The sequence below is a fragment of the Colias philodice genome, chromosome 25 (assembly GCF_061535455.1).
Source record: "Colias philodice isolate Cphi_HAF_F1 chromosome 25, ilColPhil1 Martin Lab GWU primary, whole genome shotgun sequence".
Taxonomy (NCBI): domain Eukaryota; kingdom Metazoa; phylum Arthropoda; class Insecta; order Lepidoptera; family Pieridae; genus Colias; species Colias philodice.
In genome coordinates this window covers 8,679,116-8,740,063 of record NC_143110.1, presented here as the reverse complement: position 1 = coordinate 8,740,063, position 60,948 = coordinate 8,679,116, and the positions used below count along the sequence as shown (strand labels likewise).

Genomic DNA, 60,948 nt, shown 5'->3' with positions numbered 1-60,948 from the left:
TTATTCACGACTACGTTTACACTAAAAGATCACTGCTCTACAATGAATGCTCTTGCCTTTTGCCTAGGTACCTATATGTTCGTTTGATACATCAAATGCAATATCAATATTTGATACAAAACACCCGACTGCATAATTTATGTAGGCTACGTCGCGTCACTACCATAATAATTCATATGATTGCAACGCCACTTCATAAATCAAAATCCGTCACCAGTTTGAGCTGTACGGCTTGCCAAATAAATATACATGAGTAATACATACACTCGAAAAACGTACATAATATGACTAGGTAAAAAATTGGAAATTTTTCAATATCTGACAACATAATACACACACAAATGCTATATCATAATCAGCATAATAGCTATAGGGAAGTGTCTCTCGAGCGTTCAGCTTAGTTCGGCACCGCTCCATCTGCTTTTTATTTTATTGTATTTTATCTGAAACCTTTAAGTAGGTGATAGACGTACGAACTTAATATACGCAGCTTGCAAAATCGCGAACACGGCTCGGTCGTTGGTGTCATACGTGAAGATTACTCACCCTGTATTGAAACAGACGTCGACAGAAGAAGCGTTTTTAGGAATTGCATCTTTTTTTCGATATTTAAACAAAGGACGTATTTAGGTCCGAATGAACCTTGCCCAACCTTGCTGAATGCCCAGGTCTTAAGAATTTTTTAACATGCTTGAAACTTTATTTTTTCGTCACTGTATCGATGCTTCTCATTTTCCAACCTAAACCTCAAGTCACAGTATTACAATAATATTTCCTAGGGGCTAAGGATATCGTAATACTGTGCTCAAGTACCTACTATAGAAGCGATATGCAACTACGTACTTGCTACTGGCCTGTACACAATTTTTTCTGTAGACTACAACGCGAATATATCGCAGTTATATTGTACGTTATATTTGTTATATGTCGAGAATTTACTTCTTCCAAATATCTCGAGTAAAGGAATGCATTATTAAAAATAGAGAAGATCAAATCAGAAGTCTGCTCCAGTCGTATAATGTGATGACAAAACGAGTGTAACATTTGTACTTTTTTAAGCTATTGCATAGCTTCTATCGCGGGCCTTGAGCGCGGGGACCGAATCCAGAAATTCCGTAACGAAAAAAAACCTCACGCTCCCCACTCCGACGGGCACGGAGGTGTGGCTTGAAGGCATGCTATGCAATAGCTTTACCGCGGCAGTCCCCGAGTGCCACACGTCATTTTTTTAGAAATAGGTTGTCATCAAAATCAAGGTGTAGGCTAGAAGATGTATTAGTATGAACTGATGGTTCTAATAGACGTAAAAAGCCCTTGGTGCTGTCTGACTAGTGAATTTTTTAAACTTGTAAAGTCATAACTAGGTACAAATTGTTCTCATGAAAAACGACATGAGCTGTTACTACCGGCAGGGGGTTTCACTCCGAAGTTTAGCTATGTTTCGCGCCGTTGCCGACTGAGTTGGAGTCGAGCGCGGGTGGCCTGCCTCTCGCCGCCCGCGCGCTCACTGCGTTGGTCGCGTGACGTGTTCGCGTGGTTTTCGTGCGTATCGTATAATAAATCGGCGGCGAGTACCAACCTCGATCTCACTTGCAAGCAAGTGCCGCTTTCAAGAGTAGGCAATTATTTATGCCTAAAGTTTACTTTTGTTAGGGAGTGAACCTTCTGTACGTAGTACTAATATATTCTGTGCAACCGGGTAGAATATTACTCAACTATGCCACGCTTGTCTTTTCTGTATTGTAGTTAACTAACTTCATATTTTCCCTAATTGTTATTGCCAAAGTAACATGGTGCAAGCCTTATAGTTTTAATTTTGTTTAGTTTAGCCTTATACGTTTCTGTCTGAATTAATTGAATATAACAAAGAGGTCACGGTAGTGCGTTGGTGTCAAGGTAACTTATGGGCAGATCTCAGAATCCACTGAACTTATTTTAAAAATTCTTACAACAAACGAGAGTAAAATTATTTGAGTTATATTTTAGCTATGTTTTCTATAGTGGATCAACTTGAATGCTGAAAAGCGGCTAGTAATAAATGAAACTGTAAAATCAAACGAACCTATAATTAGCTTATAACTTTGTTGTCGTTTTGGGGATATAGTTTAAAATTAAAACACAAAATTTATATTTTATAATCGATATATTATATCATTATTTAATATACATTACATTACATTTTAAACTTACAGTGCATTGCCTTATTCGAATTTATTTAGTATTTTTACATGACTGCCTAAAATGGCGTGTGATGTAATTTAGTGAGAATTTAATAGAAGTGTTTTTTTATTCTTTATCATTATTAAATAATAATCTATTTTCAACAACAAAGGACTCTATATGACCATGTACAATAAAGTCGAAAATCCACATATATATTAATTAATTTATTTATTTTACATTGAATTTAGTAGAAATCGTCTTCACAGGGCGCGGCTCGCGTGGTATTCTTAACTTGATCTTGTGAGAGATACATCTCTACGATTTGTTGCGCCGTTGTCGCCTGTTCGGGAGTCTTGTCTTCTCGGACACGGATGAATCTGGAATATTGGAAAATATTTTATTAATTTACGAAAAAAACATGTATTTTGTATTTTATGAGTGTTTCCGTATTTTATGAGGGTTTCTGAATTTTATGAGTGTTTCCGTATATTATGAGTGTTTTCGTATTTTATTAGTGTTTCTGTATTTTATGAGTGTTTCCGTATATTATAAGTGTTTCCGTACATTATGAGTGATTCTGTATTTTATGAGTGTTTCCGTATTTTATGAGTGTGTCTGTATTTTATGAGTGTTTCTGTATGTTATGAGTGTTAGTGCGCACCTGGGGAAGCGCAGCGACACCCCGCGGTCCCGCTCGAGGCGGCCGAGCGCGGCGCGGTGCGCGGGCGACAGCGACAGGTCCGCGCACCGCACCTCCCACACTACAGCCGGCTCCAGCCATACGTCCGGCTGTACACTGCTCGAATAGCTGCACACACACACATATCATCAATATTTTTTTTAATAGGTCCACCAAACTGGACATAGCACTACAAATATAGATATGGTTATTCTATGATACATCACAAGTAATTAGGTGCTAGACCTTCTAGAGGTGAACACAGCCTGCAATAATGTACGCGAATACATATTTACATTATTACAATATTAACATAATTCAGAAAAATAACATTATGGATCAATTTAAATACAATATTTATGCAATTTTGGAAACTAATTTTTTAAATGAATTTAGGGATGCGTTAAATATATCGACGTTATTACATACTATTTTGTTGTAAGCTGAACACATGCGGTGCAATGACGAGTGTTGAGCGTAGTTTGTACGACAAAAGGGAAGACTAAACGTTTTCATGTTAGTGGGACGGCTGAATGGCCTTGGTACATGTATGCTAATTTTTCCCAATAATTGAGAATTATCTATTTTACCATTTATAATTTTGTATAGAAACACGATATCAGAAAGGGTCCGTCTGCTTTCAAGCGATTTCATTTTAAAGTGCATAAGTCTAGAAGAATAAGACGTTAGGTTACGGCAAAGGTTGTGAGCGAAAGTTAGGTGGTACAGGAATTGTTTCTGTATCCGTTCCAACCGCTGTATGTGTACGGCATAAGTAGGATTCCACACAGGGCTACAGTATTCGAGGAGAGGTCGTACGTAGCAATTAAAAAGCAATACTGGTACTTCAGAGTCATTAAAGAATTTGGTCTGTCTAATGATGAATCCAGAAAGGCGTGCGGCCCTTGTTGCTACCGAGTCTATGTGCTCGCATATTAAACATAAAAAATAGCACAATACAAAAAAAGACAAAAAATGCGCGTACGGCACCTATAATAACTGGGCGGGGCGGATATCACGTGCGGCTTTAACGCTTCGGTGAAAGCAGTCAACTGCTCGTCACTAAACCCAGTGCCGATCTTGCACAATGTCTGGTAGCAGTCCGCGTTGGGTTCCCGCGCCGCTAACAAGAAGCCCCCGAAGCGTCCCGCACGCTTCCCTCGGCCCTCGTAAGCGCCGATCACTACCGCGTCGATACTGTCCCCGCAACCCTCGAGGTAGTCCTTTTTCAACTGAAAAAAATTTCATTTATTCACAGGTAGAACACAGCATTTTAGAGTTAAAACAAAGAAATAAAGTAGAAAATAATGACTATTTTATTATTGTAGAATGTAGACATTTATTTATTTATTTATTTGGTCAACCAACATTTGTTTACAATGATTCTTAAATATAAATATTATAAAACATATAGTTCTTGTGATAAAGTAACAAATAATTAGAGGTTAACACAACATGCGCCAATTATACAGAGCTATTTCATAACTGTTGAACTGAACAATATTTTCAGTTGCATGTGCGTGTCCAGAGAATTTGTCGAGAAATTCTGAGCAGTACCACCAAATAAAACGATTTCCAAAACGCATATGATTGATGATATGATGATATTTCCTTACCTTGAGCCAATTATGCGAGCGCCTTGCTATGTCATACCGGGCTTTATCCCCGGTGAGAGCTTTCACCATGAGCCCCTCGCACGAACCGCGCAGAGCTTCCGCTAACTCAAGCTCTACTTCCTCTGTGTTAGAGCAGTCTCTACCACGCGCTAGTTGCCAGGTGCCTAAATAGTATATTTGTATTAGGTTAACTTTGTTAAGTAATTTGATGTAAAGAAAATAAATAAATATTTGTAGATTATAATGTTTTTGTTTTATTTATCTATCGCAACCTTCTATAATATAAAAATGAATCGCTAAATGTGTTGGTATTCGTAAAACTCGAAAATAGCTGAACCAATTTTGTTAATTATATTTTCATAATATTCCTGATGGACGGTTCTTATGAAGAGAAAACGTAAACATGACCGCTAGTTATTATTAATAGATGAAAAGTTTATTCATATGAACGCACTAATCTCAGAAACTAGTGGACCGATTTCAAACATTATTTTACAGTTGGACGTGTCACAGACATGACATGACTTGTATTATACAGTGTGGAAATTATGAAAGGATACCCTATAGAAGTACTTAAAAAACTGGTCATAGAAAATCTTACTGATAGGAAATATTTGTTTGTTTATAAAAGAAAATAAAAAACCATTTGAATTTTTCCGAAAATTCACTTCCTACGTCCGCGAATCGGTTTTAATTTGTTATAATCGCCTCCACTTACAAAAACATAACTTTCATAAAAATGTAAAACGTTTATTAAAAATGTAAATTAAATTTATATTTATAAAATTGTAAATTAACAAAAAATCCCTGAAATATCTACCCTAAAAAAGACTCCACTACAATACAATGAAAACAAACTACCTACCCTCAACTTCATTAAAGTTATCCCTCAACAACTGCCTCCTCTCCTGTAGCGGCAGTTTGACGAGCGCCAGTCCGTTATAGTACAATAGATCGAACACGAATATACACACTTGTACCTTTATCTCTGACTCTTGCGCATCTTTGCGTTTGCGGGTCGATAGGATCTGAAATAACGGAGATTTAGCTTTAAAATCAATCGTATTACGAGACATTATTTATTTATATTTCGAGGAAAAAGGAGTAGCTAGGTTACCGACACTACATTCGATCCTCAAAAACGGCACTGTACTCGCACGTCAAAGTGAGATGGCATTATCAACTGTCATGAGCGAAAAAGAGACCACTGATGTAAATTCTGGCTAATTAGCCATATTTAGATGTGTCACTGTCGGAGCCCTAAATAACCTGTTTAGCTTTTTTTTTTATATAATCATTGTTTAAAAAAGTTAGGATTTGCATCGGATTTATTAAGATGGCTGTCCTAATCATGAGTAAGGTAGTACACACTTTACACACTTAAACTACTAAAGTCATAGTAATATAAATGAAATAATTATTTACCTGGAAGGGTAGAATTTGTTTTTTCTCAACATCGTAAGCCACCGCCTCGCAGTCCAACACGCAACTTTTTACTGTGTCTTTCAGTAGAGAGGGCAAACGACCAATTACATCCGGGTATTTACTGAAATACAAATTACCTATTATGTATAATTGTTAATGATACTCCGATATTATTTAATAGCTATATAGAAATAAAAATATAAAAATTACACATAATTTTAAACCAAATATAATTCCATCCAGCTCGAAGGAGCATTGTTTTGGTGTAATTGAACTGAACTTATTGGATTTAATACATAAACAAATTAATAACGTTTCGCCGCTTTATTTTTTTGCTATGGAATGAAATACTTACGTAGCTAATTCTCCTGACCCCGAACTATGGTGTCTTATGGGCCAATATGGGTTGGGCGAGTAGAGGCAATCACAATAGAGGGGCTAAATGGCTATGATTGGCAGATATACTGGATGTTTTTTTCATAATTTATATTATTATCGAGCGCGACAGAATGATATACTCACGTAGTGTTGTTCTCCTGGTTCCTACTAAAGATGGCCGCTTTATCAAGTTGCGGCGTCTCTTCGCCGGGCACGTGTATCTGTGCGCGCTCACCGTCGTACTTCCACTCGCATGTGAATAATTCGTTCTCGAACCTGCAATATTTTGTTACATTTGCGTGGGAAAAATAGAGATTTTTGAGAAAATTATTATATGTAAGATTTTAAATAGTTGTGCTGATAATGGTACGTAATGTTAGATATACAAAAGAGAGAAAATAAAAAATGCCTTCTTCTAAAAATAAACATGTTTTTCAATATTATTAGATTGAAACAAAATATGTAGCGTTAAATATCACTTTTATTTCCCGCAAGGGAACAAAGCTTTGCATTTAATAACCACCTAAAAGACACGGGTATCTATAACCCAGGCACACTCACCGAGTAAACAAATCGGCCACAGCTCGCGTGGGGTGCGCTAACATGGGCTTCAGCGGCACTCCGGGTGTGAGACGGCAATACTTCGGCAGTTCCTCCACACCGTACTGTAGTAGCGCTGCTACGAGCGTGTCGTAGTTCGGACACTCGCAGTACGTTGTTTTTATTGTTAGTGCGTACTCGTCTACGCGTGCCTGTGTGATAAGTAGACCTTGAATTTGATATTTTTTCTTTCATGGCATTCAAATGCTACAAAAACATAAATTTTTATAAAAAAAATTCGTCGTCGTGTTGTGTTTAAAGTGTCATGTTTGTAGTGTCTGTATGAAGTGTCGTGTTTATAGATAGTGTCGTATGCGAAGTGTCGTGTGCGAAGTGTCTGTTTGAAGTGTCGTGTTTAAAGTGTCTGTTTGTAGTGTCGTTTTTAGTGTCTATTTGAAGTGTCGTGTGTGAAGTGTCGGATGTTAAGCGCCGGGTTTGAAATATATTAATTGTTAACAGACAATTACAACACTTGTATAACTAATTACCTTAAACAGTTCCGCGCTCATTTTACTAGCCACGTCTATCTCTCCGGCCCGCGGTCCGGCGGGCGGAGTCGCGGCACAAGCCACTGCGAGCGCTTGTAGTACTGATTGTTCCGCCAGACCTATACGTAGCTTGCCTTCTAGTGATCTGGGGGAGAAGACTTGGTTTTTTAAACGAAATCATGTAGAAAATGTTTTAAGTATAATATTGATACTGTAGTATCGGAAAGTGTAATAAGCAAATCACCGTCATTATTTTTTTTTGTGTTTAATTTTTGTTAAGATATGACTGTGTAGAAAGATTAGAATGCTTTTATCAACTGGATTATATTATAATCGTTTTTTATACTAACCTAATTAGGTATCTGGCTTCAGAGTATCGACATGCGACATATAGGGATTGTATTTTGCCTATTTTCTTATTTACCGAAGCGTGACCTGTAAATAAATGCAAAATTATCGTGCAATTTAAAGGCTTATTAGACCACCCAATTTTTAGGGACCCTAACCCTAACTAAGAGTGGTGTAATAAGACTTAGGGAGTTAGTGTCCCGATTTAGGGCGATCTGCCCGATCTGCCTAACTCCCTAAGCGCCCTGCAGATTGGGTAATGTAATAACGTTTAGGGCGGTTAGGGAGCTCAGTTGCCGCGCGACTAGTGCGTGGAGTGGCTGCTTTTGTATGTAAGGTGTCACCAAACTTCCCTACTACAGGTTTATATAACTTAAAAGGGAAGTTCCAAATGTTTGTGACCACACCGCCATGTTAACAAATAAATAAATTGTTTATATAAATTGTTTAATTGTTTTAAAACTCAACAAGTGTTCAAATTGTTCTGCACCTACTCTAATTAATTCATTAAAACTCCCGGTTCAAGCACTCTTAGTATTTGCATATTTGAAAGCTTTTCACGTAACCGCAAATACTCTTTCACCCAGATCTTTATCTTCTTTCTTTTTTTAATATTTGTTATTGCGACAACGGTTGCCACTGCTACAGCAACTTTTTGAAGTTTCCATACTGACGACGGCATAATGTAAAATGCAACAATACGTTTATCTCTCTAGACATTCGCGTATAAACTGAGTTAGAGCCCAATTCGCAGAGAAGTGTAATAAGTGCCACACTAACTAGGGTACACGCCCACCCTGGATGCAGGGCCCTTCATATCGGGTAGTGTAATAAGCCTTTTACCATGTGTTAGTAAATATAAATTTATAAAGAATAGAAAAAAATAAATTTATATTTATAAATCATTTGAATGCCATTAAACCAAAAATATCAAATTCAACATGTGTTAGTAAGCTAATAAAGTATTTTCTTACATATACACGGTGTCCCACTGTTGGTATACTAAGCTCAAAGGAGGTTATAGTTTTGCATACGCTGAGTTCGTAAAAAATACTTATAAAATTCCAGACGTATTTTTTTTTCAAATAGATGAATTCTTAAAATTCTATGTGTACACTCATAACAAACAACTCGTCCAACTTTCCCACTAGCACGTGAGCTATCGTTTAAGATTATGTTTTCATAGACAAAATGCTCACATTAGCGAAGCGGTATATGCCGGCTGCACCAAGCTAGAGAAGAAAACATGGATTTTCAGGAAAAATTCAGCAAAAAATTTTTGACGTAATCTTGTTTTTAAGTATTTTTTACGTGATCAGTGTATGCAAAACTACAAGTTCCTTCGCGCTTAGTATACCAATACTGGGACACCCTGTATAAAATAAATATTCTCACATCACCACTGTTTTGCTGAAAAAAGACGGGTTGCACTCCAGGAGTGCCGGCAGAAGTGAAAACTTGATTATTAACGTTGAGCATGTTTGATATCCATCCGTCTTACGCTTTTTCGATCAGGTCACGTGTCCTGACGCGAGTTTAAGATTTTAAAGAAGTTTTCACTTCAATAAAGAATTGCGTTAACATATAGTTTATAACAAAAACAAGATTAGTTTTGACTATGACAGAATGATGATTATCAGTTCAATAAGACCTATTTTTTACCAATTTTTATTATATCAAGGGCATTTTATTTTAGGGATTTAATGTAGTTTGTGTAGCAATCTCAATGTGATATTTCTGAATTCTAACCCACACCACACCCCGGACACTCCATACAAAATTATCGTTTTGACAGTCACACTGTAGAGACTACAAATGTATGTGATAACGCTTTATGGTTGGCACATTTGTGACTAGCGTAAAGAAATTCTCGTTTTTCCGATGAAATACATCCGTAAACAGCACAATATCTAACCATTTTCTCGGAAAAAACGATAATCACAAATCCAAAAAATGTTGTCAATCTTCGTTGCGTATCGTCCTTCCAGAAAAATGAGAGCTATGTATAGCGTGATCGTGTGTGGTGAGGTAAGTGTTTAATTTTGGCGGGAAGGCGGGGAGGCGGAGAGTGTCCATTCTGTAGCATTTAGCTACTAGGTATTATGTATTCTGTGCCCACACCCACTCACCACTCTCAGCAGCGACCTCCTTGAGCGCCCCGAACACGCGGCGCAGGGTGAGCGGTGCGGGCGTGAACATAGTGCGCTGTGTGGCTCGAGCCTGCTCCGCTACCAAACCGAGGTCTCCGCTAGCTCGGGCTGCGGTGCGCATCTGAGCGAGGGTGCGTCCCGTACACTGGCCTACTGCCTTCATTATGTAGGTCTCTGCCATGCCTGGGAAGCAATGATGTTTTATTAATACTTAATAGTACTATAATAGTATATTTTTAGTTAATAGTACAATTGAGTACAGTTTTATGGAAATAAAATTAAATTAAAGCAATTAAGAATATGTAAGGTCATAGGTGTTCATAGTATATATAGTATATAATATAGTGGAATGATAATGTTATAAAACTTTGCTATTATATAAACATTGCTCCAAAATATAATTTGCATCCAATGAACAAGTTGTCCAAGAAAAAACGTAATAAAAATGAATAGGAATACTAACAAGACGTAGAAATAAAAGATGAAATTCTTACACTAATGAACAAAACAAAAATTGCAAAATTCCAAGATGCATAAAAATGAAACAATGACCACCAACAGGAATAAAGAACCAAACGCTATTTAAAAATTCTTACCTAGTTCAAGACTATGGTAAGCTGGTGCTAGCTGATTTAAACACAAGTATATACTCGGCAACAGGTCGTCTGGCATCAATACAATCACAGATCTGAAGTAGTTGCTCAAAATCTCAATCATTTTCAGCCTGGCCGATGTAGCTTCAATGGCTTCAAGTGTTTTGGCTAGTGCAAGATATGGGATTTCCTTTCCTTTCGACCAGCATGCATCATTTATTGGGTGGTATTTTGATTTCGCTGGATTGTAATCAACCTCTGCAAGATTAAAGAGATTGTTACGATAAATCTATTAAATCAATATTATTTTCTTAACACAGCTTTGCATATTTTTCAAAATATAAATAAAATAATGACCATCCTAGTTATATATAAATCTGTTGCTTAGTTTGAAAGATCTAATCAGACAGAGAGAAATTATGTTTTATACTATGCACATAGACACATTAGTAGCACAACATACCTGGAGTCAATGTAGTTTTAATATCAAGTTTCTCCTCTTTAATACCATTCTCTTTATTTTCTTCAGAAACTTCTTTCTTTTTACTGGATGGGCTCACATTATTTTTCTTTTTACTTGAAGGTGGAGATTTGACTTCCTTCTTTGCTTTTGGGCTTTCTTTCTCTGTTTTGACTTTAGGACTCTTAAGTGTTGAAAATATTGATTCTTTTTTAGGACTTACTTTTACTGGTGATTCGGCTTTTACAACTTTTGCCTTAGTTTTCTTGCTTTTTGGTGAATCATAAGTTTTAACGGGTTTTTCACTTTTTTCCAATTTTATTTCTTCCGTATCTGACTTTGACTCTGATTCACTTCCTGAACTTACAATGCGCCTGCGTTTTGACTTTTTCTATAAAATAACAAATATATACTTACTTACACATTTTTCATTTAATAATAAATTCTTCTACCAAAAAATGAATTATTGGCAAGAAAATAAAAACATGTTTTATTTTAATTACATTTAACATAGCATAAATACCTTTTCAGCACTATCTACTTTGTTAGATTTCACATCATCCACTGAATCACTGCCACTGCTCTCTGATCTAATTCTCTTTGCTTTCTACAAATACAAAACACATAAAGGATTTGTGATAAATATAAGTAGGTAAAACTATAATATATTGTCTTACCTTTTCAGTTCCATTTGTCACTGGAGATTCATTCTCATCTGTTATTGAATTGTCCTGTAAGAAATTTAATCATTGTGTAAGGTCATGATATTTATACAAAAACATATTATTTTCAAATACCTGTATACAGTACAGTACAAGAGCGTAATTATTTTATTAATTCTATCCATTTATATTTTGTTACATGTATCGTGTCGAGAAATAGAAAATCTGCTTGGTACTCACCTTGGAGTCCTCCTTTTTGATTTCAATACTTTTTTTGGGTGTTGCTGTAAAGAACGATCTAATACTTGTCTGCGACATGTTTTGAGTCCCAGAATTTACTAATTTATTAGGAACATTAACGAAACGAGAGATGTTTACGTTTCCTGCACAAACAGGCACAGAACGGAGTCCAAATACTAATCTACTGACTGTAAGAAACTTTAAGGAGTTCATAAATCAATTGAATCATAGCATTAGTAGATTATACTTACAAGAAATTCTATAAAACACTTGAAATATAAAGCATAATTTATATAAAAGTAACATAAATATTATAGTCCGATTGACATGCTACTTTGACAATATGTTTTTTAGATTCGGCGCCAAAAAATGACAGTCGACTTACAGATTCATAATGTATACAGACTTGAACCTAAAATTAAGTTCGTGTAAAATATTTATAGATTTTATGTATCTTAATGAAATATTAATTAAACATTTAGAGCAATATGGAGTGAAATAAATAATGTTAAATTCAATATAAATTTTTATAAGATTCCAAACAATCAGAATCACGACCACAAAAAGTAACTGTCAATAAAAAAAGGTAATTACAGTTAAGTATTTTTTATTAGCAATCATCTAAATTTGTTCTAAGATTTATTATAATCCAATTTGTATTTAATACCATTATTTTAAGTTTCCAATCCATTTATAAAGTATTACCATTGCTTATGAAACTTTATATTTCTTATTAAAAGTTTTTATATTGACCTCGTCTAGAACTTATTTTGCAACAATGGCGCCCTCTAGTTTATGAACTGTCAACTATCCGCGTGTCGTCCATGTTCCGAATGTGGTGTGACTTATTTTTGTTTTGTATTAATTTTTCGAATTACAATTACAAATGTGAAATGATACAACATGTGTTATCCCATATAGTGGAATCTTGCTCCGGCTGAATGGATCCCTACGTCGGGTGGTATCAGCCCGAGCAGGAAGGACCCGCGAAGCGATTGTGGCTTCGTATATGGGAAACTCAAAGTGAAACAGACAAAATGAACCTCAAAAACTTAGAGAACGCTAATCCTAATGTGAATAAAGCACAAGACTTTATACCAATAAATGATGTGAACGGTGAAAATAGGAATAATAATTATTTCAATCCCACACGGAGGAAAGCAAACGATAACCGCGCATCTACGTTTAACCTGAATCAGAACCACGATGCTCTCATAGGGGAATACGGGGGCTGCCCTTGGCGGATACCCAACTACCATTACAAGCCTGGGATACTCGGGTGAGTAGTATTTAGCGGTCGCAAATGAGGTGTCAGCGATTGACGCTCGAGGTGAGGGCTTTTGCCCCGACAGCGCGGTCTCGTGGTGTTGACAGCGCGGGCCGGTTGTCAGCCGCCCCGCGCCCGTGTGCTGTCTTTGCCACAAGCTGAACATATTTTATACCTATAGGAATCATTCAAGTTAAAAAATTTTCGATCTCAGATAAAAATTGATAAATGCTTATAAGTGACCCCATTATCTAGTTTTATATTTACACCTATTTATGCAAAAGTGCAGATTTAATTATTGTATTGGTAATAAGTCTGTCAAGTAAATTATTGTTGTTTTTTTATTTTCTTTAAATTGTTTGTATTATTGTCTATAAAACAACTTCAAATAACTTTGATAGGAACTAATCAGTCATTTAAACAACATATTAGTCCAATTGGAATTCTAAAATAAATAGACATGAATAATAATAATCAGGGAATTTTTTGTGTATTGTTTATATAAATGTGCATTTGAAGAAGTGTCAAACTGTAATAAAAACTTTTAATTGAAGTTGTATTGGAGGACTGCAGGTCATATTATCTTTTTAATCATCAGGTCCTATTATGATATCCTTGTATTTTTATGTTTAATTAATTAAGATAATTATTTCTATGTATTTAATTTTGTATTTATGGTGAATAAATGATTATGATTATGATTATGATTATGACTACATCTATTCAATTAAAAAGTTAATAGTATTTTTTATGGATGGGTCTTGATTAAAATACCTGCTTTTAATTGAAATAAATTTGAATAGGTACTTACCTGTATTTTGCAGGCTCAAAACTTAAATGTATTTTTTTTTAAACTCGAGCAATTAATTTAGGTGTCTCATTTATTTTAATTATTGATGTTCGTATAATAATTAATATTACAAAATTTTAATTCATTGAAAAAATACTATAGTAGTCAGTGTGTGGGTATGATTTTTCAAGTAAACTTAGATATTTTTACGTAGCAACTATAATTTAATTTATTCAATTCGTTTTTGATCTATAGCATATAAGGTTTTTCGATTAATTTGCATATTATGGGGTTCAAAATCATTTAGCTAAATCTACCTACATTTTATATTTGGCACCTAAGATGTGCACATTTTATTGTCTGAATAGAGGGTGATATTTACAACAAGTAGCAATGAACCTGTACTGATTTTTAAAAGATTTTATTTTTATTCATAGATTATAGTAAGAATTATTTGTATGCAAAAATTTCACTACAATATTAAAACCATATAAAAAAAAACAATTTATTTATTTATTTTATTTAATTATTTATTGCAGACACAAAAGAAATAGAGACAAATAAGGTACAGCTAATAGGAAATAATGTGTACAAACGGTTCAACAATTCTTATAAACTGTCCATAGTGAGGAATAAATTGTACAATTTCTTATATATAATGCTTATTTCTTAAATTTAGCGCAAATTAATACCATGCGCTAATGAATAAACATGTATAGAACAATGTGGTTTAAGACCTCCAATTTTAATTAAACAGAGCTGTAGGTATAAAAATAGAGACGAGTGCACAAATTAATCTAAATAATCAATTTAACTCCACATTGTAAACATCACAACTATTTTATTTGAAGAAAAGCACCAAAATAAAACAAAGTTAACTTGTGGCATAACTATCTGCACTAGATAGCAGCCTAAAAACTTCATATGTCACCAAAATGTGCCAATGACCTATTATATTTAACATATTATTCAAAAAATTCAAAAAAAAATAATTCAAAATTATAATAAAATTCGCACACCATGTGCAGTTCGATCCAACTTGAGAGATAGGATAGTTTAAACATTTAGGTACCACGGGCGAAGCCGGGGCGGACCGCTAGTAAATCTATAAAGATGTCATGATGTGACTACTTGTCCGTCTCTTGTGACGAAAAGGCCATAAATCCATCTCTTTTTGTTACATGTTTTATAGTGAAAATAGAATACACTGTATGGACATATTGCATGTTCACGTAAGTGTGATCACAAAGTCACGCCGAAGTAATAACTAGGTCATATAAATATAGTGCAATAATGTTACTGGATGATTCCATACATTTAGCTAATGTTAGCATTTGGAATGTGTTCAGTTATGTTTTTGCTGCCTATGTACATAGGGATTCAAAATATGTTATGCAATGGTACAATCTACTAGAATATAAAATTTTGGATAACTTTTTCAAAAATTATTGGTATAAAAATTCTCAAATTTATTAGAACATATTTTTATATTGTGATGTGAATATGGAGCAAACGATTCGAAATGTTGTAGTACCTATCAAAAATTATTTAAAAAAATATTTTGTAAACGTAAATTAAAACAAAAAATACTATATCAATTTTGACACAAAATTTTTCGTGTTACCGCATCCTATTTCACTATGTCTGTAGTTTTATATATTTTGTGGAAAAAAACGAAAAACGCAGCATACAATACACACAAAGATAAATAATATTTTAAATTCCAACATTTTCTATGACATTATTTTTCCAAGAACTACTTTTAAATAAATAAACCCATAATATTGGTACATCCAGTACTATAAGCAGTTGTCAGACAGCGGCCTTGTGAGTCAGTGCCCCTTGCCGTGCGATCGGCCGCTCGAAACGAAATGTTCTCAACCGTCTTGTCACTGATAGATTTCCGACTGGCAAGTGAAAGTGAGAAAATTTGGATTACTGAAGAAATATAAGCGTTTTTTGTGTTGCATGAAAACAGAAAATCGATACACTTTAATTAATACCGATGTTTGAATCGTCATCATACCCTTCTTAAAACTTCACTTACCTTTTATATTTTCATAAATATTTTGATTTTATGCAAGATAACATTTTCAACATGATACATTGATATTTGATACCATGTAAAAAATGATATCATACTGTCGATACAATTAAGGCATTAGAATCGAGCGTGGTATGCATAACGAGGTCAGAATCTAGACGTCTAGGCGGTTCAGTCGACCCTAATGTGCCGAATTGTCACATCCGGGTGTCGGTTTTACAAATTAAATTATACAATTATTACCGGTTCATTTACATCGCTGATCAGCTGTTTTAGAATATATTTGCATTGCCGGTAAGATGCGCAACAAGGAAAGGAAAAAATATATGTAATTTTATTCAATTATGAGAGACACGATGGTTGCACTGTCACTGATCATAGGTATCTTATGCCAGAGAAATTTTGTTTAATAGGAAACTTCATGATAAACAGGAATAACTTCATAACAAAATAAAAATACAGGCGTCATACTTGCTCCGGGAAACTATACATATATAGGCATATGTATATTGTATACTATAATACTAGTTACCTTTTCACACATGATTCCAATATCTGATGTTTAAGAAATTTTTCTCTTAGAAATGTAAACCAACTTAATTTTACTAGTAGAACAGCGTTAATCTAATTGCATACCTAACTATCAGAGAGATCCACTTCAGAACTGTAATAAAATATTAATTTCAATTAGCAGATGTAAATAGTCCTCAATTTGTTTATAAGCCCTAAGACTAATAAACGAACCATAACAGTAATAAAAGGTGTGTGAAAATAATTATTATGACCATATTCTGTTATAAGTTATAAGTTATAACACACAATTATCGTTTTCATTAACAGACTAGGTACCTGTTTATTGGTTATACATATCTATTATATTTTTGTTTAATGTATTTTTAAAATAACATTTCGAAACCATTATAGGTAAACCTACCCTCTGCTAAAGTAAAAGATGCAAGTTTCGATACCGATCATAATTTTTTTCGCCAAAAAGCCATTTAAAAAGTTACCAAAACGCGTAATCTCACGTGTTATATAATTAAAGCTGGCCAGACGTAATTAGGTGAAAGGAGCTGCAAAGGTCGTTCACTCGCGAACCTTCGCATACCGTAAACAGATCGGTTACCAAGGCTGTGGCCGCTACGAACAACGAAACTGATCGATTTTAATTAAGATATCGGTGACGCCAGCGATAAGGTCTCCTTTCATTTTGTGGTTGGAGGATAGAGTTACGAGATCTATCTTTAGTTCTGGATCAGGATGTTGACGTAGACGGTAGAACTTAGTCTAAAAGTTCAGGTGGAGTGTAGTAAGGTGCTGCCTTCTGCTTCTAGAAACCCTAGTTATTATAATTTTTTTTATCCATTGTGCACTGATTTATCTTGTAATTATGCTCTTCCCTTTCAAATTTTTGTGACGTATTACGAAGAAAGCGATGGAGAAAACAAATATAATTAGTTTATAATATGTAAATTATTTATTCTTAATGGAAGTATATGTACATATTTTTAATTTTATAAATAATCTCGGGTATATATCTGTTACAGTGCATTTACATCAAACGAACATAGATTTCGAGCTAGAGCAAGAGCATGAGCATTCTTTCTTGATCCTTTAGTGTAAACGAAAACTCGTATTAGTATTCAGTGTTGTTCAGTATTAGAACATTGCATTTAATTTCGAACGCACTAAGAACAACAAACGAATGCCCTACGCCTAAAAGAATTTGACAGCGGGGCTGGAATGAGAATTCGCTCGTTTGATATAAATACCTAAGTAAGTCGAAAGTTGTATCGTTGTCGACACAGTGAATAGCCGAAATTTTATTCTGTGTAGGATTAATAAACAATATTTTTTACCCAAATTTATTATGTACATAACACAATGTATTCTTAGTTATTAGTTATTACGCAACGAAGATATGCGCACGCGTCACGCATAATACACAAAAGTAATTTGTTTGATCAGTGGTTATCTGTTTCTGAAGGAGTGACCTTTGTTCTATTACGGCTGCTTATGTTAGATACTAATTAATTAATGTGGGTATTTCCTAGATTGATAGGAAAACTATTCGAAGTAATGGAAACCCGTTTCCAATATTATACTCGTATCTTACTTGGCATTAATATTATAAACATGAAATTAGGAAGAATGCGTGTATGTATCATGTGAGTGACGCAGCGGGTTATTAAACTTAATCCATACTAATATTATAAATGCGAAAGTAACTCTGTCTGTCTGTCTGTTACTCAATCACGCCTAAAGTACTGAACCAATTTGCATGAAATTTGGTATGGAGATATGATGATACCCGAGAAAGGACATAGGCTACTTTTTACCCCGGGACATAGGATAGCTTTTATCCCGGAAATCTCACGGGAACTATGCGGGTTTTTCTTTGACTGCGCGGGCGAAGCCGGGGGCGGAAAGCTAGTAACACAATAAGTTTATCATGTTATAATAAAAAATGCCTTAACTTTAAGTGCACTGATTTTATCTAGATTAGATTAGATAGGAAATGGCTATCGACTTAAACCTAACTAAATAGTCGAAATGCTTCGCAAGTTTGTTCCCGGTTTATTTAGATTTTTATGAGCATAATAAAATTTTAACATCCACTTTTATGAATTTACAAGCTTCTGCAACAAAGAGCAGATGGTCCCAATGTAACTGGAAGGTGTTTTAAATTACTATTTTGTAAAGATGATATTAGAATATTTTTATTCTTCGGAATAAATCAGTTAAATGGCCCTAAACTCTAGCTATATTCCTAAATCCTAAGATTCCGCATAAAAAAAAATATTAGCCTTAAATAAACACGATTAATCATTAACATCAAAATTCGTGTTGTTATTTATATAGCTGTATGACTACACTATTTTGTTTGGCGTAAATATTACTGTGATTCACTCAATTTACGCGTATCAAAATAATTTAAGGAACAACCTACGTTTTCTTGTATCGAGGCGGGAGGTATTCATTCACCCATAGTATATTTTTGTTTTTAATGTGTCTTAGAACTGAGCCAAGTTCTCCAATACTGTTACAGCTAGTTAAACATAATAGATCATCAATCAGTCGCTACAGGAACGGAAATATCATCAATGTAAGGGTCAGGCTCAGAAATAACAATTATTGTTTGTGGATTTGTTGGCAACTCTGGTATAAATAGTTCTTTGTTTATCGGACATAACTATTAATTTATTATGAAATTAAAGGGTCAATTTGTTGCTTTAATGAAACAGAAGTTAACATCAACAATAATAGTTTGAGGAAATAAAGCTAAGTTTCATAGAAAATTTATGAATTTGCTACCTTGGAACAGGAATTATTTTTGTTTTACCTACTCTTATTTAAATTATATTATTCGTATATTAATAGCATGGGGAATCAATTTAATCCGTCAGTCCTCGGATCACAGACACAATAGAAAATCTATTGTGTCTCGGCCCGATCGGGCCGCTCGGTGGTCAATGGGTTAAAGCTGCCAGTGGCTCAATTCTAGGCTCTCTATTCAATACTCGAAGGACCAAAATCAAAGACATTATCCTTTATACTGCTAAGCAGTGAATGCTACAACTAAGCAGTGAAACATGCTCTAGTATTCTTCCACTTGAAGGCCACAAGGCGAAGTTTCGCCCATACGTCTCATCTCCTATTTACAGGTGCATCAATACCCTTCATATGAACGGGGAAATATGATAGTAGCCCTTTGTAAACGCCACTAAGTGAAAATATAACTGTGTGTTTGTTCCACAGGCTGCACGAAGAGATCGAACACTTCTACATGTACATGTCGCCGACGGAGACGGAGCACCTGGTCCGCTCGACGGTGGTGACGCGCATACGCAGCGCGATCCTCTCGCTGTGGCCGCAGGCGCGCGTCGAGGTGTTCGGCTCTTTCCGCACCGGCCTCTATCTGCCCACTAGTGACATCGACCTCGTTGTTATTGGTGAGTAGCATGTAACAACATATTTAGCAGTAGCATGTAACATTTTTTTAAAGTGGGAGTCGAGCAAGCTTCTGCATAAATTGGGCCACGCTCGCACCGGGGAAGTTACCACACCCTCACAGAATATCGGCGTTATAGTGACAGTTTACTGTCGCGTTTCGTACGGTGAGTGAGGGGTCCGGAGGCCCATTTCCCTTCCTATTCCCTTCCCATCCTCTCCTTTCATTTTCCTTAATCCCTTCCCATACCCGTCCTTTCACCCAATCCTTTCCTAATCCTTTTTCCCTCAAATTATCCGAACTTAATATTATAATAAAAATGCAAGCGGCTTTATTAGGTTGTTTACCCCAGGAGGGTACCGGCACAAACTGTGCAGGAGAATCCCTCCCACAGCGTCTGCGCTGTGGCAGCCCGTCGTACTCTGGGGCGGGCATAAATCCGCACTCTCTTACATCAAGGGGTAAGAACATTAGACGCAAAACATCATTATACACGCTGTCCGTGGATTTTTGCAATATCCGAGGTCTTCACAGCAACTTAAATGTTGTTCATCACCACCTTGAAACAGCTAAGCCGGCATTATTCTTTCTAACAGAAACTCAGATTTCCTCTCCTCCAGACACGGCTTATCTTACATATCCAAGCTACAAACTCGAACATGCTTTCGTTCCACGCGCTGGTGTCTGTGTGTATGTTAGGAACGACATTTGCTGCCGACGTGTCTGTACACACGAAGCTAAGGGTCTGTCCATTATCTGGCTGCATACTGAATTTAGGGATCATCCCCGTATATATGCTTGCCTTTACAGATCCCACAGCGGAAATATCGCCACTGAACAACTCTTTGAACATGTCCAGAGGATGTCCGATAGGCTATTGCAGCAATTTCCATCTTGTGAACTAATTGTGCTGGGTGATTTTAATGCTCACCACTCAGACTGGCTTGGATCTCGGGTAACCGATCACGCAGGTAGGACAGCATATAACTTCGCATTGTCATATGGTCTCACACAACTGGTCTCCGCACCCACACGTATACCTGACATTGACGAACACAGCCCCTCTTTACTGGACTTGCTGCTGACCACTCACCCTGGAAACTATCAGGTATCCGTTGGTGCACCATTCGGATCGTCCGACCATTGCTTGATCCGCAGTGAAGTTCCCGTCAGCCTCGTCCATCGGCAAGAACAGGCAGCCTGCCGCCGAGTTTGGCATTTTAAATCAGCCGACTGGGATGGGATGCGTGCATTCTTCGCGTCTTACCCATGGGGCCGAGTTTGTTTTTCGACGGATGATCCGAACGTCTGCGCCAATTCTGTTGCCGATGTGGTTCTGCAGGGTATGGAACTCTTCATTCCATCCTCTGTAGTTCCCGTTGGTGGCAAAACTAAGCCCTGGTTTAACCGCTCCTGCATGAAAGCATCCCATCGCAAACAGGAACAATTCCAAGCTTGGGCTCAGGCGCAGTCGGTATCTGATCCTAGCACTGCAACTTTAAAAAAACAGTACAACTCCGCTTCCCGGGCTTACAAAAAGGAGATAGCCATGGCGAAGGCTGGTTATATTAATAGGCTTGGGCAGAAACTTGCTAAACTTCCATCAGGAACCCGGGCTTTTTGGTCGCTGGCTAAGGCTATCCAAAATAACTTTAGTCGGTCTTCTTATCCACCCATGCGCAGAAAAGATGACACTCTGGCTCACTCTGCAAAAGACAAGGCTGACCTCTTGGGCTCGATTTTCGCAGCGAACTCTAATCTGGATGACAAAGGCTTCTCACCCCCCTCCATCCCAAGGTGTAACTCTTCGATGTCGGAAATCCGATTTACGCAAAAAGCTGTACGAAAAGCACTCCTCTCCTTGGACACCTCTAAATCGAGTGGGCTTGATGGCATTTCCCCTTCTGTGCTGAAAACTTGCGCACCGGAACTTACACCGATTCTGACACGCCTGTTTCGGCTCTCGTATTCAAAGCGTATCTTTCCGAACTCTTGGAAGATTGCCTTGGTGCACCCGATCCCAAAAAAAGGCGATCGCACAGATCCGGGAAACTATAGACCTATCGCCATAACCTCTATACTCTCCAAAATAATGGAAGGAATTATAAACTGCCAGCTCCTGGGTTATTTAGAGGAAAAACAGTTATTAAACGGTCGCCAATATGGCTTTCGACACGGTCGTTCTGCTGGAGACCTCCTCATCTACTTAACCCACAAATGGGCGGAAGCAGTCGAGAGCAAGGGGGAGGCGTTAGCTATAAGTTTGGACATTGCCAAGGCCTTCGATCGGGTCTGGCACAAGGCACTTATCTCAAAACTTCCATCCTACGGACTACCTGGGGGACTGTGCGAATGGGTCGCTAGCTTTCTCGCTGGCAGGAGCATCCAGGTCGTTGTAGACGGTTCATGCTCCTCAATTCTGCCGATAAATGCTGGTGTACCCCAAGGCTGCGTGCTATCACCTACGCTGTTCCTCCTGCACATCAATGATATGTTGCATACCAGCAACATACATTGCTATGCGGATGACAGCACGGTAGATGCGAGTTACTCCGGCCTTGCAAAATCCCTCAAGGAAACTATAGATGAGAGTCGAATGAGCCTTGTGTCTTCTATTGAGACTTCCCTGGAACAGGTCTCGGAATGGGGTAGACTTAACCTCGTGAAGTTCAACCCCAAGAAAACACAAGTCTGCGCGTTTTCGGCAAAAAAGTCTCCCTTTAGCACTGCACCTCGCTTTCAGGGCACTACCCTCAGTATTTCGCCCTACATCGGTATCCTTGGCGTTGATATTTCGAGTGACGTCCAATTTCGTGGTCATTTGGAAGAAAAAGCAAAACTGGCCTCTAAAAAGTTGGGTGTGCTCAATAGATCGAGGGAGTACTTCGAGCCAAATCACCTGCTGTTGCTATATAAAGCGCAGGTGCGACCCCACTTGGAGTACTGCTCTCATCTATGGGCTGGCGCCCCAAACTGCCATCTTCTTCCACTTGACCGCATTCAACGTCGAGCAACTCGAATTATCAACGACCACAGGCTAACCGAAAGGCTCGACCCTCTCTCCTTAAGAAGGGACTTAGGGAGTCTTGCCATATTTTACCGAATGTACCACGGGGAGTGCGCCGAGGAACTTTTTGACCTTATTCCGGCAGCTCAATTCCACCATCGCACATCCCGCCACAAAAACCTATTCCATCCTCACCACCTCGATGGTTGGCGCAGCACAACAGTTCGTTTCAACCGTAGCTTTCTTCCACGGACATGTAAGCTTTGGAACAATCTACCATCAGCTGTGTTCCCGAGGAACTATGACTTGGGGACTTTTAAGAAAAGAACATATCAGTTTCTCAAAGGCCGAAAGCAAGCCGCCTCTTAAATCACGGACAGCTCCTCCCATCTCTTTGTTCCGTTTTTATCCCATCCCATTCCCCTCTTTGGTAGGCAACACTCACAACCCACGTTGTGGACGTCTATGGGCGACGCACTTCGCTATTAACATCAGGCATTGCGTCTGCTCGTTTGCCCTCCAATAATATAAAAAAAAAAAAAAAAAAAAAAACAAGATTGTGTTAAGAGTTATTTATTGTTCCTAAGTTGGTAAGGCTGATTGATAAGGATGGTACACAAAGAGAAAATATGTACAGCTGATCGTATCTGAATGAAATACGATTTGATTCGAATTACCGCGTAGGTAAGCTACTTTTGGTCCGTAGACCATGCAAGTGAAGCCGCTGGATCACCTAGTGTCTATTGTAGCAGCGAATCCTGGTATTATTTTAATCAGAGATGTAATCAGCCTGTGGATTGTACGTTGATGATGTTACCTTTTATTTTAAATATTATCAAAATTTTCATTGTTCGTCGTCGTGGATACTCGTGTATTGAAATTATAACTAAATACTTATTTAAATGACTAGCTACAATAGATTGACAAAACTGATACGATACTGATAGCAGTATTAGAGGTTCCTGTTAATATACCTATGAGTAATAAAAATAACCTTAAAGCCAAACTTGTCTAATCTATTGAATAAACATAATGATTTCCGGTTCCACACTTTAAAGTATTATGTATTAAAAAGTGGTGATGACGTCAATATATTCCGCCGCCGTACGTATGGAATAGTGAAGTAGTGATTATGTCTAGGCGCGGATTCGTAGAGCTACGGGAGCGCTAGACGGGGTCAACGACCTCTCGATAAAGCTCGATGCTTCATGCTGTTCCGGGAATGTAGAATGTAGTATTGAATAGTGAAGATATTTAGTATCAATAGCTTGTAATAGTGATTATAAGTTATAAATTGAATAAAAAATTGGTAAAGCGAAACAATTTTTTGTTTCAGTAATAACTTATGCACTTCATGATTTATGTCAGTGAAAGAAACTTAAAAATCGGACCCATATTTCGGAAATTTACAACTTCAGATTATAATCTGTACGATATTACTGTTACTATTTTGCTATCATACAACAGGGTTACTTATCTTAATCTCGAATTTTAATATTCCGAATATCATAATCCAGAAAACGTTTGGACATTTTTTCATAACCCCGAATTTTAAAATTTCGAAGTTTTGTTTGCCATATAATCGCAACTCCGAATTTCATTTGCCCATTTCTTTATTTGTACGACGTTTTACAATCCAGACGAATGAGTTCCAGACATACGAAATCTAAATGCACAAAATCCAGATGTCCGTAATCCATATGCACGAAAGCCAGATTTTTAAAACACAAATTTTTGAAATACAGTTAATTGATATACAGGCAAACAATGTCCAGATTTTTGAAATTCAAATAAACGATATCCAGCAAAACGTAATCCTTCCAGGGTGACGCAGCACGAACCTAACCTAACCTTCTAAATAGATTTTAACACTTTAACCTTTCTGTAATGGGCAAGTAAAACAATAGCGAGTCGGTTCTGGCACTCGCCGGCCGCTGCCGCGGCACGCTCGCTTCGCTCGCTCGGCTCGTGCATGGGGGGTCACAGTTCAAACCTAACCTAACCTACTGAGTCGAATTTGACACTTAAACCTTTCTGTAATGGGCAAGTAAAACAATAGCGAGTCGGTTCTGGCACTCGCCGGCCGCTGCCGCGGCACGCTCGCTTCGCTCGCTCGGCTCGTGCATGGGGGGTCACAGTTCAAACCTAACCTAACCTACTGAGTCGACTTTGACACTAAAACCGGTCTGTAATGGACAAGTAAAACAATAAATTTACTTACTGACAATGTTTATTTTCAGTCGATAGTAAAGGTATATTCACGATTGTATGGAAATCAAATAAAAAGATTATGAAAATCTGGCAATAGTTTATCTGTTATACGATTATATGGGAACCAAATAAAAAGATTATGAAAATTTGGCAATAGTTTATTTGGAAAATGGTACGATGGGAAACAAAAAAAAGTATTTTGAGAATCTGGTATAATGAGATCTGTATTATGAGAATACGGGAAACAAAAAAATACTTTTTAAAAATCTGGTTTTGGTGCATCTGAAAATTGATTCATCTGGGAAATTAAAAAAGGAATTTTAAAAATTTGTCATTCATTACATCTGTCTTTTAAAAGTTCTAACAACCGTTTTCGGGGTTTTAAGATTCGGGTAATAGAAATTCGAGTTTTTAATAGGTTACCATACAACAGTTATTACAAGAATAAACTCGTAATTAATGTAGCGACACGTGCACCGACATGGACAGCTCAATTAAACGCGCTATTTAGATACTAAAAGAAAGTCTAAATAGGTCTAGTACAAAATGTAGGGCAAGGTTACGTTAGTAAGAATACATAAGGTTGTAACCAGGGAGATTATTTGGCTCCGGGAACGAAATATATTCATTTGGACGAAGCTTCTGCTAATAAGCCGTAATAAAATATGGTAAAGAAGGAAACTTGTTATAGACTTTTGTTGTAGTTAAATGAATATATCAAACTCCAAACATTTATTTATTCAACAACGCAACTTCGTTTTTAGTCCGAGATTCCTTTTAAACTAAAATATCTTTTAAGTTTTAACTTTTTTTATAACTATTCTTGTGGAAGCTTCGAATACATTGTATTCAACATGTTTACAAATTGGGTTAATGTATAAATGTCTTGGCAATTAACATTCTTAAAACATTGGTCGTTATCTCCATTTTATTTGATATCAGTGACGCTATAAATAAAATTGCGTAATTCAAACAATTGAACGACAAACTTTTTGTAATTTACGAGTATATTAATTTATTAAACGATTTTTCATGCGAGTATACTCGTACCGTGTGTGTCTAATATAATGTAGCTAAGTACGGTATAGTATTACACCTATGCATATGGTATATAAGCATACGCCAGTCTTATTTCTGAGAAGTTATCTTTTAAGCATCGCTCTTCTTTATAACCAGGATTTTCTTTTGTTATATCCATATATCCTCCTACATCCCATCCAACATGTACTGCCATCTTTGCAGAACAATTTCCATCAAGTTGACATAAACCACCCATGTACGTTTGCACAGCTGATAAGCGATGTCTTGTCACTGAGCGTTTATCGTGTTATCATCGCAACCGTACCAGTGGGTCGCTCGGTCATACAGTATGTTGTTAATTGTTATCTATTGAGGTAGATAGCGCTGATTGTTGTTGGTAAGGACCGAGATATAATGGTGTGGAGGTATCTGGTTATGTGGGTTCGTATAGAATTGGCGGTTCAGGTAGACAGATGAACAAACAGATACTTAATATTGTATTTGTGAAATGAATATGGATTGAGAAAGATGTATAATATTTACTATAGTTCGATATTGGAAATGTGTGTGAAATGTGAATTATTTGAATCATTTATTTATTTGTATGGCTTTCGTTTAGAAGCGCTTTTGAACTGTCAAAATATAGAAATACCACTGATTCGGAAAGCAATTTCTACAGAGAAGAACCGCCAAGACACGACATAGTTGCTCTTATAAAATAATAACAAAATAAATTAAAATAATAATATTTTTTGCTGAATAATTTTTCCAAGTATTCTTTAGTCGATATTGAATATAACTGAACCTTAAGAAAATATAAATTTCGAGAGGAAATTCTAAAGATGTATTCAAGAATAAAAATAAATATTGTGTTGTTTGTCCAGCGGTGTGTGGATGGCCCCACAGGGCCCAAGTTGACATTGTTATTGTAAGCCGACAGATTACCAATTACCGCTGTCTGGCTTCCTTCATTGGAATTATGAGTGAGCACTTAGAACATATTCATGTTTATTCTACAATCATAATTTATTTTCAAGGTTTAATGGTAATATAAATTATTGGGAATCTGGGAAAATATATGGTGTGAAAATGTTTGACAAAATAAATGAAGTACGGTTAAAGAATCATAAAATAATACGTTTGATTTGTTACACGTGAATACGTAATCTTCTATATTGTATGCTTTTAATTAACCTCATTTCCGAACCGATTAATCATTAAAGGTATCTAAAATAAATAAATTACGAATTCACTAATAACAATATAATGCAGGAAAATATACAAAACAAACAAGGACACATTTTTTATCTATCTACAGATGATGGTGAGGTATCTGATAACAGATTATACATAGATTTGTTATCTGGTAATTGAAGTGGCGCTAAATCAGGAAGACAATATTATTTTCTGCCATTATTTTAAAAATTTCAGCTAAGAAGCAAGTTTAGCTCTAACCTGCTGGTTTGTTTGTTAATTTCGTGTTGTCTCTAGAGAACTTTCCCGAGGGAAATTCACCCATTACCTTACATAGTATTTGTCAATTTTGAATTAAGTCTTCAGTCTTCATTCACTTTCATTTTATTGGATAGTAGTCGTGGTAATTTAAAACTGATCGGAGTTCACAGATGAAGGTCAAGAACGACTTGTACGAAATATGCAAAAAATTCAGGTTTAAAGTTGCAGTTGTTATATGCGTTGCATATAAATATAATGAAATCAATTTATATTCATATCTAATATTGTTATAACTGTGTGCTGTGTTTCGCGGTTGTACCCCCGTGAGAGCATATATTTCTAAAAATGTTATTCTGCTACATATAAGCTACAAAAATCAAGTATGTATCATCAAAATCCGTTCAGTGGTATTCGCGCGAAAGACAAACAGACACATCAATCTATCACAGATTTTTGCATTAATAATATTATAGCTCCGGGAGCGGCACGTCGAAATGTAGACCTTTTTAACCGACTTCAAAAAAAAGGAGGAGGTTTTAAATTCGGCTGGTTTAATTTTTTCTCTCAAAATATCATTGCATTAGTAGGACAGAATTCCAATTCATTGCCGCAAGTAAGTTATGTAACTGCAGATATAGAAGAACATAAAACACATAAATTTGCAGCAGACCCGCCGCGGCCGGCGTCGCTTGCGTCTTGCGACTGCATACTGATGCTTCGCGATTTGTTTAAGGTGATGAATTAATTTTTCTAACATTTACGGCCCTTTTCAAACCTTCCTAATTTTTATATTATTAAAGTTGTCGTGATGAAAATTCTTGACAAGAAAGTTCAATAGTAACACAATACGTCTACCGTTTTAGAAACATGATTCCATGATATTTTCTCGATAGAAAAAAAATACAAAGTTATCATTGTTATTTTTTTTTAATCTCTGGCATCTTCAAAATAACAAACGTAAAGTTACGACTTTTTGGATATTAACTATAAAATATACAACCTATACGTCTACCGTGTTAGAATTTTGAAATATGCGATGGTTTTGAAATAAACAAGAAATACTTGAAATTAGCGCGCGACCAGCCAATATAGCGAGAGCCGCCCTGCACCTTCCTACCCCGATCGCTGCACGAGTCATTCCCGCTACGGCTGTCACACGGGGAACTTGTGTCGCTCGCGCAATCGTAAAAAAGGGTGACAACACGATAAGACAAAATGAGACAAATGGGGACAATAAAGAAAATAAGAAGAAGAAACATAAAGGTTGGAGGAAAAAGAATGCTTACAATTGGAACAAATTAATGAAGTAAGTTGGTTTTATTTTAAATATGATGATAATTGTATTATAGGCGATGTTTGATATGTACCCCTGTTTTAAGTACATAACGAATGTGTAAGATTTTTTCATTTATAGCATAAATAATCTTTTCAGAAATCCGGAATCCAGAAGGAAAATAAACCCACTGATTGTTCACAATGTGAATCCACTCCTTCGTAAGTACCTTTATTCAGTCAAAAATGTATGTTATCAAAGCTCTACTGGTTTTATCGCATGATTCCATTTTTAGCAAAAAGCAACAAAGTGCAAAGAAATAAAAAATCATGGTGAACTTAGTGGAAGTATGGCGGACATAATATGGAACAGGAGCTCATTGGAGTAGTATTATATTTAAAAAAAATACGAAATAATTTCAAGAATTACATTTCTTAGAAGGTGGTAGATAAGTATGTTGTATAAAGAATTTGATGTTGATATTTATTTCATTTATACTTACTACACCTGTGCGGGAAATTGCTTAGTAATAAAACAGGTTTATATTCATATTTACATAGTAATGTGAGTTTTCATTTCGAAAAATTTTGTGTAAGTATATTAAATTGAGTTCCTGGGTGATCTGGAAACACAATTGGGCCCGGAAGATGGCGCTGCAGTCACTCCTCCTAATGACATGAACCGATTTGGATGAATATTTGTGTGCACATTTCATTTTTGTGTGATGATTGGTTGATTCGCTTTCACATTAGCTAATTTTGTTGTTAGAAAGTAAACTTAATTTAATGTTTATAATACATTATTATTGGTATAAATAAGCCAGTGTTCGTCTCACATTGCTGTACCTGCCTACCTACCCTACCAGGGCCTAACTTTGTTCTGGCTATTTTATTTTGATTATTTGTAATGAATAATTACAATTATAATAGAGTGCAAAAAATAAATACATGCGTCAATATATTTTGTGTTTTTTTTAAACAATTTTTTTATTTAAAAAAATATCATTCCGACCGCGGCTTTGCCCGCGTGGAATTAGATTATATCGTGAATCCTGTCTTATCCCACAGAAGTGTTCAGTTCGGATAAAAAGTATCCTTTGTGTAAATCCAGGCAATTAGCTATATTTTATCAAAATTGGTAATGTAGTCTTGACGTGATTAAGTAACAACTAACAAAAAAATATACAAATTAACATCCAAAGTTTCGCATCAGTTTTACTGTATTAGTGATATCTTCCACTCTTGACTTTGACTGAGAAGAATTAGGGTTTATAACTTCTTTCAGAAATATTACCTTTCATTTCTGGGCATGACGTAATATCTACGTCAGCATCAAATTCTATCTAAATCCATTCAGTAGTCCGCGTTATTGAGTACCATTTCATTTTTTCAGAGTAACAATATTTTTTGTTATTTTAAAGATTATTTATAACCTGTATTATTTTGTAATAAAGTAAACATTACGAAATAATAATAATTATTAATAATGTCTAAGTAGTTGTTAAAAAGAAGATTATTTGTTTATAAGCAAGAAAATAAAACCAATAAATCAACAATTAAATATGCACCTATAAGAATATTATAACTGTATGACGACTCCATACATGTTTGTCCCGAGTCGGCCAGCGGCAGCGCGGCGAGTTTGCAAGAATGACTTCGCGCACACCCGCGTTCGCGATAGCGAGCTATTAGACTCCGCCCGCCAAGCAGTAGATTTTTTTTTGTGTATCGTCTTAACATACCACTCTTGGATTGTATTGTTGATAAAGGTGGTGAATTGAATCGAATGTGTGTCTTGTAGACTAATGCAAGAATTTTTGGTGTTTGTAAAGGTTTAGTGAAAACATGATACTTAAATACTTACTTTGAAAATTCCAGTTCATGTTCTTTATTTTTTTTTTGTTTTTAATCATTTAAACATTTATACATGGACTTATTCTGAAAAAGTAATATAGTAATAGATCTAATAAAGCTTTTTTTAATTTTATGACAATTTTGAATTAATTGCTATTGACCTATTTGTGTATCGTTATTATCAGACATCAGCTACTTATATTTAAATTTATTTATTTTAATATATCTTCCATATCAATTTAATACTAAAATAATATTCATTTTTCGTTTACTTCTAAATAATTTCCTTAGAAACAATAATATAATATTTCAATAATATCCATATCTAATTGGCGATTGGAATCGATTAGACGCGTGCGTAATTGTTTCATATTTTGTTTCAATTGTTGCATACTTTCAAGAATACATTTGAGACTTGAGAAGCATAAAGAAACGTTACTAATTCACGAAAAATAAAAGTAAAACTCGATGCGACAAAAATTAAGAAGAATCGAGAAAAAGGATGTTTAACTTTTTCACACGCAGTTTATTCACACATAAACATACACTCACATCGTCGTATTACAACATCACACGCATAAATACTATTAAAATGTCAAATAAGAGATGAATAAAGATTCGTATGTTGTAATGAATTTTTAACGTTACGTTGCTGAACGTTTATCATTTTATCAAAGGTGCTTCCTGTGATCATCATGTCAGTTTAGTCGTCATTGAAAAACATTCAGTTTATACTTTTTATATTATTTCAAACGGATATTTGCTCGTAGAACAACTATTCTACATCTACCCTACAGTTATCAATTAATATTTTTGTGTCATTGTCTACATTCATAAATCACTACAGGTATATTAAGAAGAGCTGGAACGTCAACACATTTACACATTGCACATGTTAGGCCGGGAGATACTGACACAAAATTTCGGGTCATTTGTAACAGGATGGCAGTCTAGAGGGGTCTTAGTACGCAATGACAAAAAGAAAAATGATGGTCAGAACGCTGGTACCGGCGGCTCGTGGGCGTTAGTCGAACTCGTCGGATAAATAGCGAAAGTCCAACGATTTGTAACACAAAAATTTTAGAATTTACCGATAGCCCTTAAAAAAGATGTAGTTAGGCGGTAGTGTCATGCCATACAGTTACGATGTGACTTACAGTCCGCCATACCGACGTGAATGCGTTGATTTAAAAAAAAACAATTCAACCATTTGTACCGGGCTCACTTTTGCACAGGTAACCATCGTCGTGCAGCCATTTACTAAAATCGCCATGCCATACTTTTCAGACGATTCCAAATGGTCGCCATACCGCGGAAAATCTGCAAATTTTTGAATTTTTTTTTCTCGCCAAACGATTTGTACCACCCTACATTTTTTTTTTCAACAACTCCTGAATGATTATAAATAGAAGTGTGATAATGCCATACCTGTGGGAGGTGGCGAATGTGTACAAGATTTTTTTCTTATTGTAAGATTTTATTCGTAGTTTGAACGATTTGTAGCAGTATGGCACTAATTTTTCCCTCTATTAAAAGTATGGCAAATATAATAATGGTCACGTTGCATCATATACTTTCCAAAAATGCCGTACTGGTACAAATCGCCAATTCTTTTCATTTTTTTTTTACGTCTTGGCTTAAGTCTTACAATCATCCGCCCCATGTTTGCAATCTGCGATATTTTTTTCTAGGTAGAATTGTATACAAACAAACAGAATATAATGATCCCATACTGTAAAAAATTATTTTACGTATTGTACAGTCGTATTTTTGAAACGTGACGAATAAATTAATTTTCAAGTATGGCAGCACATTTTCCCCCTACTAGAAGTATGGCAAATATAATAATGGTCACATTTTATCAAATACTCTCCAGAAATGCAAATGCAATACTGGTACAAATTGTTTGGCGAAAAAAAATTTTTTTTTGCAGATTTTCGGCGGTATGGTGGCCATTTGGAATCGTCCGAAAAGTATGGCATGGCGATTTTCGTAAATGTCTGCACGATGATGATTGATGATTACCTGTGCAAAAGTTAGCCTGGTACAAATGTTTGAATTGTTTTTTTTTTAATCAACGCATCGCGTCGGTATGGGGGGCTGTAGGTTACACCGGAAAAGTATGGCATGACACTACCGCCTACATCTTTTTTATGGGCTATCGGTGAATTCTAAAATTTTTGTGTTACAAATCGTTTGACTTTCGCTATTTATCCGACGAGTTCGACTAACGCCCACGCGACTAGTCCGCCGGTACCAGCGTTCTGAGTTCTGACCATCATTTTTCTTTTAGTCATTGCGTAATAAGACCTCTGTAGAACCGCCATTCTGTTACAAATGACCCGAAATTTTGTGTCAGTATCTCCCGGCCTATGTATGTGTCATATTTTGCAATTGTTTATAAATACAGGTTGATGTAATTGGTGTAGTACGAATATCTAAAAATCTATGAAGAATTTTGTGATACAGTAAATGGAAGAATTATAGACTATTTTACAGTATTTAATAAAATCATTTAATTTTTTGTTCATTTTCATTAGAAATGTCAATTTTTCTCACCAAGGTGGAAATTTGGATGATAAGGATCTTGTTAGAAAAATATAAATTTTGACTAAAATCAGCATTTTTTTTTTTCAAAAATCAAATTACTAATTATTATAATCAGAGTTATCACATTATTAAAAAAAATAAGCCAAACTATACACAATTTTTACCTACTTGATGCAATCCTCAAAGATCATGGACATAGTGTATTGCGCCTTCCACCATACCAACCAGAACTCAACCCAATAGAGTTACTATGGGGCATAATTAAAGGGAAAGTAGCATCACAAAATGTGAACTTTAACTTGAAAACTGTGGAAGAATTATTTAGAAAGGAAGCAAATGCTATTAGTCTGGATATGTTTAGTGACGTTTGGAGAAAGACGCGAGAACATGAGGAAAAATATATTCAATTAGAACCAAAAGTAGATAATTACACTGACTCATTTATAATAACATTAAGAGATTCCGACAACGAAACATCGAGTTCTTCGAGCGATGAAAGTTACAGTGAAGTAGAAGATTACGATTATGATTAAATAGATTCTTCTTCTTCTCTATAGATACTGCTTTCTGAATTGGTGGTAAATGTTAAAACTGTTAAACTGTTATGACGATTCAAAAGTGCTTCTAGAAGAAGTCTAATTGTATAAATTTTTGAGTTTGAGTTTAAAACCAATAGTGTGAAAATTATACAATAAACATGTAACACATATTTGTTAGCGCGTATTGGTAGGTATTACGTACTTACTACAAATATAATATTTCTTAGATATCTTTACTCGACCAAAGTCAGGAATTTAATTATTATTTGATAATTGAATGATTATTAATACTTTTATCCAATTGATTATTATTAGAATAAATAATTAACTTCATCAATTGATTTACTTTTAAATTATAATTTTACAGGTAAATTATGAGAGCTTTCATTAGTAATTATATTTGCATATATATATATATATATATCTACAACGCACCATTTTACAATTCAAGTCTAAAATGAAACTAGAGTCGCATTTATTTTTGAACATACTGTAAGTGAAATTGCATAAGTGTGAGTACTGTGAACATGCCAGCTTTCCCTAATTGACCGATAGCCGATTCCGAAAATTCTTTCACCTGCAATATTAACTAAAAATTTTCATGTTTTTTTATAGGAGTTTTTAGTTTAGTCCTAGTTCTAGCCATGCGAAGCCGGGGTGAGCGGCTACTTTACAATACAAAGTGCGTTCTGAAGATTTACGCCTAGTGTTAGCGCCTACCCGCTTGTCTCGGCGCTCCGTGACGTCACACGCATTTACAAGAGCATATCAACATAGCGGCGGCATTAGTTCCCAGCTATTTATATCCGTGCGATGTCTTATACCTCGGTTATATTAGAGACACCTCATTGATTGATCATATGATGATCTACTAATTAGGGATTCATTGAGGGCAAATATTATATCGGTGACTTGTATGATTGATGTTGATTACCATAGCTGACATGAAGTATAGTTGCATTGAGAATTAGTTCAAATAAGTGGATGTTTGTGTGGGATGGGTTTTGATAAAATGTGGCATTTAGATAGATAGCGTTTTTGATACAATTGATATAGTGGAATGATATTGATTATTGATAGGTCAGCATATAAATATAAAGAGAACATGATGACGATGAAGACGAAAAGTAATCCTTTGCATATAATAATAATTTAGTTATCTTAATCTTATCCATAACCGAATTAGTCCTATAATTTAGATAAATTTTTATTTATTGTATACAGCACGTGTATTTTTTTATTATATTTTCTACTGAAGTACACAATATACATTGATAAAAGCAAATTCATATAATTATAATGTTGTAATTATTATTGGTATTGTTGCGCTATCCGTCATTCAATTTTGAGATAAACTATGTGAAAGCTTTCAAATGAATACAATAGAACAGTTTGAACCTCTCGAAGGACCAACTGTATCCATAATATAAAAAACGCCCTTTTCGCAATAAGGAAAATATCTCCTCCGTTCCATGAATGGCAGATAATCTCCATACAAGCGTATTCAATTACATCACAGTATCAATCGATCGTACAACCATTCATGACAACATGAATGGAGGTGATGCGAATGAGGAAGTATGATCTGAGTCACGATTGTGCGTCCTTTTGTGGCAGGCCTCTTGTGTCAAGTGATTCGGCCTATTGATCTTCGTGTTGGGCTGGTTGGACTGTAGCCGTATAAGGAACTTTGTTTATTGCATTGCAAAGAATTGTTTGTTTTATAGTTGCTAGATTGTTTTAATGTTCAATAATAGCATTTATTAAGCTCTCTTCTGTAAACGTTTTAGCTCCAAATGTACAACAGTCGACTGTCGCATTGATTGAGGTGTACAGGGTGTCCCAAAAAGTAGTGATATACTGAAGCTGGGAGGTAGAGGACCTAGAGGGCTATCCGAATCACCCCCATGTATGTTATGCGATTTTTCGTATTTTCGGAGTTATGACGTTTTTTTCAATTTTTTACCTATCGCCGAGTACGATGAGATTTTCACTCATGGTGACGTCAATTATTGCGGAAGATGCTTGATTTTTTTTTGTGTGCTAAGCTGAAAGATAGGCCAATTCAGTATGGTAACATTTACTATCGTTAGATCTTTGAATGGAATAAAAAAAAGAATTAAATGCCAAGAAAGATAAAATTACCCAGTATGTTCACCACTTCAAGGGCCCGTAAAAAAATAAAATCACATAAAAAAAGTTTTCCGTTTGGCTTTTAAAAACTTGCTCTATCTATCAGGTAGCTACCCTGAAAATTTCATTTTATTATTCAGAAGGCTTCAATCGAAAAATTGAAATCTAAATTTGGTAAGTGCAAAAATTGAATTAACATGATGATTAATAAAAACAAATTAAAACCAATAACAAGGTGTTTAATTACCAGAAATTTTTAAAATGACCCCGCTGTTGCTCAGTGCAAGTGCGACATCACCGTAAAAAGTTGTCTTTTAAATGTCTGAATGCCCTTTTATCATTTTTAATAGTTTCTTCTGCTACTATGAATTTCCGGGTTATTTCGTCCAAATTGTGGCAGTCTCTCGTCTTTGTAGTATCCCCACGGAAAAAAATCAATAGGGTTTATGTCCGGGGACCGTGGAGGCCAGGCTAAAGGGCAAAGATACCCTGAAAGATGGATTGGTCGTTGCAGCCTGCGCATGCGCCGGTGACGCCTGCCTTAAAGCCTGGCCTCCACAGTCCCTCGACCTAAACCCCATTGATTTGTTTCAATGGGGATACTAAAAAGACCTCGGCTACTTGAGAGAATGCCACAATTTGGACGAAATAACCCGGAAATTCATAGTAGCAGAAGAAACCATTAAAAATGATAAATGGGCATTCAGACATTTAAAAGACAACTTTTTACGGTGATGTCGCACTTGCATTGAGCAACAGCGGGGTTATTTTAAAAAATTTCTCGTCATTAAACACCTATTTATTGGTTTTAATGATCATCATGTTAATAAAATTTTTGCACTTACCACATTTAGATTTCAATTTTTCGATTGAAGCCTTCTGAATAATAAAATGAAATTTTCAGGGTAGCTACCTGATAGATAGAGCAAGTTTTTAAAAGCCAAATGGAAATTTTTTTTTATGTGACTTTATTTTTTTATGGGCCCTTGAAGTTGTGAACATACTGGGTAATTTTATCTTTCTTGGCATTTAATTCTTTTTTTTATTCCATTCGAAGATCTAACGATAGTAAATGTTACCATACTGAATTGGCCTATCTTTCAGCTTTGCACACAAAAAAAATCAAGCATCTAGCGCAATAATTCACGTCACCATAAATAAAAATCTCATCGTACTCGGCGATAGATGAAAAATTGAAAAAAATGTCATAACTCCGAAAATACGAAAAATCGCATAACATACATGGGGGTGATTCGGATAGCCCTCTAGGTCTTCTACCTCCCAGCTTCCGTTCATCACTACTTTTTGGGACACCCTGTATACTGTGAGCGACATTGGTGAATTATGGGTCCCGATGGATTGCAAACAATTTTGGAGCTTAGTTTAAAAGAATTAATTGCCTAAAACAATGAATGAGTTGTTACAACGAGAAAGACCGCTTTTGACGTATTAGTAGTTGTAGTAGTTTTACTGAAATAGGCAGAATTAGGTACTATTTGAGTAAAATTTAATTTTATCAGGTCCAAGGTAAATTTCATAATAGGCATAATGTATATGAGTTACTCATACATAATACGTTTTGTACTTCGTATGCAGTTGTTTAGCTTCTCTTGAGACCTAAACAGCTAAGGTCAGCTGACCGTGGCCAACACACACACAGGAACTCGTTTCTAGACTATATTGTTCTATGTTAATGAAATTTTGGTCAATTACGCTCTGTTGTCATATTATTTGAAAGTTATGAATATTACGTAAAGACGTCCATTTTAATTAAGTATTTTAAGTTGAATGTGTATTCAAATTAAATTCTTTCAGCAAATTCAATCTCTTTTTTCCTTATTCAATTCTTAAAGCAAAAGAGTGGTTTAATTAGTGAATTTATGGATGCATTATTGATTTTTAATTACGAAACATCTGATCAGGTCAGAATTTTATACACGAATTTTTTTTTACCAATATGTCCCATAACTTGAAATTGAAAGATTGTTTGTTTTTCTATCTTTTACGGCGCAACAGAGCGAGTTTATGGTATGGTTCTTATGTCCAAAGATAATTAATTAGAAGGCTAGACACATAGGCTATTTTTCCTCCGGAGAAAGATTTCACTTTCATAGAAATTTAAATACATACGATAATTTATCCCGATTCCGTATACAGGTCAATGGGAAAAGCTGCCGCTGTGGACGCTGGAGCGCGAGCTGGTGAACCAGGACATCGCGGAGAAGGAGAGCATCAAAGTGCTGGAGAAGGCCACCGTGCCCATCGTCAAGATGACCGACAAGTACTCTGATGTTAAGGTATGTTTCCTGCATATGAGGGTATATAATAATTATTTCTAAAGCAATTTTAAAAGATCATCTATGTCAATAAATATTTTTATTTTATATTGCCATAGCGTGCGCAAGAGAAGATTAGTTTTTTCAAAAATACAACAAAAGACGAATAGAACAAAAACGACATTTAAAACAGTCAAGAAAACAAAATATTCATCATACAATATGCGGTTTTTCAGTATTCTAATATATATGTATATGAAAATTTGTTTCATTTTTCATGCAAAAAATAATACATTTTCTACTTGTACTTTCTTCAATATTTGAAGATCATAGTATTCATGATTTTGTAAATATTTTCAGGTCGACATCTCTTTCAATATGAGCAGCGGAGTCAAAAGCGCCGAGCTCATAAAACAATATAAGGTAGGTTGTTATCTATATCTGAATATCAGTGGCGGTACGTTCATACAAGCCGAAAAGCCCGGCTTGCCTTAGAAATTCGCTACGAGATAGGAAAATAACCAAATTCACGTTTGAATATTCGCGCGCAATGAGCAATTCATAATTTGCTCCGAAATTCAATGAAAACTCACCTACAATATAATATATAATACGCCTAGCATAAAACAATGACGAATTCGAGTAAACTTTTAATTTCATCCTTCTTCCTATCAGAATAAGGTCGTACCTTTTATTTTGACGTTACAATCTAAATTGGATGGATTATAACATGTAGTTGTCTCGCTTGCACGCGTGGGCTTTTACCGGGCTTTGCGCTCATCTCTTCTAACGTATGAAATTTCGTCTAAGTAGCTACATACCTAGCTATAGAATTCTATAGCAATCTGTATGGAGAATAATGCCACGATAAAGCCCGGCTTTAACAGTGTGAAGATAGTTACGATTGCACGAACGAACGTCGTGAATATTATTGTTATTAGGTATAGTTTGTTTGAGCGGGTGATTATATCGGTGTAATTTAGGTTATGTTTTTCGAATTTTGTGATAAAATGAGTGTCGCGACAGCAGATTGTGTTGTAAATTGTGATGGTTTGCTTTGTGCTCAGCGGGGGAAAGGTAAAATCATTAAACTTTACTGAAAAACATCAATTAATTTCTTCATAAAAACCAACTCCCGATTTGTGCATTACCCAAACAGCTAGTAAGTCACATAAACGAATCATAACTATCCATGGGTTACATACAATATTAAGCAGTTAATGAAACGAAGAGATGAAGCTCATTACAAGTATAAAGTTTCGAAAATTAGCTCCCACCAGGGGTATTATAAAGATTTGAAAAGGGTTGTAATTGATGCTATGGAGCGCGAAAAAACTTGTTATTTTAATACTTTTGTTAACACTAATATGAGTAATCCTAAGATCCTTTGGAAAACTATAAAAAATAATGTTAATGTTAATAATGGGAATGATGCTGCGTTACCTGATCATCTTAGAAAACCTGACGAAATTAATAGACATTTTCTCGATGTACCTGGTGACATCACCGCACCCGATTCCGCGGTGGATTTCTTTATGCAGAACAAGAAGGGAGACTTGCAATTTTCTCTGAGAACTGTCTCACAAAAAGAGGTTTTAGAACATTTCAGAAGTTTGAAATCCAACGCGGTTGGCTGTGATGGCATGTCGCTAGAGATGCTGAAATTATTGTTGCCATACATCATTGATATAATCAAAAAAAATCAAAGTCATTAGACTTTGATTTTCAACGCTTCCATCACATCGAATACCTTTCCTTATCTTTGGCGTAAGGCACTAGTAACACCGCTGCCAAAAAACAATAACCCAGTACATTTCAAGGATTTACGACCGGTTAGTATTTTGCCGTGCCTGTCCAAGGTCTTAGAGAAAATAGTCTGTGACCAGCTTAGAAAGTACTTAGAGTCCAACGATATTTTACCTAACCTTCAATCTGGGTTTAGGAAGTATAGAAGTACCACTAGTGCTTTGATCGATGTCGTCGATAACGTACTGGAGGCACAAGATAAAGGAGAAGGTACCATACTAGTCTTATTAGATTACTCACGTGCCTTTGATTCTATTAATATAAAGTTGCTACTCTCAAAACTTATATATTATGGGTTTGATGCGAACACGGTTATGTGGTTTGAAAGTTACCTTACAAATCGCTCACAGGTCGTTAAAATAGGTGGAGATGATGCATGTACTTCTCAGTGTGTCCGGGTTACTAGAGGCGTTCCGCAAGGCTCCATACTCGGTCCACTGCTATTCATTTTGTACACAGCGGATGTCACAAATGTCATAAAACATTGTAAATATCATATATATGCTGATGACATACAATTATACATTTCTTTTAAAGTGAGTGAGAGGGACGTTGCCTTGACAAAGTTTCAAGAAGATCTAAATAATATTGTTTCATGGTCAAAAACTAACTGCCTCGTTTTAAACCCAAGTAAAAGTAAATACATGATTTTAGGAACCAGGTGCCAAGTTAATGCCATCGCAAGCCAAAAACCATGTTTGTCAATAAGCGGAGAACAAATAGAAAGGGTTATGGAAGCACGCAATTTAGGTGTAGTCTTTGACGAATCCTTACGTTTTCATAATCACATAATTAATATTTCAAAAAATTGTTTCTATCGTCTTAAATTATTGTACAGAATAAGAAATTATCTTAATGTAAACGTTCGAAAACTATTATGTGAATCGCTGATCCTCTCAAAATTTAATTATGCTAGCACTGTCATAGGTCCCCGGTTATTAGCATCAACTAAAAAAATAATACAGAGGGTACAAAATGCTTGCACTCGCTTTTGTCACAATATTCCACCACGAGCCCATGTCACCCCGTATTTGAACAGCAGTAACACTTTAAAGATGGAGTATCGACGGCAAATACATCTAGCTACACTTTTATTTAACGTAGTTAAGTACAAAGTACCAGCCTATTTGTACAAAAAGCTAAAGTGGTTGTCGGAGTCAAACACGAGTCACTCAACACGGTACAGGAATGTACTGATGGAAGTGCCCCTCCACAGAACTGCAGCATTTAGGGGTAGCTTTAAATTTAGTGTCTCTAAGTGCTGGAATGACTTGCCACCACCGATCCGCAATAGCAACAATGTATTGGGCTTCAAAAACAAACTGAAGTCCCATTTGCTCTGCTTACAAAAAGGTTCTGAGGTCGGGGCTCCAAACACGTGACTCGGTACGGCTCTGGTGATAATTCTATTTGTAGTTGTTTTTTGTTAATTATAATTATGATGTATCGCGTATTAGTATTGTATCTTCTTGTAGAATGTATTATTGTCTGTTATGTAAGTAATAATTCTTTATAATATATATATGTTTCCTATCTACTATATTATATTCTTATATATTATATACATAATTACTTTTATTTTTATTTTTCATAATATGTACACTGCCACTGTCAGGTTGTCAATGTGGTGTCCACTGAAAATCAGTGGAGAATCTAAGTGTCTTATATGTCCTTAGATTCTCAAACCACTGAGTGGATATTATCCATTTTGTGCCGTTGTAACTAGTTATAAGTTAATTTTATTTATTTTTTTATGTAAATTAATGTGCATCGGTACAAATAAATGTATTTTCTTTCTTTCTTTCTTTCTTCTTAAATTTTAATTAAAATACATATGTTTACGAATTAATCGATTTCATGAATAAGAATTGCTTAGAAGCCCCAGCTGTTGAAACTTGCACATTTGGTACTTGGTAGTTATGATTTCTGCTAGTAGGTATAAGGTAGTTTTTCCACGGAGCGTGCTTTCTCATCGTTAAATCGAATTCATAGGTACGTATTTAAGAAATACACAAGGCCAAGAACGCCTTATTGAATTATCAATAATTGAAAGTTGTTAGGTAATTGAATTCTAAAACAATCACCTACTTTCTTCCGATTCCGATGTTATAAAATCTTTCCTTCAGAAGATCGCCATTTTGAATTATTAGAATATAAATGATCTGTTCAATTTTATTAATAATACTAGCTTTCCGCCCGCGGCTTCGCCCGCGTTTTCAGAGAAAACCCCGCAGTACCCTTTCCCGTGGGATTTCCGGGATAAAACCTATCCTATCTCTCAAGTTGGATCTAACTACACATGGTGTGCGAATTTTATTATAATCGGTTAAGTGGTTTAGGAGTCCATTGAGGACAAACATTGTGACACGAGATTTATATACATATATTAAGATTATGTCTTACAGTTTAATATAATTTATCGATTTTAATAATAAACTTTTGACTCAACTGTTAGCGGGCGCGCGTGAAAATTTAGAAGATTTGATTCGGCAATTACACAGTATAGGTACCTTAGGTTTCTAATTCAAGAAAAGGGTACCCAGCAAAAACTTTGAAAACTTTGGGCTTGCCCAGTCCTTACACCCTAGGCACGCCACTGATGAATATATCTATAATATCTATTATAATATCTTAGTGATAAAAATTAACAAGCGTGCCTTCTTTAGTAACATTCAATTTTGGAGCCGAAGTCGGGTCGAGTACGATATCTTGCTAATTTCACGTTATAAACAAAATTAGTCAATATTCTTCATTGTAAATGTTCATCCTAATCCTTTCCTCTTACTGTGTAAAAAGATAAGAAGTTTATCAGTCTTAAGACCAACAAAAGAACTTTTCGTATAGAAAATGTATTTCGAAAAATGTAAAAGAGAAAGTACTATGGAATTTCTCTCTTTCTTCAATGACGTTATAGTATCATAAATAATTATGAGAGACAGTAGTCGAAATCCTCGACCGCTCGACCTTGGCATAGCAGGCGCTTTATCAAGATTGTGTAAGCGAGTAAATACAATCGGAACATTACATCACTCTAATAACCGTCTGAGGACGTGAATCACGCTCCAGACGTACGGACAGACAAACATAAAACATGTGCTTCCGTCTCTGATGTTAGATGTATTTAAATATAAAGGAAATACGACGAGGAATGTTGATTGCTTGATATTTTTAGCAGTTTTGAAGTTTAAATACCAACAATGATAACATTTAAAATTTACATTATCTTCATCTGGAATTTGTTACTAAAAGTAACTGTATTTCTTACTTCACTTACTCTATCATACAACTACATAGCTTAATTTATTAGTAACTAGCGGTCCGCCCCGGCTTCGCCCGTGGTACATATTTACGTTTTCTCTACATAAGAACCATCCTCGTACTTCAAGGAATATAATAAAAAAAGAATTATCGAAATCGGTTCAGCCGTTCTCGAGTTATGCGCTTACCAACACATTTTGCGATTCATTTTTATATATAAGATAGGCATTTTCCATTTATAGTCAATACATTATAATGGAGAAATCCTGTAATACAAGCCCATAATACAATAAAATTATAGCTGTGATAATAAGGTAGTAGCCCTACAAAAAATACCGCAATCAATGACACAAACAAATCAAACTACAGGAAAAATACCCCGTGCTCTCGCGGCTAGTCATGGTGCTGAAGCAGTTCCTACTCCAGCGGGATCTGAACGAAGTGTTCACGGGAGGCATCTCCTCCTACTCCCTCATCCTCATGTGCATCAGCTTCCTGCAGCTGCACCCTCGACCAGAGAGGCTTAGACAGCCACATAACCTGGGGGTGCTGCTCATTGAGTTCTTCGAGCTGTATGGAAGGAAGTTTAACTACGTGAAGACTGCGATACGGGTCAAGAATGGCGGCTCGTATGTTTCGAAGGATGAGATACAGAAGGTAATGTTGTTTACGTGAAATGATATATTTTATTAACATTGAAAATCAATTTAAATTACACACACGACACATATTAGTGCTTAAACTTTTTCCTTTTCATTTACATGTTTTTCTTTTCATATGTACATAAAATAGTTAAGTTCATTAAAACACACAACTATTTTTCTTATACGGAACTATATCTAGTTAGTCTGTGTATTTAACTTAATCTATTCCTTTTTCAAATGGTCCTTCGAGCCGGATGTTATGTTTGTAGCTTTTAAGAATTTAATAATGGATATATAAATATTTTGTCACGTTTGCAGGAGATGAACGACGGTCACCGGCCATCGTTGCTATGTATCGAGGACCCGCTGACGCCGGGCAACGACATCGGTCGGTCTAGCTATGGCGCGATACAGGTTAAACAGGTGAGAATTACGTTATATGTATTTATTGTAAAACTGAGTTTGCTATTAAAATCTTTTTTTTTATGATGAAATTTAAAATACATTTTCTTAGCGTTTTTATTTGATTTTTTTGAAAATCAGTGATACAGTGAAAATATTGATTATTATCCCACTTTTGATTCTTTGAAATGTTGACTGTATTTTTTTTTCTGCATTTTTTTAAGCTATTGCATAGCTTCTATCGCGGGCCTTGAGCGCGGGGACTGAATCCAGAAATTTAGTAACGAAAAACCTCACGCTTCCCACTCCGACGGGCACGGAGGTGTGGCTTGAAGGCATAGCATGCAATAGCTTTACCACGGCAGTCCCCGAGTGCCACACACACGTCTTTTTATTATTTCGAATGAATTAATTAAAGTTATTTTTTTTGTGCTGTTTGACACTTTATATTTTTTCTATATTAAACTTCACATGGGAGCAGATTTAGTGAACAAAATTGATGGGTATCTCGTTGGTTTGCAGGCGTTCGACTACGGCTACATAATCCTGCAGCAGGCGGTGGCGGGCGGCAGCGCGCTGCTGCTGCGGCACAGCGTGCTGGGGCGCGTGGTGCGCGTGACGGACCACGTGCTGCAGTACCGCCGCTGGGTGCGCGACACGTTCGAGCCGTACTTCTTCCCGCACCGGCCCGCGCCGCCCGCGCCGCCCGCCGCGCCGCCCGCGCCGCGCGAGCCCAGCGACAGCGAGCCGGTGAGTGCACGGCGTTATACCCACCGCGTGCACGCGTACTGAGCGGCCGCTACGGCCTCATCACTGACATTCGTAAACTGCGTGTGCAACTGCTCTGTCACGGAGGAGTCGAGCCGCGCCGTCGAACTTGTTGATTCACGATGTGCTGAATTTGGTGTGAATCTAAGGCCGTCGGATTGCGTGTATGAAAGATACGTGTGTTGTAAATTGAATAATCTGTTTACACCATAGAAATCTAAATAACAAGACACTAGAAGTCGTAAGCGCGCGTGACCTTGTCGCCACTCAGGTGACTTTCACAACACCAGCGTGTTCGTCACTGTTCAGTTGCTCTGGAGACGTATGTGTATAAACATGGTGTGTTTCAGCATATCCCATTGCGGAAATTCTTCCACAAGTTGTAATTATACTAATAAAGGAATAATATTTCATCGGTAAATATTTCTTTTTTAGAAATAATGCCGTTTTTCCTTAAAATTATAGAATATTTACAAGTATTACGAGTGTCACCATAGTAATCGAAATAACAATGAATGACACAGTCTACCATTCTTATTATCACGTTTAACACAAATTTCAACCTTATTTCTATGAGTTTATGTTCAAAGTTATTATATCTATTGAAAATTGACAACTTCTGTTGTAGAAAAGCCGAATTTTTTCGTATTGGAACAAAAAGAAACAAAACGTCTCATATACTTAGGGATGTTATTCTAAAATAAACCGTAAATTCGTAAGTTAGGATACATATTAAAAAGCTTAATTTAATATTTAAGTTAGTTTTCACTAAAATCAAGCTGTCCAATAAAAGACATAGTTTACTTGTGTGTACTGTTTAGCTGTCGGTTTAAATGTGTTGATTTTGGCGACAGCGGTTTTCATATGAATTATGACATTATAGCACTTCTATGTGTCTTGTTATTTAGATTTCTATGGTTTACACGTATCCACAACATGCTACCCACTCTTAATTACCGCCCACAAGGTATTAAGTTGTCTATTTGTGTAGTAACATAAAGGTAAAGATTAAGTTGACTGTTATTAAATGCAATTATTATTTGCAATCACTTTTAAAAAACACAAAGTATTTTAACGATGAAACAACACTATTGTTTGATAATTGATATATTTCAACTTGATTAACTTATGCACATATTTATGTCTGTTACAGGACTGGTCGGACGGGTCAGCGGGCGCGGACGTGGAGGGCGAGAGCACGGACGTGGGGGGTGTTGGAGGTGTTGGGGGTGTGGGGGGTGTTGGGGGTGCGGGGGGTGTTGGGGGTGATGCGCGACGCACGTCCCCGCCGCCGCTGTCCGCGCTGCAGTGCTCGTCGCCCACGCCGCGCCGCGTGTCCGCGCACCAGAGCCTCATCATACATCATATTACTAGCAACTCCGACTTCAATAACATACCCTCGGGTGAGATTTTATGCTATATGTTAAAAAAAAACTGTTGCAAAAATAATTTGCGAACAAATTCATATTAGTACAAATTGAAATAAATTTGTAAATTTAATGAAGTGTTTTATACAACTTCCTATTTATCTAATGGATGTCTATGAAACGTATGATCGAGTTGAATAATTCAGACTTGAATCATAACATTTTGATATACAGTATCAAATTCTTGCAGTTGTTGTTAATATTATGTACACAGTGAGACGTCGAAGGTGCAATTTATATTTAAAAACCATTTGGTTTTTAAATGTAAATTGCACCTTGCACACATTTGTGTCATGATAATGTAATATTATTATGTTTGTAATTGTACCTGTGTGTTCTCCATATGAATAAATAAATGTTTTTTCACACAACACATTAGATCTAATTTTGTTACTCTAGAACATTCAGAGCATGTACTACATTATCCGTTAAACCGGCAGGTGTGATGCAAGCGCGGTACAACAACAACAACAACAACAGCTCTAGCGGTGGCGGCACGAACAGCTCGAGCGGGGCGGGTACCGCGGGCGAGCACAAGCGGTGCGGGCGCGCGTTCAGCTCGAAGCAGCGCCGCCACTCGCCGCCGCGCTACCGCGCCGACCGCGGCCACAAGAAGCGGCGCCAGCTCGCGCAGCCGCGATGAGGGCGCCGCGCGCGCGCGCCCCGCCGCCGCAAGTGACACGTAGGTACGGGGCGCGCGCGTGACACGGAACGCGGCGCCATGAGTGACACGGCACTATCGGACAAGTGCGTGTCACGCAGTGCCACGGTGGGCTATGTGACACGTACGCCGCGCAGCGTGACACGGCATTAATGATACGACGCGTGGGTGGAGTGAGGTGCGTGCGTGACACAGCACCTACGTGGGATGTGTGCATGAGAGCTGCGACACCAACATGACACCACCGCGGGCGCGTGCACATGTCCCTCACGCCTCCGACGTTATAGCGCTGCGAAACGTATACATGCACTTCCGTCACTCGTAATGTGACACCGTTACGGTACACGTGCTCTAGCTCCTCGCGCGCGTGTGACGTCACACAAGTGTCGCGCCGCGTGACGTCACACTGCTGAAAGATACATGTCTCGTCAACAAGTGCCGTGCTCTCCAGAAAGGACGCCGTCGCAGAATATGTGATATATACGTCGAAGTGTATGGATATAATAAATTACGCATGGATATAATAAATAATAATAAGTCGAATATCGTTAAATGACAATTAACTCGATGTCGCAAGTACGATGTATGTGACTACGCTATGACGCATATAAAACATATAAAAATATTATATTATAGATTTCAAGTCACTCGTTCTCCTCGAAAATTATATGCCCTTAGTAAAATAATGTGCGGTATGTGACGTCACACTATGTAAAGGCCTCTGTGCGATGTTTTATATTATACTTTGATGTCACACGCACTCCTAAAGTTAATAATCACACAAAAACTATGCTGCGTAATGCATAGATGCGTCTCCTGTTAAAGACGTGAAGTCAAAATTGGTACGCGAATTTACTAGACGTGATGTGAAACACGTTACCATAATATTGCATATTGAGAAATATTAGTGTGACGTCATGTATCAGCCCCAATCGATTGTTAATATGCATATTTTAAACTTGAAAATATTATGAAGTTTCAAGTGATTTCAAATGCTAAATTTAGTTCGGGAATACATTAAAATCAAACAAAATAAGATTGGGGATAATTAATGTCTTTAATTGAACAAGGGCTAACCGAAATATACGTGAATATCAATCGATTTTACTGAATTTATGATGGGATAACAGTCTGCTTACAGTATTTTTTATATTGATGATTATATTGATGAAGAAATATGGTTGAGATATAAAAAGAAAGAAAATACGACTAAATGAGTTTAAAATCTTAATCAATCGTCTAGAAAAATAGACAGTCAGCATCCCAAAAAAGTTCATATATATGTATTTAAAACTTTTATATAAAAATAATAAGCTAGAATTTCTTTTATATTAGTATTGTGTGTAGATGTATCTAGAGACTCGACTATGTCCTAGAAATACAGTTTATGACGTAAGGTTCACTTATAAGCTGATATTTTACTGATACACACGATTACCTGATCCCAAGTCTAAGTGCATGATAAAAGTAACGGACTATTATATAGCATTTTTCATAAAGAAATTGTGTTTTAAAATCGGGTTAATTACCGATTAATAACTCAAGTTTAAGGCAGATTATTATAATATATTTCGATTGAATATGCCTAGGCTGCAAATAAAACTATGAAAATCATTGTTGATTGATCTTCAAAAACGGCACACAAACACACTCGATTTAGACGTCAAAGTGAGATGGCATGATTTAATTATCGTGAGCAAAAAAGAGACAACTAAAGTAAAATGTGGCTAAATTAGCCTCATTTAGACGTGCCACGCGATAATAACCTATGTACATTTTTCCTAATAATTGATACCAAGTATGTTATTCCCTCATAAATTTAAAATTCTTCAAATAACATAGTGGAAAGTATTAGTGGTTCCGGGTGACTCAACACTGCCAATATTTAGTGGACAAGTTAGAGCCGTGCATGTGTATATTGTATATAAGACTTGTGCGATGGTGGGACTTAGGCACAGGTCTAGGGTTTGTATTTTAGGATAGATATTTTCCTATAAAAATGGGAAGTGAAGATTTATGAATTTGTATAAATAAAACGTGTGTGTCGAGTCAAGTGAAACCTCTTTGGCGAGATTCAAAGATACCAAAATCGTCGCCTTATTCCATGACGTGACGGTGACCTTGAAATTTTACTCTCAACACGTCTAAAGAAGTATCACTTCAACAAAAGACTTTGATTTTGAAAAATTACTACGAGAATAGACATTTAGAGATCGGGTAATCTCTTTCGCTTTTTGTGAATTTCCAAATTCTAGATATCTCAAGATGATGTTTTTAATACTCTTAAAAATCAAAAATGTCCATTAACTTGACATGTATATTCGAATAGCAATAATGTATAAATTATTATATTATTTAAGCCCTAAACCTGGGCCAAAGTCACCAAACGCACGCAACCTAGGTAAGTCGTAACTGTGTGGAAATCATGGACTAGCTTTGAACAAACTTAGCGCTGCTAGATATAGGGCGTATTATTGGTATAACGATATCGGTTTTATAAAATGGAAAAATTGAAAAAAAAATCAATTAGAAAATTTGGGCTAGTACGGGGTTAGAAAGAGACGTATGCGTTCAGAAATTAATGAAAAATTGTTACAAGTTTCTGAACTCGAATGAAGATTGTGGCACTAATCATGATAATGGTATTTTATACTCAGTTTTGACGATAAATATTTAAAGTAAATAACTAAATATGAATCGTATTTCTTAAATGAAATAGCAGAGGTAACATTATGAAATTCCAATTTATTATTAGTGTGACGTTCTCGATATAATAACATGTATCATTCAAGTGTAAATACAAAAGGATACTCTTGAACAAACAGACAGCAGAATCAACACGCAGGTAAAACAAATTATTGATTACAAATATTCCCATCCATATACATATCTATCTGAATTATTTTTAATATCTATGTAAGTATAATATCTATATCTATGTTGTTTATTTTATAATATTTATATGCATATATTATATGTACAATATGTAGACGTATTTATAAATTTTTACTTTTATTGGTAGGAACAGTTGTGGATGTAATTTTTTTTTTTAATTTTATAATTAGTATTTATATAAAATATGTAGGACCTCGGAAAATACGCGGGCAGACTGAAAATCAGCGCTGTTCGGGTGTTAGCCCACAGCATGGCTGAGTCTGTTCCGATTGCCTAATATATTGTGTTTACTTTTAAGTTAAGATAGTCTAAGTTTTTTGTTGGCAATAAAGCTTTTTTTCTTTCTTTCTTTCTTTCTTTCATGTAGGTTTCCTAGACTTCGGCCCGTGCTAACCCGCCGTGGACATGCTAAGACTTAAGTACTGTAACACCAAAAAAAGCAATAATAATAATAAATAAAAAAAGCGTTTTGCGAAACGAATCATTATATAAATATTGTAATTTGTAGTTAATTTATTCGTGATGATTCTAGTGATTTTGAAATTACTACGTGATTACTTAATTTATATATAGATTTATATTTTGTGTAGATATAAATGTAATGATAAGTTGTTTTGTATGTTTGTCTATGAACTATCAATTTTAAACACTTGTCTCGTTTCCGTACATAGTGCAAAACGATTCGTTTTTCTTTCAGTTAGTTGAATTTTGACATAACATCTAGAAACCAAATGTCAAAATCTTACTAACAAAAAGAGAAATGAATTATTTCGTATTTCAAATAAACCTATCGTATAAAATGATAAAGGTTTCTCTTACTCTGTCTTTTTTGTGAAAAATCTTTTATTCAAAGGAATGATCTCCATAAATAGTTAAAACTATAAATAAATAAATATCTTTATAAGTATATAAAACTTCACTAAAAGGTTTATTCATAAAATTAGACGGAGAAGATTGAATGAATATAATGCAAATTTTATAATGAAGTGATCTTCTGTATTTTACAAAAGTGAAAAAAAATCCATGTTATAAATCTTAATTTGTAAAGACAGCTAAGATGTTGAATGACAAAATTAAAACAGGCAATTTTAATTTATTTTTAATACAGAAACTAATAAGTTTTAGTAGTTTATGAACTGCTTTCGTCAATATATTATAAATTTATACTTACTACACGTACAAGCAAAATATAATCATAGAACACAACATATGTTCATTTTAAAAGACAAGTCCGTAAAAATTACAATAGTTATAATTATTAATAACGTATAATAACATCAGTGTTTTGTCCTTTTGTCTCTAAATAATTTGATGTAAGAGGGAATAGGATGAAATTCTGATAACAAAAAAAAAATTGCAATATATACAAGAAAATAGATTTAAAATGTTTTCTTTTGAATCAATTTTGGTATAGATGTAATGTACCAATAGGAATCGTGATTGCAGATGTCAAACTTGTTTCAACCAATCACGTGACTTTGTTGTAAAATTCCACCAATCAGAGACGTGGATTCAATGACAATAGACCAATGGTTTTATTTTGCATAGACTAGATCATAGATTCCAATTTACATTAAAATAGCAATAAATTACTTGCTTTTACAATAATTATGTGTGATCGAAAGAAAACATTAACTCGGCGATGTAATTTTACACAATATTGAAGATTTTGTACTAATATTCACTCCATGTTTAAAACATATTTTTACTAAGGATAAGCTATGCTCTTGCAATATTTTCTCATAAACGTATACAATAATCGAAAACGATGCTATTCACAGTGTAACATAATAACATATCAAACAATACAATAGATACATTCCTTTTGATTCGGAAACGCATCTCGCTTGAAAAAAAAGCAAAAAAAAAACTATGGACTCGAAAAGTTGACTATGTATATCCGATGTGTTCTACAAGATTTTTGTATGATTGTATGTAACGTTAAATTATTGTTACGGGCTATGCTTGGTTTGATACGACATAGATTAATTCCTTGATGTTATTCTTTATTCTCGATTATTCGATTGCCAATGTAACTGAGAATGCTAAGTGCTCCTTATGCCTTATATTATGAAATAATCGGAATAAATTTAATAATATTCAAGTTTAAAATAAAGATAGTGAATAATAAGAAAGTCGTAAGCCGTGCAAATAAATTTACCGTACGCGTAAGTTGCACTTCCTGCCACAGAAATCGGGCGACTCTAATGTTATACTTATTCTAAAATGTAAACAGAATCTGCGCTTATTAATGTGTAAGTAATAAAGGGAATTAAGGTTGTATTTTTTATCAAACAAGTTATTTTTACAGCTTAGTACAATTTTTAAACGATGGAATGATATAGCCTTATATGTATAGCTTAAGGTCTGGTATATATGATATAATAATTATAGCTAGCGGTGTGCGCGTGTCGGGCCGTCATGAATTGTGTTGGTACTTTTTTGTGGCGCGAAGTGTAGGCCTTGTATATCACATGAAAAGGAACGGAATGTGTGTTCGTATGTTGTTAATATGTAACGTTTGTACATAAGGATAGCTAAGTGTACATACGCTTGTATATAGTGTGTAAATACACTAGAGATATACAAATATTTAATATTAATATAAAGTTTGAATTAAAGAACGTTTTAAATTAAATAAATTTATAAAAAATACAAAAAAATATAAAAATTTAATAAAGACATACAGTGAGTATGAAGTGGAAAAGCAATTTTGTTTTTTATTTATCCCTTGCCTTAAATATATTATGTATCTTATTCCTAAGTATAAACCCTAGACTGCTTAAAGACAGCAAAAACTTCAGCAAGTAGCTTGCGAACAAAACATCTCAGAGATGAATAAATGATGAAAAGTGAAAAGGGGCATCGTAACTTAGCCGATTTTAATGGCATCGAATAAATAAAAGTACCATCATTTTTATATCGAGATAATGCCGTTATAAGTGAGCCATATATTAGAAGTGTCACCTAATAATTGCTAAGTGACTTTCACACGAACGTCGATGAGAACTGAATTGATTTTCATTCCTATGAGTTATGACCTATTTATTTTAATTAATAAGCTAAAGATACACAAGGGTGAAATTTATTTGCCTAACCCTTGGCCTAACCTAACCACAATGACACATGTAAAATGGATCGGTGGGATAAAACATAAATCCGTAGGTATATAGTTGATAGTTCAATTCGATCACAGAATAAGAACATTATAATATGATGTGATGATGCATCAAAATTTAGAAAAACTTCAGCATACACGCTACACTACATAATAAATCTGTAAGTATACAGGGTGTAATCGTTAAGTGTGCACAGGCGATTTTTCCGTAAGTATTACAGATAACAAAAAACTTTAAACTGATATCGAAAGTACTTAACCTAATGAGTAAAATGGCCGTAATAAATTTTTAAAAATAAATCGAGAAATATCAAAAAAATTATCTTTAAACCCTCCCATACATTAAGTATGAAATATGAATATCCCATATATGTACATTTAATATGAAAGATTTTAGCTTTCTTTTTCTTTTTTTGGTTTTCCGCTTTAATTACTTCGCAAATTTGAAGTGGGATTTTCCACGCTTTTTCTGGACATTTTCACGCATTTTCCAGATATTTTCCGGGGATTTTCCGAGCATTTTCCGGGCATTTTCCACGCTTTTTTCGGACATTTTCACGCATTTTCCGGATATTTTCCAGGCAATACCCAGGCATATTCCAGGGATTTTCCAGACATTTTCCACGCTTTTTCCGGACATTTCCACGCATTTTCCGGAAAAACCGTGGAAAATGTCTGGAAAATCCCTGGAAAATGCCTGGAAAATATCCGGATAATGCGTGAAAATTTCCGGAAAAACCGTGGAAAATGTCTGATAAATCCCTGGAAAATCCGGAAAATGCGTGAAAATGTCCGGAAAATATCCGGAAAATGCATGGGAAATGTCTGGAAAATGTCTGGAAAATATCCGGAAAATGCGTGGAAATGTCCGGAAAATATCCGGAAAATGCGTGGAAATTTCCGGAAAAACCGTGGAAAATGTCTGGAAAATGCCTGGAAAATACCCGGAAAATGCGTGAAAATTTCCGGAAAAACCGTGGAAAATCCCTGGAAAATATCCGGAAAATGCGTGAAAATGTCCGGAAAATGCGTGGAAATTTCCGGAAAAACCGTGGAAAATGCCTGGAAAATACCCGGAAAATGCGTGAAAATTTCCGGAAAAACCGTGGAAAATCCCTGGAAAATGCGTGTAAATGTCCGGAAAATATCCGGTAAATGCGTGAAAATGTCCGGTAAATGCGTGAAAATGTCCGGAAAATATCCGAAAAATGCCTGGAAAATCCTCGGAAAATGCCTGAGAAATGTCCGGAAAATATCCGGAAAATGCGTGGAAATGTCCGGAAAAAGCGTGGAAAATGCCTGGAAAATCCCTGGAATATGCCTGGGTAATGCCTGGAAAATATCTGGAAAATATCCGGAAAATGCGTGAAAATGTCCGAAAAAAGCGTGGAAAATGCCCGGAAAATGCTCGGAAAATCCCCGGAAAATATCTGGAAAATGCGTGAAAATGTCCGGAAAAAGCGTGGAAAATCAAACCACTTCAAATTTGCGAAGTAATTAAAGCAGAAAACCAAAAAAGAAAAAGAAAGCTAAAATCTTTCATATTAAAATATGTATATAGGATATTCATATTTCATACTAATTAATGTATGGGAGGGTTTAAAGATAATTTTTTTGATTTTTCTCGATTTATTTTTAAAAATTTATTACGGCCATTTTACTCATTAGGTTAAGTACTTTCGATATCAGTTTAAAGTTTTTTGTTATCTGTAATACTTACGGAAAAATCGCCTGTGCACACTTAACGATTACACCCTGTATAGAGTTGACAATTTCTTTATAGTGAATTCGGCGAAGTGGGTACACGAAGGGCCGGTAAATCCTTTGTAAGGTTTCTAATTCATAAGACACATTTTAAGGTCAACATGAATAAAGATTACATGTGTTCCGTTCTTTGAGCATCATAAGTTATAACTAAGTAATTACCTACTTTTAATTGGCTACCTACTTTCAACCTACCTGTTAATCAGAATCTTTTAAAACAAACAGAATCTCTAATAAACTTGTACTGCATGTAGTTAGCATTACGTACATTGTTTGAGTATCCTTAGGATGCTAATTCGATCACAGCATGATGTACTTAAAGGCTAATTAAGTCAGTAGTTAAAAGCTTGTCGTCGATGCGAGCGTGCTGTCGACTAATCTTACTTAATGGAGGGAGATTTTACATAATATGAACGATCTTTGAACGATAGTAAGTAAAACTCTACATAACAAAAAAATGGTTGTTTGTAAAGTAGGTTTACGATCGAGATGTTTACGTGATAACGTCTTATTGGTGGCAGCGCTCGAGATGAGACGGGAGATCGGTCCGTCTCTCTCTCTTTATACCTGCGATCGCGCTCGTGAGGTTTTGGTGTGACACAAGTTTCTGAACATGTCACCCGACTAAAACGATTTTAAAACCGTTATCACGTTAAAAACTATGGTACGATAAAATTGTTGTTATTGCGAATGCATTTCATGCCTCTTACACTGATCAATTTTCTTATATAATGTAGTACGAAATAACCCATTGAGCCCCGAACGGCCCGATCGGGCCACAATAGATTTTCTATTGTGTCTGTGATTCCGGGGCCTGAGTTAATAATATGGGAAAATCCTTATATAATGGTAACTACTAGGAATTTCTACTTATACTTGGGTGATTTTTTTGTCATAGCTATTATAGCCACTTGACTAGGGGGGCAGATCTTCAATCGTTGTTTTGTGCATAGGCGAAGGTTCCTATGTACATCTATTTACATGAATACAATCATTATAAAGAGGAAATATTTGTATGTATCGATTATATTTTATTATTAGAAAGCTACAACCTTTATAACGCCGACATTACGCTCCGGCATGCACCGCGTAGATTGCATTAAAAATACTTGATATTGTTTCAGTTTATCATTACAAAAGCTACCTACATTTTTGTAATTCAATTTCAATGATCAATCTACATTCTAAATTCTATTAAGACAACCAATTTTATCTAAACGTTCAATGTATATTTAAATATTAAATTGTATTTATTCGTTACCCTTTTCAATGCCAGTGGCAATTTTCTATTTTCTTTTAAACTTACGAAGTCGAACAGCTGTAAGGGGTGAGAAACTTTGCGTCTAGCTTGTATCAGATAGAGACGGAACGGGTCACTAACTTTTTTAACGATACTTTCCAAGTTTATATCGCTTGCTATGATAATAAAAGGTACATAATATAACTTATGTCTGCATTGTAGAAGGATTAATATTAATCTTATCTACCAAAATTTCATTGTTTTGATTGCGGCTGGCCACTGCAACAGATTGGATTGGGCATCTTTCATCATGGTAAGTTATGGCGTAATGTAACGAAATGAGCTAGAGCAATAGTGGTAGATACTATTCATATTTATTTAATACACTAGCGGTCCGCCCCGGCTTCGCCCGTGGTACATATTAACGTTTTCTTTACATAAAAACCATCCTCGTACTTCAAGCAATATAATAAAAAAAGAATTATCGAAATCGGTTCAGCCGTTCTCGAGTTTTGCGCTTACCAACACATTTTGCGATTCATTTTTATATATAAAGATTTGCGTCCAGCAGGTATAAAATAAATAAATTAATTTGTAGTTAATAATATAATTAATAAATTAATAAAAATGTATTAAAATAATGTATTCAGCATTTTTTATCTGCATTCTTTCAAAACTTTTACATTGGCCAGACGAAATCTAAATCTTAATTATTGTATCACGGCTTCTATTTTATTTTCAGTTTAATTTTTTAGTCACTGAACGAAATGTAACTGTTATTCAATTTCACAAAAAGCAGTGAAAGATTTTTCTTTTTAAGCGACCGCTCTTTAAATGATTTTTTGTAACATAACGGTACATACAATATTATTATCACGAACAAATAGGTGTGGCATTTTAAATCATTTATGAAGTAGGTAATGGAATAATATGTTCTGTCATTGCCTTCATATGGTGTGCATGGTGCGGCAAATTAGTTTTCTGCTCTACTTGTTGAACAGCATTTTTAAGGAAAATCTTTCAGTATTTCAATGTTTATGAAATACCATGTAATATGAACTAGAGTGATTGTTCATAATTGTGATCTATAGATTTATTTTTTATTTATGATATGTAATTAGTTGAATGATAGTCGGTATTAGAAGGCTGATAAACAAAATTTGTAAGTACTTGTAAATGCGAAAATAGAGGATCTGATCTGATAGGTATTTCTTATATATTTTATATTTTTTAGTGTAAATGCTTACTTGTAACAATAATAGAGTCATTTATAAAAGAGACAAAATAAAACATACTTTTAACATACTCTATATAACATTTTTTGTTTTATTTTTTAACTAATTATGTAATTATGTTACTTGATTAGTCTTAGGCTCTTAAATCACCATTGCATTGCTGAGCAAAAAAACAGGCTTGCGATTATTCATTTAACAACGACTCTACCAAAAATATCATCCAGGTACTGTTGTAAGTCCGTTGAAAATATAGAGCATCAGCATCACTAGTTGTGAACGATTTGTACCTGTAAAATTTTATAATCCGATTTCAACTCTACTAAATGTAGAGTCGGAATTACTTTTTTGTACTTTTTTTCCATTTAGTTCCGTGATCCGTCTCATTTTTTGAAGACTTAATATTTAACTACTATAACTTATTATCATTCAATTTAAAAGAGCTTACTCACTATATTTCAGTAACTGCACTGTCACATCCAATTTTATGTGCCACATCAAATTTTATTTGATCCCTGGTTCACACATCAATCTCTCTGCGATTAGACTCTACGACGCTCGCATAGAGACGATTTTAGAGCGATTTAATTGTTGTATCTAACCTTGTATGAGGGTAGATTGCGCATGCGTGCGGAGCGTAAACACGCCGTAGCGTTCAGTCATACGGCAACCGCCGCCGGGGACGAACGTGTATCCGCGCGCGAAATAATCCGCATCGTCGTAACCGCACGTGTGCTATGTAAGAGTCGTTTTTTAAACGTTTCCTTTTTGCTATATAAGTGAGTGAATTTTGGAGAGGTTCAGAAGGTAAGCGTTATTGTTATATTTGCACATTTTCACAGAAAACTTATATTGATATTTTTGTATCGTGCTGGGCGTTATCTGACAAATCCTTTTTTAATATGTGACTTAAAGAATCAGGTCCTATTTCCATATTCATGATGCTGTCACGCGTGCGGCTCGGAGCCGCCGCACCAACGGTTTTCATGCAGGAAAACATCGTATATATTAAAATATCTCACGTTTTCATTACAGAAAAGGTATTGGAAAATTCAAATTTGAATTGTACTCTACCTATTATAGTATTACTATTTTTGCTCTACATTTTATTAATTCTGTAATTCCCCTTTTGTTTATGTCATGTTATGTTTTATTCTATCTTTTATTTTTTTTAACCTTTTTCTGTTTTGTTTTAGCGTCAGAAGTTAATCATAAGAAGTGTTACATTGTCCATCCCACGTGGCGTCTGCGAAGGCAATTATTATTACATAGTTCACAACAAAGACGTAGTACTGCGCAGTTATGAGCTAATGAACTTGCCATTGGTACAAAGTTTCATTAGTTGCTTCGAGTAATTATGTTGGAGAATAACAATAATAAAGCAACCTACTACTTATAAGCCTGAATAATAAATAAATGGGATGTTGTTTAATTGAGACTGAAAATGAAATCATTCTCTTGGATGTTAACGTTTTCATAATTTGATTAATGTCATACTTTGTGCTTTCTAATGCCATTAGTTTTGAAAAAACCGTCACTTTATTAAATGACGAGTAGAATAAACAATAACATTAATTAAATATTCAATACAAATATATATGTATAAGGAAAACAATTCTCTTAATAATATTTTCGGAACCCGACTGCCTATTTCTGATATTATCGCGAACATTTATGAAAAAATGTTCCAACCTCGATACCCTTGCCTTTATTATCAATACTTACGATGTAATCAGAAACACAGCTGCCTTACATTATGATCATTTGGAGTTTTGACAATTTGTATTTTGAATACCTTACTACCTACTTTACTATAAATAATTCGTTATTCGACTCTATTTCGAACTGCATAACTATATCTGTCGTAGTTTTATTAAGAAAAAATATTCCACAAATATAATGTGCTACTAATAAAAAAAAATACCTTGGAATTTATACGTAAAACCCCATAACGAATATTCCAAGAAGAAGCAATTATCTACAATCTACATTGTATCTACTCCCACATGATGTTACTTAGTCGGTAATACACCGAAACTTTTGGAAGCACCTTAGTTCCAACGTGAGATTACTTAGCAGGTGGTTTGGATTTAGTTCAGAATTGGAGCCAATTTTGCATCCCACATTGTCCAAGTTAATCGATATAAGATTAGATGTTAGAAACAGTATTGACAAACTTAAAGCGGAACAGTATAAACAGTATTGAAAGTGGATCAATAATAATATACCGATACTAATTACTGTTTGTCAAGGCGTTTTGTCCATACAAATTGCTGCTATGCTTGAAAATTTATAAGTTCTACATGGTTTACAACAAAGGTTTATAAATTCAATAAAATTTTGAAAAGAATGATATCTCGTATATTCGCAACTTCCTTGATAAAACAAAAATAATATAAATGTGTGTAAAATAGTTGAACTTCATTATAAATATTGTTTTGTTTATTATTTAAAGAAAAGTGGAATTCGCAAAGAAATTAGCTGTCAAAAGTTTGGCCTACGCGTCATTCATCATGTAAATCGGACTTTCTTCATGTTTTACTTTTGTTATTGTTATTTTTTTAGACGCTGTTTCTGTTTTTATGCAGCTGAAAAATGTTTACTGTGAAGCCAATAAATCTAAGGTTATTTTGTGCTTTAGAAGATTAATTATTAATTATTAGATATAATTGCAAATGATTTTTGTTATCACACGATTGATGACGACTTAGAAATTTGATTAAAAATAAATAAGTAACAAAACCTACAAAAAACAATAAATTGAGAAAAACAAAAAGCTAACCATTTCCGTAAACCATAATTATATGATAAAGCTGTATTAAAACTTTTTCAATTAATTGAGCACTAATGGGAAAAATTTGTTTTGTGAAAAGTTGTTTGATGCGGAAGTGGCTTTAAAAGCTTTGGGTGTTTTTGGGAAAATTTACTTTTTGGCTCGAGCTATATCTTAATTAAAAACATTTTAACTCACACATTGGGTTATAATATTATATACATATAGTTTTCTACCCGCGGCTTCACCCGCGCAGTCAAAGAAAAACCCACGTAGATCCCGTTCCCGTGGGATTTCCGGGATAAAACCTATCCTATGTCCCGGGGTAAAAAGTAGCCTATGTCCTTTCTCGGGTATCAAAATATCTCTATACCAAATTTCAAGCAAATTGGTTCATTAGTTAAGGCGTGATTGAGTAACAGACAGACAGACAGAGTTACTTTCGCATTTATAATTTATTTATTTATTTATTTAACAATTTAATATACCACACCAAGTAATATTTACAATTATACAAAGAGGATTAATAAGGTAGGTACATAAGGCGGCCTTATCGCTTACTAGCGATCTCTTCCAGATATTAGTATGGATATAGAGTTTTGTCTCTACATATCCAATTTTGATATAAATTTTGATGTTTTTAAACTAGGAAGTTTGTTTGTTTGAACGCACTAATAAAAGTTAGTATCTCGAATTGTATCAGTGTTTTATCAAGTAACGAGCAATAGGACGGAATATCAATGACAAAGGTTGTAGCAATTCCTTAACTTAAATCATAATCCTTTTAG

At 35.3% G+C, this 60,948-nt stretch overlaps 2 protein-coding genes and 1 long non-coding RNA gene across 6 annotated transcripts; 2 read left to right on the top strand and 1 right to left on the bottom strand.

The window, feature by feature from the left end:
- Positions 1-2,124: 2,124 nt before the first annotated feature.
- On the bottom strand, positions 2,125-12,139 carry DNAlig1 (DNA ligase 1). Of its 2 annotated transcripts, XM_089710979.1 has the most exons (17): positions 12,054-12,138; positions 11,803-11,945; positions 11,578-11,631; positions 11,424-11,507; positions 10,904-11,291; positions 10,444-10,698; positions 9,827-10,030; positions 7,700-7,784; positions 7,350-7,494; positions 6,823-7,013; positions 6,406-6,537; positions 5,884-6,004; positions 5,324-5,486; positions 4,459-4,622; positions 3,833-4,074; positions 2,825-2,971; positions 2,125-2,540 (listed from the first exon to the last, which is right to left on the bottom strand). In XM_089710979.1, the coding sequence occupies exons 2-17, from the start codon at positions 11,878-11,880 to the stop codon at positions 2,408-2,410; spliced, it is 2,586 nt and encodes an 861-aa protein (XP_089567105.1). In that variant the 5' UTR covers positions 11,881-11,945; positions 12,054-12,138; the 3' UTR covers positions 2,125-2,407. The 2 variants fall into 2 exon arrangements, with proteins under 2 accessions (XP_089567105.1, XP_089567104.1); XM_089710978.1 differs by having other exon boundaries at positions 11,803-12,139.
- Positions 12,140-12,609: 470 nt separating this feature from the next.
- Positions 12,610-52,744, top strand: LOC149477567 (terminal nucleotidyltransferase 4B-like). 3 transcript variants are annotated; one of them, XM_089710984.1, is made up of 11 exons: positions 12,610-13,081; positions 19,663-19,856; positions 38,054-38,193; positions 38,533-38,595; positions 43,606-43,893; positions 44,199-44,303; positions 44,805-45,032; positions 46,204-46,453; positions 46,918-48,830; positions 48,875-49,931; positions 50,410-52,744. In XM_089710984.1, the coding sequence occupies exons 1-9, from the start codon at positions 12,744-12,746 to the stop codon at positions 47,118-47,120; spliced, it is 1,809 nt and encodes a 602-aa protein (XP_089567110.1). In that variant the 5' UTR covers positions 12,610-12,743; the 3' UTR covers positions 47,121-48,830; positions 48,875-49,931; positions 50,410-52,744. The 3 variants fall into 3 exon arrangements, with proteins under 3 accessions (XP_089567110.1, XP_089567109.1, XP_089567108.1); XM_089710983.1 differs by having other exon boundaries at positions 46,918-49,918; positions 50,401-52,744; XM_089710982.1 differs by having other exon boundaries at positions 46,918-49,931.
- On the top strand, positions 28,280-29,575 carry LOC149477568 (uncharacterized). Its single transcript, XR_016317678.1, has 3 exons — positions 28,280-28,854; positions 28,981-29,042; positions 29,117-29,575. It is a non-coding gene; the product is annotated as an uncharacterized LOC149477568 (long non-coding RNA).
- Positions 52,745-60,948: the final 8,204 nt, after the last annotated feature.

Bases quoted from the DNA above. Each gene is read 5' to 3' on its own strand.
- DNAlig1 (XM_089710978.1), bottom strand. From the start codon at position 12,015: ATGAACTCCTTAAAGTTTCTTACAGTCAGTAGATTAGTATTTGGACTC. The intron at 10,031-10,443 runs GTAAGAATTTTT...ATTGCTTCCCAG, and splicing joins TTACCATAGTCTTGAACTAG to GCATGGCAGAGACCTACATA. The intron at 4,623-5,323 runs GTAGGTAGTTTG...TATACTATTTAG, and splicing joins TAACTTTAATGAAGTTGAGG to GCACCTGGCAACTAGCGCGT.
- LOC149477567 (XM_089710984.1), top strand. From the start codon at position 12,744: ATGGATCCCTACGTCGGGTGGTATCAGCCCGAGCAGGAAGGACCCGCG. The intron at 38,596-43,605 runs GTAGGTTGTTAT...ATCAAACTACAG, and splicing joins AGCTCATAAAACAATATAAG to GAAAAATACCCCGTGCTCTC. The intron at 46,454-46,917 runs GTGAGATTTTAT...TTAAACCGGCAG, and splicing joins CTTCAATAACATACCCTCGG to GTGTGATGCAAGCGCGGTAC.